General features: G+C 47.7%; 1 protein-coding gene across 2 annotated transcripts; it reads left to right on the forward strand.

Annotated features, from left to right (window-relative positions):
- Positions 1–31776: 31776 nt before the first annotated feature.
- PLAU (plasminogen activator, urokinase) lies at positions 31777–55179 on the forward strand. Of its 2 annotated transcripts, XM_069610957.1 has the most exons (11): positions 31777–32001; positions 36789–36875; positions 38565–38598; positions 39519–39623; positions 40810–40984; positions 42287–42447; positions 44065–44254; positions 47938–48083; positions 50033–50176; positions 50759–50907; positions 53409–55179. In XM_069610957.1, the coding sequence occupies exons 2-11, from the start codon at positions 36816–36818 to the stop codon at positions 53577–53579; spliced, it is 1335 nt and encodes a 444-aa protein (XP_069467058.1). In that variant the 5' UTR covers positions 31777–32001; positions 36789–36815; the 3' UTR covers positions 53580–55179. The 2 variants fall into 2 exon arrangements, with proteins under 2 accessions (XP_069467058.1, XP_069467059.1); XM_069610958.1 differs by lacking the exon at positions 36789–36875 and having other exon boundaries at positions 31873–32001; positions 53409–53712.
- Positions 55180–72089: the final 16910 nt, after the last annotated feature.

Consider the following 72089-nt stretch of genomic DNA (forward strand, 5'->3'; position numbering starts at 1 on the left):
ATAGGTCAGGCCAGTCCCTTCACAAAATCAGTGGTGGCACAATCATCCACATATTAGGCTTGTGCCTCTAGAAGGCCGGTAGGGAGGAGGCGCAACCAGTCACTTGTTGGGAATGTGATTGATGGAGCCTAGAGTGGGGTAGGTTTGTGATAATTACCTCATCAGGACTGTGCTTCATCACAATTATGAGGAAAGGGTGGGGTCTGACATGAGACAGTCGGTTGTCACAGTCATCTGGGAAGCTTGTAGGTCTGGTGCTTTTTGATGGCTGTTAGGGATCGACTGGAGTGGGTCTGGCTACAAACCATAGCTTAGGAGAGTCTGGTGGGGCTGATGCAGTGTCAGTCAAATGCCAGGAAAGTGCTATGGAAAAATGTATAGAAAGTGTCAGGTCTGAATGTTGTGATGCCCGCATCTCTAGGTGAAAAGAGTAAAACTGTTAGGTGGGATAGTGACATGTGAAACCGCAATATCTGTTCCTGCCCCTTTTACTGTATTGAAAATGTACATGCATTTGAATGTAAAGCCCTTCCTTGCTTTGTCAGTCTTGAAATTACTGTAGATTGCAGAAATTTTAAGATCAGGGGTATAATTTGCTTTTGTAAAATACTCACCAACTGAGCTGTCCATTGTACGTCACATAATGCTCTGACAGTGAAGGTTCATGCGCTTATGAATTTGAGACCAGTTTTCCCTACATAGTATCTCGCCTTGGGCATTTCAAGTACATAGTCAAGTATACAGTGCTGTTGAATGAACATGTAAAACACTCCATAATTCTGTAGTCCTGCCCAGTGTGGGGTGATATAATTGTATTCAAAATCTCAATATGTGGACATTTACGGCATATTTTGTTTTTGCATTAGGTGGTTCAGTTTTCAGTGCTTCAAAGGCCATGGCAGTGGCCCATGGTCTCTTAGCCTAATTAGGGTAATGGGTACAGTGGCATTGGCCAAAGGCAATTTCCGGTGGGATCTGGTTATTTACTAGGGAGGGTAATATGGACTTAAACCTAAAGTCAAAAACAAAGCAGACGATTATCAGAAAGTGAGAATGTTAAGGTAATATTCAGTGGACAGTTAGAACATGTATAGCATAATGTGCAGACAATAGACATTACCTATGTTGGACGAAGAGTTAACAGATTATATTGGGAACAAACCATTAATAGTGTATACTAGGGTACCAACTTTAAAGAACTATCTAAGCCCCTCATATCTACAACCATCAGTTAAGAATGTAACATGGCTACACCACAATTATGAGTGGCTTTCAGAAATGCAGACATTTTACGAGGTGTCAGTACACGCATGAATGTTGAGCCATGATAATTAATATCAAAGAAGAGGTTCAGATACAAGATTTTAATAACTGCAAGACTAATATGTGGTTTATTACATAATGTGTGTTTGTGGACTGATCTATATTGGGAGCACTATACGTGAATTGAGATTTACAATCAGGGAAAAGATTCACAATCCACAGAAAGAAGATATTAGGTTGCCCTTGGCCACGCATTGGAAAGAAAAACACCAAATGGATCGACAAGTAGGGATTAGATTCATTGAATTGAAAACATTATCAAATAATGCACGGTGAGAACGATAGGAAAATATAGAACTGTGTTGAGTGGTTTGAATTCTGATCACGAGAGGGGGGTATTCTTATAATTGTCAAAAATATTCCTCAGCCACATAAGGAAGTGCGCTCCCTCCACCATTCATTAGTATAGAGTCTGCATTAACTAAGTTGTCCTTACCTTTCTAAAATATACTTTGACAAATGTTGTGAATTAAAGCCGCACCTGGTTAACCTGTAACCGATAAATATATCAACACATACTGCCAATGCCTCATAAATATCTCAATAAAACTGTCTAGTGCACGCTCTTTAATTAAATGTACAGTTAGTGCATTGTTTGAAGCCACCATAATGCATAACACACTCCCCACGTGGGTTAAGTTCGAGATAGCTCCTGTTGATCCAACAGGTCACTATCCGATATTGCGTACATACAAAACCTGCTATTCCTTTTAGTTAATCATCTAAATTCCTTTGCCTATTCTTCTTACCTATATCATGCTCTTGTTCGCACTACATAGCTTGTTACACTTCCTCTGCAATTATCTGCTTTGCGCAATTATAGTTATAGTGTTGTCATGGCGACGGACGGAGAACGTCTGACGTCATGCGTTCTCCTAACTTCCAGTGATGGCTACTAGGTGGCGTTGTGGAATGTGTGACTATATATTCAGTGAAAAAACTTTAGTAAAGGAATGTTATAGTTAAGTTGCACTATTAAAAATCTTTTAAATTCAGTGAAAAAATTTTGTTAAAGGGAAGGTATGGCTGCAAATTATTTGTGATGTCATCTTTGATGTCCTAGGTATTAGTCTTAGCAGTGCATGGTAGTGGCGCAAGCTATGGTCGCATATCTTACCATAACTGGTGAATTTCTTGTTTTTTTTTATTTTAATTGTAACCATAACGTCCCTTTAACAAAAACATTTTGACTGAATTTCATAGATTATTATTAGTGCAACTTAACAATAACATCCCTTTAACAATATTTTTTCACTGAATTTCATATCTTTTTACCAGTACACCATTATTTCCTAGACATTCCTTATTTCTATTTTCAGTGGTTACACCTATATATCACTCTCCCCTCCAATGTAGCAGCTCTACTGTCTGTGGACGGTATAGATGTCCTCAGACCTGTCTGAGACCAGGTAGCATCAGCATTACCCAAAAGCGCAGGGGACAACACAAAATGTTGCAACTTTCTAATAACAAAAATATATACATAAACCAACATTACCAATATTTAGTACACCCCAAATATACATCTTTATACAATTAAACCTTTACAAATCTTAACATGTTTTTGTGATTCAGCATACAATATTATGGAGTATACAAGACACAAAGCATAACTGTGCATCTCATGTCATCAGTTCACTGCAGCTCTTCACACACATTTGGACACAGCAACCACACAGTGCAAAACAATCTGTCACAAAATAGTAAGTAAACTTTTTTTATTTTTTTGTACTGTAACCATTAATTATATGAACATTATTCATAACCAAATATGGCTAGTCTATATTTTTACAGAAATGACAAGCACAGTTGGCTGGCTGGAGGAGTATTTCGCGAAAGATGAAATGAGTAATGACCAGGTCACTAGCGGTGAACAATATATGTCATAAAGCAAGCAAATAATGTAACTTATACATAGGTTATTTGAATATTAATTTCCCATGTATTTATACTGCATAATGTAGAAGATGAAACCACACCCAAAACTAATAATGAAGAAGCCGAACTACTACAAAGAGAACCCCAATGACCATATCTGCAATTAGAAATGTTGATTTTTACTGTCCTACTTGTATCTTCCCCTTTTCCACCCAACAATCACCTGAATCAATTGAAGAAAATATAAATTAGAGACATTTTGTTGGAATTCTAGCCCAGCTTCACCTGATCATGACAATCTATAACCCCCAACTAACCCTATTTATGTTTTCCACTCTGATTTCCCATCCCTTTCTTAAATTAACCTACTGTTCATATTATATATACTACCCGTGGCTTTGCTTGCATGGCTTTTAGGATTTGGTACAATAGTGGTTCTACCTTCAGGTGCTAGGATTACTAGAGAGTTAGGTGAGCTCACTATGGAACAGGCCACCTAAAACTGCCCATGCGAAAGGCATTCTGCCACTGAGATTTGTTGATGGTAATGGTGAAACAAACCTTTAAAGGAAACTGGAGTTGTTTGAATTCAAACTGATATTCTGAAGGTATAAGAGGTATTCGTGGTATGAACACGGACTCCCCTGGCCAGAACTGGTTAGCACCATAGCCTCAATCACATTTCTGTGGAAAGCTTTCATTAGCAATCTAGTGTCATTACAGAACTTAAGTGGGTTGAGGTTCCACAATATAAGTTTGTGTTCGGGAAGACCAGGAGGATTTAAAGTGTTCAACAACTCAACGGGGTTCTAGACTGTGCCATCACTTTGAACCACTGAGTTTACACATTTGTACTCCATTTGGACTCCTACGAAAGAATGAATAAGTATCTTATTGATTATGGAAGCCATGCTGTACTTTCGAGTTAAAATTACACACTCACATAACCATTCTGTAGATTCTCCATTCAACTTTTAATGGCAGGGTATATTTTGGATGTGGGGTCTGCTAGGAAATTGACGACTGTTCCTAGGTCGGAAAGGATGACAATTTTGCTCTCAAATATGGGATACTCTCTGTTACCAATTTTAAGAAGCAGTTCGGAAACGTACTTTATAATGAAGATTTAAAATGTGAATTTTTACTTCAGTTACTTTCAGTTTGGGAGATATGGGTATCCTACAAAAAAAAATTCACCCCCGCCCGTTTTTACACCTCACATAACTGGATTTCTTTTAAAAAAAATGGTACAACACATGTTTCTCTATTTTTGTAGAAGCATCTAAAAACTAATGTTCGTGTCTGTAACATCTTCAGTTTTTGAGATATAGGTATCCTCATAAAAAAATTCACCCCCCTTTTAAGGCCCTTACAGATGGGATTTCCAAAAATCCTTCCTTTGTGGGTGGCTACTTCATGAAAACAATGTATCTTTCAAATTTCATGTTCCTAGGTTAAACGGTTTTAGCTGGTCGTTGATGAGTTAGTCAAAAATTCACCCCCCCTTTTTTCACCCCCTTAGGGACAGAATTTCCCCAAATCCTTCCTTAGTCGGTGCCTATATCATGAGAACAATGTACCTTCCACATATCATGTTCCTAGGTTAAACGGTTTGAGCTGGGCGTTGATGAGTCAGTCAGTCGGTACTTCTTCTTTTATATTTATAGATACATGTAAAAAAGATGTTTTTTTCTAAAAACACCAATTAATAGTCTGCAGACTTTGCACATGTTTGTGTCCGCATACATTCATCGCTGGATGTCACTTGAGTGTCCAATGTTTGCAGACGGCCCGCCCTTGTCCAGAAATGTCCTTTCCCGCATGACGCACTTTTAATTCATTTGCAAAAGCTGCATGCCATCTTGGACTCACATGTGCATGTTGGCTTTGTGTGTCATGGTCCACGGATGACACACAGTGACCGCAGATGGTCGCAAATCTCATCATGTAACCGTGCCCGTGTGGCGTAATGATGGGTCTGCAGCTGGTGTCCGTGCTCTGCCGAGATTTTGAAATCGCATTGTTGGCCAATCTAGGAAGTTCAACCTTTACCATTCCCCACCGGCTATGAACATTCCTAATACTTCTATAAACTTTCTACAACTTTTAACACAGTTTTTGGTCTCCGACGTCTGAAGTAGAAAGTTTACACTTCCACACTGCCTAGTGCCATTCTTAGTTGATCTCTTAACTTTTCACATCTTTCCAAGCTCTATTTTAGATTCTGAGGTCCGTGGACAGGAGAATAGTCCATGGACGGATCCTACAAAAGGACCCACCCATTTCTTTTACTCATTCTCAATCTGGCAGACCAGGAGAGAACATCTTTTGGAGCAACTAAAGGCAACCTGCAGGAGAATTATAATGGTATCTGTCATGGCCATCTCCCCAGCAGTCACCACCTTCGCCTTCACCGGGAAGACCTGGACAGTGGAACATGGGCACTAAAGCAGAGGAGGAGTAAGAGGAACATGAGGTAGAGAGGTACCTACTACAACAGGCACTCAAAAGTAATCATGGGTGTGGCCGTTTTTTACCAAAGTGGGAGGGGTGCCAAAGGCTTGGGCTACCCATGTTAAATGCACAGTGTGTCAAGCCATCCTCGGTCATGGACACCACAGGCTGTACTCCTTTGGTACTACCTCCATTCACCACCATACCCACACATTCCACTCTGGTGCTCTGAGACAGACGGTTCCTTTCTCAGGTAGACGACTCACCTCCTGTGCCCCATCATCCACAACTGCTCCTGCCACCACACAATCTACCGCTGTGCGGCAGAGGATTCCTCCTGCTGCCTCGCAGGCCATACAAGAGGCTATTGAACCTTTCCATTCATGGACAACAGTTCTCTGTATGTACTGCAACGTAGTACTCTGCAGGGGGAGCAGCTTCGCAGCGCCTTTGAGGCTACTGTGAGGTGCATGAGAAGTGCTGCCCCCTACCTTAGATTAAAAGATTAGGCCCAACATATTTCTCTGTCCACCTGTCCCTCCCTATCGTTGGTTAGTGCCCCCTCCCTCCTAGCCTCTTCCTACCTCCAGAAAAAAGCAAATAAATAAAGTTCCATTGGGAACCACCTTTCACATTAAATAAATATAACTAAAAAAAAGGTAATCTTATAGACTCCATCTACTTTACATTTTTGCGTAAATAGTTAGACTCCATAACATTCTCCAACAATTGCTTTAGCATTATGTTCTATGCTAACAGGAATCATGGAGCTTGTGTATAGTAGAGATAAAGGAAAAGTGACAGAAATAATTTTGTGCCCCAAATACTTTTCTCGATCATACAAAAAACAAACATAAAGTGTGATGTGCATGGTGTTTCAGCCATACGCAAGGCTTTTACACTTCCCATGGACATTACACAATGCAGCAACATAACTTCCCTTCCCTTGCTGTCCCTTTTTAGTTCACAGGCTGTAAAATAGTCAGTGGACTACACTGTGTTGGAAAAGGGAGTGTTTTAACTTCACTTTACTACCCTTTTCTTTAATATAGTGGTGGCTCTTAAAGTAGTCTTTTTTCTTTTAGAGCCTTTTTTATGTTTTTTTTTTTCTTTTTACTACTACATCTTGTTTTTCTACAAAGTCTTCTTTCTTTTTGATTTCTTTCACATAAACAGCTTGAAAGCATTTTTAATATTAGACAGAAAATCAAATTTCCTACATTAGATGTACTCCATCTCTTTTGAAAGATGTACACTCCATCATATTGTATATTCTCATTGTGAAAAGATGCCATTGCTATATCTTGTAAAAGTGCACATACAGCTTTATTAACATTCCGCCTGCCTTTTTCAATTTGTGGACAAAACAGGTTCGATCTTTTCCACATTTGCCTTTCAGCAATCCGTGAAAAAATAATCTTCATAGCTGGAAACAGTTCCATTAGCCTTCTAAACGTATCTTTCATAGAAAAGTGAAAGGATATTCCATTCCTAAACTGTTACCTCCACAATGTAATATAATCATTTTTGGATGTTCAAAACGCACCATATTTTTACACAAGGTGAATAATGCATTCCAGTTCATTCCACGAACTCCATACCATAACACCTCCACTCTTTCAAATTCAAGATTGTCAGAGATGCCAAGGTGCTCTGTATATACCTTCACCCAATGAATCCACAAATCTCCTAACATCCAACCAGTCTTCTTGTTCATAGCCATTTTTCAATCACTTCAAAAAACAACTTCCTGGGGCGTGGCCTGGAGAGCCGTCGATGCGGTCGCTCCTTTGATGGCCTCTGTGGAGTGCCCGCTGCCACGTCGAATTGGGGCCAGTATTAGGCTGGCACGATGGACCATAACATGACCGAGGCTTGCTGAAAGCCTGCTGCAGCGGGAGGCTTCCAAAGTACTGCCATGGAGATATGAAGCTTTAATCTCTCTGCCCAGACCTTCCTTCAAGATGGCGGACAGGGGCCCAGAGGATCGCAGAAGCCGGGGAGCGGCGTAGAGAGGGGAGGAGCTCCTGCTCCCGGGAGATCTCCACTGCGATCTCCCCCACTACTGCGGCCCGCACATACAACTTCCCTCGCCGGGGATTGCCTCCCTTTCCTCCCCCTTACCCGGCTTGTGGGCCACGATTCAGCATCTCAACGCGGCCTGTGCGGCCTGGACGAAGCACGCGGGCCCTCCCCCTGGCTCTGGCTGCAGAGTACCGACAGCGGTCCGCCCTTCCGGACGGACAGAAAGTGACCGGGAGAACCCCATTTCAGACGCGGCTTGCCGTGCCAAGAACAGACGAAGAAGCCCCGGCCTGGAGAGAAGGTGAGCCGGGGTAGGGGGGTAAAATCTGACTCCCCCGCTCTCCCCCTGCTGCAGATCCGATCAGCTTCTGAGAGACAAGCTACAGTTTGAAAACAAGCTAAGAGGTACACATCGAGTCCTGAACGGGCCTGATTAGCTCCCACCAGCAAACAGGAGGGGATAACCAGACACGACCCTTACCTACCGGTCACACGCAGTGATCCTCCATCTTCCTGGGGCACCCCAGCCCACCTTCTGCAACCCCCTATTTACCAACTGTGTCTCTCTGGCCCCCAGAATCGCAACAATCCTCCCCTCGACTCTGAGATATACTAGAGCCAGGAGCTCCACGTCACCTGGGGGAACGTGATGTCTAAACAAACCAAATCCGGCAAAACCACATACATTGCAACATTGCTGATGTCGACGGATAAAGCTAAAAAAACAGGAACCCCATGGTTCCACCTCTCTAGAAGCCCCAGAAGACAAACTTACCCTCCCCAAGAAAAACAACATCAAGGCCTTCATGGCGGACATTAAATCAGTATTCAGATCATGCATGTTGGAACTATCTACCAAATTGGAAAACACTGACCAGAGGGTAACAGACGCCGAACAGAGGCTGGGAGAAATAGAGGATCGGACACAGGACCAAGCGTCTACCCTGGCGGAGGTTCAGAGCTCAGTCAAACTCCTCCAAGATAAATGTGAAAATTTAGAATTCAAACAAGAAGATCTAGAAAACAGGGCCGATGCAACAACCTACACATCCGAGGGGTCCCAACCTCAGTTCTGGACAGAAACCTGTCGGAATATGTGGGGGACCTGTTCCAAGCTCTCCTACCGGATTTCGAAAAAAAGTCACAAGTCCTCCTGGACCGCACTCGCAGGATGCGCCCTCACCGGGGAGTGGAAGCGGACTCTCCACCAGATGTCATCACCAGAGTGCACTTCTTCACGACAAAGGAAGCCATTTCTGCAATCAGTCGCTCTCATGATATAATAACTTTCCAGAGCACCCCCATCCAAATCTACCAAGGTTTATCCATCCTCACCCTTCAGAAAAGACGAGCCCTTCGACCCCTGGCCCTCTTTTTACAAGACCAACAAATTTGTTATCACTGGCTCTTCCCCACGGCCTTCAATTCTCCTACAAAGGCACCCAACGAAGAATCAGCCACCTGGAAGACGCCGAAAAGATCATGAACCCGACACCCTCTGAAGCGCGCATGAACTCTGAGAGGGCCTCGGACTCCGACCTTGCAAAATCGCCCATCGCCAAGGCAAACGCCTGGTCCAGAGTCCCGAGGTTCAGAAGAAAGAAATAGCCATACCTAAAGGAACCCCATCGTCCTTAAGAAACGAAAGATGTCCCCAACGGTAGGGGCGGCGGGCCTCACCCACGGCTCATGCCCGCTTCCGAGGAACAACCCATCTAAGTCCTTCCAATGCGATACCTACAAGTTTGGCCATGTTGGCTAGGAACAGTTATGTGGCCATGTTGGCCAAGGGGAGGTGCTGGACACACAAACCTGCCCCCCTTCAGTTAAATCTGCACCTCCCTGTTGGAGGCCAGAGCAAAAATCTCAATGGCAGCGAAGCACGCATCCGCAATACCCACAAGATGCTGGCTGTCCCAACCCCATTCTCCGTGCCCTCTCCAGACATAGCGACTCCCTCGCCTAATACCCCAGATCACTCCATCCTGAATTTCATCTCACTGAATGTTCGAGGTCTAAACTCCCCAGCCAAACGCAAGTCAATATTGCAAAAATTTCAAAACGAAGGGGCCGCGATAGCCGTGCTGCAGGAAACACACTTACTACCAGCTGATTTTGGACATCTATGCTCCCGTCTCTTCCCGAAACAATTTATTGCATCTGGAACTCCAAAAAAGGGGGCACGGCCATTCTCTTCGGGAAGGGGGTGACCCCCAGATCCTCGACACAAAGCTTTGCCTGGAGGGCCGGTTTGTTGCGATGAAATGCCTACTACTTGGGGAATTATACTCCTTTGTGTCGATATATGCTCCCAATTCGGCTCAAGCCGCCTTCTACGACTCCCTATACGCCACTCTCCCCTCTTTTCTACAAGGCCAAGTTATCATCGGCGGCGACTTCAATGGAGTGCCGGACCCTACGATAGACAAATCCCACCCCCCCATCATCTGGGGACTTCACCCTAGCTTTAGCACTTCTACGACTATTCAGGACCCTGGAAGTGGTGAACGCGTGTAGAGTTCTTCACCCCGCCGAAAAAGATTTTTCTTTCTACTCCCACGTCCACAGAACATTCTCTAGGATTGATCTGCTTTTGGTCTCCCCTCGAATTCTCTTATTCACCAACGAGGTCTCCATAGGCCCACGGATTCGGACCATGGCCCAGTGTCCTTGGAAATCCGAACCCAGGACCCTGCTCACCCGGCCCGACGTAGATTGACACTCTATGATCCAATTCTCAAAGAAATGCTGCTTAGGGACTCGATTGCCACCACGATCAAGAATTTCTTCCTGGAAAACCCTATAACGGACACATCACCCGCCACCACTTGGGACGCCATGAAAGCGGTAGTGAGGGGGGAATTATTAGCACAGGGAGTTGCCTTCCACAAAGCCAGACGTCAAACCCGCTTGGCCCTCAAAGACGACCTCCGGAAAGCGGAGCAAATTCATAAAGAAAAAGGATGGTCCCCAAGAACTCAACGAGCCATTCGCACCGCACAGAAAAAGGTTGAGGCCCACTACGCCAAACATACAGCACACCAAATGGCAAAGGCCAAGCAATTTTATTATGCCAAAAACAATAAAGCAAATAAACTACTGGTGGCCAAACTAGCCAAAGCAAAACGAAACAACACAATTATTGGGCTCCGGGACACGCATGGTCGAATCCAATATGCAGAACAGGACAAACAACGCCTGGCAGCTGAACATCTGAAGCAGATAATGACTGCTCCACCACAGGATGTGGGCGAACAAAGGGAATACCTTTGCAAAGCTGCCCTCCCTCGAATCCCAGACTCTACAAGAGACCTCCTGGACGCACCAATCTCCACTGAGGAGGTAGATGAAGCCATAAAAGCACTTAAATCTCATGCGCCAGATCCGGATGGCTATACGACCAGGTTCTACAGGGTTTTCAAGTACCAACTACTCGCCCCACTGGCCCAGCTGTTCAACTCCTTTAGAGAGACTGCAGTGATAACCCCTTCCATGCAAGAGTCGATCACCATCTTGCTCCCCAAACCTGGAGGCAACCCGAGGTGTCCAGCCTCCTATAGACCTATCACCCTCCTCAACATTGACGCCAATATCTATTCTAAGGTTCTGGAGACTCGGCTAACCCACACCCTCCCAGACATCATCCAGCCCGACCAGTGCGGCTTTCTGAAGAACCGATCTACAGCGGACAATATTCGCAGAGCTTTGAACTTAGTGGATCTAGCCACACGTGGAGAAAGAGGGATGGTGCTTATGGCATTGGACGCAACCAAGGCGTTTGACAAGGTTGATTGGACATTTATGAGGCTTATCCTGGAGTCCTTTGGATTTGGGCCGGAATTCCGCAAGATGATCCTAGCCAACTATAAAGATCCCAGAACCCTACTGAGAATAAATGCCAATCGCTCAGCCCCTATCATGCTGTCCTGCGGAACAAGACAGGGATGTCCACTGTCCCCACTCCTATTTGCCTTGATCATGAAGCCCTTCGCCCTATGGATCAGACTTAACCATTCCATTAAGGGGCTCCAGGTAGGCCCCACACACGATAAACTGGCTCTCTATGCGGACAACGTCCTTCTGACCATCACTGACCCCCGCAGTTAATTGGCACATGCCTTGAACGAACTAAGCAACTATGGTAAGGTTACGGGCTTCACTATTAACTTCAGTAAATCAGCAGTGCTGGGAATAAAGATTTCACTGAGAGAGCGAGAAGATCTCATCTCAATGTGCCTGATCCAGTGGAAAACGAAGGCTATCAACTACCTGGGGATCCAGATTCCGGCCAAACCAACAGATGTCTACCGCAGGAACTTCCCTCCGCTCTTCCAGGACCACCAGGTATACTATCGCCATATGGGATAAAACACTGAAGCTGAAGAAGATCCCAAGAGGACTTAAACCCTCATCTCCGGTCTTTCTGAACCCGGCTTTTACCCCAGGGACAGCTCTCAAAAACTTCAAAAACTGGATTGCGGGCGGATTAGAGTCTATAGGGCAACTCTTCGAGGGAGGACAACCACTCTCTTACGAACAATGTAAAGAAAGGTTCCACCTGCAAGAGATGGACAGGTTCACTTACCTCCAATTACGGCACTGGTGCTCCCACCCCCAAAAAACCCGAGCGGCAACCCGCCTTCCCACACCCATAGAACTTACGCTCAAAGACCTTCCACTCCGAGGTAAGATCTCCACATTATATAAGCTCCTCCAAAAGGACTTTCTTACCTCCAAATCCCGGGCCATGGCACAATGGGAGGCAGACTTGGAACACCCTATAGAGGACCAAGCCTGGGTAGATATCTGGACTCGCACCCAATCAGCATCTACCTGTGTTACGAATAGAGAATGTGCCCACAAAATGTTACTACGTTGGTACTACCCCCCCTAAAACTGCACCACATGAATAATTCGGTGGACCCGGGCTGCTGGAGACGATGCGGCCAGGTGGGATCCTTCTTCCAAATGTGGTGGACCTGTCCCAAGGTCCGGAACTTTTGGAAAGAATGCCTGATGGTCATTGCAGAACTCACACACATCACGCTCCCATTAGAGCCCAAACCTATTCTCCTGGGTGCCCCGGTCCCGGGGATTTATCCGCACACAGGCCCCAAAGCTAAACTGTTGTCCCACTGCCTGTTGGCGGGTAGAATAGTGGTGGCCCGCACATGGAAATTGGCGGAGGGCCCAATCCTGCCCTTGTGGTGGGTGACACTATGGGATGTGCTCATCGCAGAGAAGGTGACTGCGACCAGAGCAGGTCTTCTCCACTGCTTCCAGAACATTTGGAACCCGGTCCTCGAATTTGATCAAGACTTCGCAGCACTAACATACAAACCCCCGCTGGCCAGAAGGGTTGTAGAGAGCTGGCCCGCCCCTCAGGGACAGGAACAAGAAATAGGAGACTTGACTCTGGGATGAACTCGGGGAGGGGGGAGGAAATAATATTCTCGTGTAATAATGCACACTAAATGTTGATTTCAAGTGATTGTAATGCTTTCCTGCCTTGTTCAAAAATAAACATATTTAAAAAAAATAAAAAAAAACTACTTCCTACTCTGTGCTCCGGTACACTTCAACTCCTCCTCCATAATCAGTAAACTGGATTGGCTGTTCCCTCCGCTATCCACGGATACCAGCGAACGTCCATGAGATCTTTCCATGCAGGGCATCATTAAAAGACCCAGATGGAACGTGTGTGTTTGCGGACTATCGTGGACATCCACAGACGTCATCGCACAGGGAATCCCTTCTACCCTGTCATATGCCATCACACTTATAATTACATAATACATCCATAATAGTACAATAGTACTTTGAAAATCCAATACAGTTAGAATATGCCAATGGGTATCTAACTACTTCAAACACACACATACATTGTATAACAAGGAAAGTTTAAAACCATGTAAATGCCAGAAACTGTAACTGTATACAATGGGTGTTTCTACAATGACTACAACATGTTAATACAACAACACTGTAATACGCAGACATAGTACCTACAATGTACTATTTATGAGGGTCAAACAAGTTAATATATATAAATAGTACAAACATAGTACCTACAATGTACTATTTATGAGGGTCAAACAAGTTAATATATATGTACAACTTAACTGATAACATTTTGCAAAGTATGTCCTATAACAAATTGTACTATATTTTCTTTACAGAGAAATAAGCACAGATTGCAGCCTTCTTACCATATTCACATAAGTGTCCACACCCAGTATCAATTACTGTGACCATCTTACTCTAGCCATTGTGACTGAAGAAAAATTAGTATAACAAAATGTTCATTTTTATGATTAGTTTTCATTTCCTTTTGTCCATCTGGACATAATGCACGTGAATGGCGGACTTAGTGGGTTTTGGGTGTGAAGAATCATGTTGTGAATTTTGCATAATATTTTTCATTAAGCGGTATGTTTTTCATTTAGTTTTTTCTCTCTGCCCAGACTGTGCACGGACGGAGGCCATGCTTTGAGTTCATTGCAGCAAATAAATGTGCGTTTGAGGGGTTTTTTGGGCATAACCTTTGGCCTTATGTGGAGCTGCTGCACACCACAAACATTTCAAAAATTGGAACAAGCAAATTTGAGTAGCACAAGTTTCTAAATGTTCAAAATGTGTCCATGTTTATGGCGCGCACATTAGAGCAAGAAAAAAAGAGACACAGGGCCTGACTCACAGAGTATTTTACAATGTGATTGCGCAATTATAAAACGCTTCTGTGCATTAGCCCCACACACTGATAAAGAAAATGGATACACAAACAATTACAGAGGCCAACAGTTGCCTCACACGTGTCTAGCACACGAAAAGGTACAGAAACCGGAGTGGAAGTAACATACATCACACAATTATGAGCATCTCTCTATTTGGGAATAGGCACCACATGCAGAAAAAAAGAACAAATTCAAATAAGACAAACGGACAATAAGCAAATCACCCAGATACAGGAAATACAACCGCCATATACTGACAGATGACTCATTAGTAGGCATGTGCACAAGACTAGGGAAATCAGCTGACTTGCGAAAAAAGCACAACAACTAACCCCACATTGCGCATACACAGCTACCAATTAGTGTAATCGGAATAATAAAATATGCACACACATAAACATGCAGAAACAACTCATGAACATAAGAAATGTGAGAACAGATATGGAAACTGACATTTGATGCCAAATTTTGGAAACACATGTACCATGAGGACACAAAATAATCAGGACATACAAATTAGACCGGGGGCATTTTTAAGGAAAATGATACTGTCACCCTATGCTGAAACATATACCGAAATGACACGAAAAATTGTAGGCAGAAAAGACCACAGACATTACACATTTCAAAAAAGCGGAAATTACAGTTGCTGAAATTCATTTTGAAAAAAAAGCTTGCATGGGAAGTTAAGGCCGCTCGCTACCTAGCATGAAAAGTACATTTTTCAAATATTAGAAAAGCCAACAATAAGGTTACCAACAAAAACTCTCTTTAGCTACTTGGCCATGCGCCTCTGGAACTCGATGCTGCTGGGGGAGACTCCTTATTTCCTCAACTTCAAGGAAAAACCTAAGAGCTTTATTTTCACCTACCTAGTGGACAACATATTTGCCTTTCTCACCATCAGCTTGAACTGGCTGTCCAATACTCAGTGCCAAGAGGCCATGTGTGCACTATGTGTGCTGTCTAGGTGTAAGCACACAACATAACATACTTCACTCAGTCTAAAGATTCCTGAAAATAAACAAAGTTCATCCCATTACAAAGCAAAGCGTATTGCACACTGGACCACACATTTATAACACTCACTTTAAAATATAGGATTTTAAAAAAGCATGAAAAAACTCTTCTACCTGAAATGTGAAAATAAAATAGAGGCCATTTCAGGTACCAAGACACACATGCCACAGTGCCACCTGGGAACTGTGTCTGTTTGTGCGTGTCAGCAATAGTGTAAGCGTGTGTCCTCGACTAAAAAACACTTAATATACAGCCAGTACTGAAATGTTTGGAAATGTTTGGGGTATTCGGCCCGATGGCGGGGGAGGTTTATAGCAAACAAGGCCAGCTGAAGATATGGTGGGGTTCGTGGGGGCCCATTTCAAGATGTTTGGGGCCCCCTTGCCTGCAGCTAGGTAAAACAGATTGAGGCACCCGTAGGGTGCATAGATATTAATGAGGAGATAAAGGAATGCATAGGGGGGTGTTAACAGCTGCAGATTCTCATGGGACAGGCTGCCAGCTGGGAACTGAAACACTACATTTCCACTGAAAAGCTATTAATAGCACTTTATCAGCAAGGTGCAAATGCAGTCGCTACTGGAGTAAAAAGGCATTCAGGTGATAAGAATGCTGCTGAATTCTATAAAGCCAGAGGGATTGGATGGGCTGAGGGTTCCAGCAAAGGTAGCCTGCAGTGTGTGAATTGCAAAGCAAAAATTGAATTTCCTTACTTAAATACAGATTTTGCTTTGTGATAAGACTCCCAATACACAGGGGGTGGGGAGCTGATGAAGGGGTGGGGCTGAGGCTCAATGCCCATTTCATCTGAAATAGTTGAAATGCCCCGGCGCTATCTCTGTTGGATGGGCCGACCCCTCGGAAAGGCACAGCACTACGTTGTCCCCGTACCCCACAGAAGACTCGAGAATTTGGTATCCATCTGGACTCCGCTCGTGCACTGCCTTGCACGTCGCAGGAACACCTTGTTTATTTACACGGCAGAGTGACGTAACTCTGTTGCATGCTTTTTTAAAGCACCACACCACACTCCTCCTTTTTCATAACAACATCAAATGCTAATATTGCAAAAACATAATAACATGTGTAACAGATAGAACCATTTTAACTTTAACGCTGAACACTGTCCTGTCCCTTTTCTTTATGTGTCCAGCACATAGTCATTCGGTCGAAAAAGGTTTCCCATGAACAGCACGTTGAGGGTAACGCCGGTCCCCTCCCTAACTTGGCCTCTCCTCACCTGCATCTCCTCAGTCCAAGGAGTCATGGGGGTGGTTGCTCCATCCACCTTTGTCAGACTTTTCCGCACACCCCCTTCCTGGTGAGACATTTGACAGAGTGTTCTCACCTATCTTCCTGAAAAAACTGGTGTACCTCGTGATGGTGGCGTTTCCATCAGATGCTGTCACCATAGAGCCATTGGCCCTCATTACAACACCGGCGCTAAACCATGGCGCTATTAGCACCATGGTTGGTGCCGGTGTTGTAACAAGTCCGCCATGGTGAAATGGGGAAATACCGCCCCATTCCAAGGTTGGCGGGGTGGTATTTCCCCATTTCACCATGGCCCTTACCCATTTCCATTTTTGCCCTACAGTATATAGGCTCAATGGGAATGGGGAAGGCGGCAACCGTAATTGCCTGCGAGGTCCCTTTGCGGGTCCCTACTTTAACGGCTGGTCCAGACCAGCCGTTCAGGTCGAGTCTAGAGTGGTCTCGAATTGTTATGATTCTAAATCTAGAGGGGTAAGTATCTTGTTTAGGAAAGGCTTGTTGTTGAAGATTGAAAAGACAGTTATGGATGGGGAAGGTAGAATCCTGTTACTGGATGTGCTCCTTGATGGGAAAAAAATGACATTTGGATCTGTGTATGCGCCATGCTCGCCAGCTGTTTCTTTTCTTGATCAATTGAGCCTTTTGTTGGATGGTATAGTAAGACGCTAAGTGATTAACGGCGCCGCAGCCTTTTACGGCGCCGTTAACCACTTAGCGCCTGGGTCGTAATGAGGCCCATTGACTTTCAATGCATCCATGTGTTTGGGTTCATAGGAGAGCGACATCTTCCCTTGTCAAGGCATGCATTTGTTTGAAAAAATTGATTAGCAGAGTTTGCTAATTAAAATGTTCTTGTTTAGCAATCATACCCATTTGATTAGCAATGTTGCACTAATATGTTTAATGTCATTAGAAGTTATTTGCATCCAAAACATAAAATGAGCATCAATACAGCATTTTTGTGTACCGCTGAAGTAAGATATAGGTGAGACGAATCAGGAGTTGCAAATTCTTTAAAATTCCCCTAGACCTGCAGGTTAAGTAATTTAGTTTGCCTTCTCGGCCTAAAAGAAATGCACACGACCTAAAGCAATGGTGACAAAAAATGTAAATGTGCTTTCTGTAAAGTGGTGCATATCACTGGAAACCCACATTATGTTTGGCACACTGCTGCCAGCTATGCGCATTGAAAGAAATCTAATCAGCTGTTTATAACATAAACATTTAACTTTGTGAGGATCTAAATGTACGTAAAATTGTAATTAAGCCTCTATTATTCCAGTGTTTGCTTTAGGTATTTGTTCCACGTAATCCAGTGGAAGTATATTCCTAAAAGATCTCTGATGAGTGAGACCTAGGAGTTTTTGTGAGTCTCCTACTTACATATATCTAAAACAAGATGAAACATAAATAGAGTGCGATTGCACTTCATTGTTGTTAACAATGCTGATAATTTGGAGAAATTAGGGGCCCGATTCATGAAATAATTGGCATGGAAAATGGGGGACTTGCGTGTGAAATGACGCCCAAGACCCTGTTCGTCAATTCATGGAGCACAATGCACGGGGCTTGCGATGAATTTGCACCGGTCCAACACGTCAGTGCGATACCACGAACGCCTTGCGCGATACTCCAAGCGAAGGGCCAGCCGGGGCCGTGCAGCCACCTAAAAAGAGGGTGGAACCCGTGGAATGAGGAAGAACAAGTGAAAATGCAGGCATTACGAGGGAGATTCCATATTCAAACAATTGCGACGCCCATACACGCACAAAACAGCAGTAGTTATGGAATTGAACTAGGAACACTGGTGTGCGAAAAAACACACACAAATCCCGAAACATCTCCACCACATAATGGCAGGCATAAACGTCAACGCGCACACAAACAATGCATAAAAATCACGCGCGTTCAACAAACGCACGTATAAAGCCATGATGAATGCACCATTTGTTGCAGTAATCATCCGGGGACCCTGCAGGAGGAGGATGCCCAGGGCCCGGATCTTCCACCCAAGGACCAGACTTTTTGGGATGCCTGATGACCAGGTCTATGCAAGGTATAGGTTCCCCCCTCGTATCATCCTAGACCTGGTCATGGAGTGGGAAGATGACCTCACATCACCCACCCTGGGCTCCCAAGCACTTGAGCCCCTTGCAAAACGTGTTCACTGTACTGCATTTTTTGGCCAGTGGCTAATTCCAGCAGACCACTGCCATAGTTGGTGGCCTTTCACAGCCCATGCAGTCATGCTGCCTACACCAGGTGTTGCCAATAATAACTGCCTGTACTTCTGTCCGCCGGCAAATCTATATGCCCAGAACACCTGCAGAAAGGGAGGCAGTGGTCCAGGATTTTTATGGGGTGGTGCATTGATTGCACCCATGTTGCTCTACGTCCACCTCGAGCAACAGAGCATATCTACAGCAACCAAAAAAACTGGCACTCCATCAATGTTCAGGTTGTGTGTGATGCGAAGGGCATCATTACTTCAGTCTATGCCAACTATCTTGACAACACCCATGAGAGTTACATCTTCAGGATGTCCCCCCTACACAAGGCCTTGGAAGCTGGGAAGCATGGCAACACGTGGCTCATTGGTGAGTAGGAATGGTCATGCACATGCATGCATGTTGCACACAAAGAGACAGTGTAAACAAATGACAACCATTCCCTCCTCTACAGGGGACAGTGCCTACTGTCAGAGCACATACATGATGACGCCAATACGCAACCCCAACACACCTGCCCAGGTAAGATACAACACTGCCCATATTGCAACTCGGGGCATAGTGGAGCACACATTCGGAGTGCTCAAGTCACGTTTCCCCTCCCTTGATGACTCTGGTGGTGTGTTGCTATATGCACCACCACTAGTCTGCAGGATCATTGTGGCAGCATGTGTTCTGCACAATGTTGCAACACAGCGTGGCGTCCCAGTGGACACGGTGGTGGCACCCCATCCACACCCACAGGCCCACCACTTGTGTATGGCTGGACAAAGGGCCCGTGGAGTGGCTGCACGTACCCAGCTTGTGCAAGCGTATTTCACCTACCCCCTCCCCGCGGAGTGCAAACGAGGCTGCTGCATTCCCAGGTGCCTTTCAATGATGACAATGGGCCAATCCACTATGCCCACAAAACCACCCTGAGAAAGTGTCATTGGAAGTGCTCAATTGTGTGCATCCCTTAGAACTAAAACACATTTCATCTTGTGTTTCCAAAAGAAACACATTGAAGATGGAGTACCCCACTACCACCATGCCAACCATTCAATTAAATCACCTCTGTTTCACCAAAACCATCCCATATGTAATGTAAAAGGATAATAATATTGTACCCACTGTAGTGGTCCCCTTCTGTTCTAGTGGATCTGAGTAACATACCGGTCAAATGTGTAAGCATTGATAAATCCAGAAACATGTCTGAGCTGCAAGCCATACATGGCCTCAGCCATTCCCATGTACACAAACTGGAACAAGCACAATTGGTAATATATGCACACATGTCCCAGATTGTGCATGAGGGTTGTCGAAAAGAAGTGTAGTATTGACCCACACGTTCTTGAACCTCCCATAACGATCAATATAAATCAGCATCTTACCTGTCCCGAAGACAGTCAAATTCATCCCATGAAATAGCCATCATTCCCTGATGGAAAGATCTGCAGACAAAGAACAAACTGAAACAGAGTGCAGCGAACACATACATGCCCCCAAAAAACAAAGACCCACGGGCACCCCTCAGTGACATACAACGCATGCAAACAAGAACTCACAAGACAACCATCTTTGCCTTCTTGGCACGTGGTATTGGCGTTGACCCTGTGTGGCTGTGATCACTCTGGGCCCCACATGCCGGACCACTAGTGTCCTAGCGCATGTCATCACCCACTGGGGCTGCGCCAGCTGCTTTAGCTGCACGTCCCTTACCCTTCGTGGCTGGGCCAGCTGCTTTAGCTGCACGACCCTTACCCTTTGGGTCTGGGACAGCAGCTTCCGCTGCACTTCCCTGAAACCTTGGGCCTGGGACAGCAGCATCCACTGCACGTCCCTGGACCCTTGGGCCTCGGACAGCAGCTTCTGCTGCACGTCCCTGGATCCTTGGGCCTGAGACAGCAGCTTCTGCTGCACATCCCTGGACGTTTGAGCTTGGGACAGCTGCTTCTGCTACAAGTCCCTGAACCCTTGGGGCTGGGACAGCAGCTTCCGCTGCACATCCCTGACCCTGGCCACCTCTGCCACCTTTCCCTCTTAGGGCCTTTCCACTCATGTTCCAGGTGTAAGTGAACAATGGAAGGCACACCAAGCGATTGTCCTGGGCAATTAGAGTTAGGGGGCAGTGTACGTGATGGAAACGTACTTCTGTGGTCCAGCAAGGTTAAAAAGTACGCCAGGTGACTAAAATACGGGATGTGTAATGCACAGGCACCCCAAAAAAAGGGAAAAAGCATTAAGCAATACGCTTATAAAGGAAAGAATGGAGGTACGCAATACACAGGGGCACCCAGAGTATGAAAAATGCGTACGGGACTCACCGTTGGCCTCGGAAAATACAAAAGTAGACACGTGTATGCGCAGAGAAAAATCCCCCACCAAAGGAAAATGGGTATGCAATACCTGAAGGGAATGATTCTGTATATAACAGCATACAATTGTGGTTCGTAAACTCCACCTTCACACCCATGACTTGTGATGCATGTTGCGTGACTTATATGGATTTGTCAATGATGTGAACACATAGGTGTTCCGCATAGGCACGCATAGTATACGCTTGCAGGACATAACTTACATTTAATCACACCATGGGACAAGGGCATTTACTCTGCTGCCGGCAACTGCGGCTGCATGACACACACTATGGTACCTCCTGGCCACACTGCTGCTTGTCTTACCTCATCTGGCTCTGCTTTACCCCATTCACCTTTATAGTGCTGCTGTATGCTCAGGGAAGAGTGGCTGTCTGAAAAATGCACTCTCTTCTTGTGCTAGCTGCCACACTTTTGCCTGTAATCCCGTGTTGGTCCTGCATCCACCTCCACTCTACTTCCAGGGGCTTCCACCTCTGCAAAGACCACAGTTGCTCCATGACACTCATCCAGAACCCAGGAAGCCCATACCTGCCTCAGGGGTGCCATGTCTTCCCCATCTGCATCATCTGGTGAGGGCAACAAACCAACATCGAAGCAGAGGGCACTCAACTTCACCAACATTGAAGTTGGGATCCTGGTGGATCTGGTTCTGGATGCCTATGATGCCCTCTACAAACCAGGGACGCAGCTGGGCTGCGACGCAAGGCTGAGTATCTGGGATGAGATCACGACTGCCATCAACACGAAGGGGGTGGCAGTCCGCACCAGGGACCGGTTGAGGAAACGTTGGGATAATCTGAAGACCTGCAGCCATATCAAGGTGTTGGCAGCCCTTGAGACGGAACCCACCATGGAGGTGCACCATGCAGGCTGCCACTGTTTCCACCAGACACAGCTGCAGGTACTTGAGAGGTTCTACCCGGGCCTCCACTCGCAGTACTTGGCCTGGAAGAGACAGCTTGATGACGCTGGTGAGTACCCATGTGGGATTATGCCCTACAGCGTATGTGTGGCATGCATGTTTTTGTAGGTGCAACATCCTGGCTGTGTCTTGTGTGTGTTGTGAGTTGCAGCTGATTGGCGTCTCATGCCAATGGTGGACATTTGTTGTGTGTGACATTTTATAGTAGCAATTGCATGTCGATTGGTATATGGTGCAGTGATGGCTTGTTGGTCACATGCAGGGTGTGTGCGTGGTGTAGTTGCTTGGATATGGCAGATGTGGACTGGGTGGGTTGTGGCCATGTGAGTTACATGCATGATGTCCATGTCTATGTGTGGTAGGACTGGCAGTGCATGCATGCAGGCACATGTGATGGATGTTACATAGGTGCTCAAATGCCTGTATGTGTGCATTGTGTGTGACTCAGTTCATGGATGTGGCATGATGACTGACTGCCCATGTTTATTTGGTGTATGCCAGACATCCATTGGCAACCATACAGATGTGAATATTTTGTCTCCTATGTTTGTACAGTTGCTGCAGCTCATGTAGAAGGTGGGGGGGGTCGTTGTGGAGCATCATGGCAGGGACAAGACCACCAGGCATAAGTGCACACCCCAGACAGGACGACTTGAGTCCACCTCATCTGAGGGTGAGTCAGCTGGGGGTGTGCATGGTCCATCGGGCTCAGCTGCTGCGGGTACATCCCAGGAGGTTGGCATGGAAGGGGACTCCTCAGTGGCTGTAAGCCAAGGTGCAGGGATGGAGAGGCCATCCAGGGAGGAAGGCTGTCTGGAGTCATCAAGGGAGATGGAGGTGGTGGTGGGCAAGGAGGAAGATGAAGGCCAGTGCACAGGGTTGGGTGGAGACATCCAGGAGGTAATTCAGGCTGCACCTTTGGAACAGGGATAGGAGGATGTGCAGTGCACAGTGGAGGGCACTGATCAACCTTCCGTCTGTGATCCATCTGATGCAGCACGGATCAACCTTGTGGATGCCTCCACCCAGGGCGGGCCCCCCTTTGGGGCCATGACGGTCAACCGAGAGCTTTAACATGCCCTGCTGGCTGGGATTGTGAGGTGGGCGGGCGTGATCCGTGATGATGTGGGGGTAATTTTTGAGGGACTCTCAGTTCATCACGGATCAATGAGCAACTCCCTATCCCAGCTGGCACATGCACTGCTTTTGGGCTGTCTGTGTGCGCTGGCATATTCAGCTGCCCACTCCTCCACTGCCTCCTCTGTGCCCCAGTTGTCCTCCGGAGGGCCTTCTTTGCAGGTTCCGATCATGGCCCCCTCTACTCCTGTCATACCCACTGCGCCCTGCCTGGTGGTTAGAACCTCCTTGCCTGAGGTGGATGTCCAAGGGAGTACAGTGGAGGTGGTTGCTGTTCCTGACCAGGCTCCTACACAGGCCTACGCATCAGTGGGGCAACTGGCACACCAGGACAATGCTGGCACCGTACCTCCCCCCATCAACCAAAATCAAGATGGCAGTGGTGCATGCGCAGGGCACGCTGGAACAGGCAGCTGCACTATGGATGTGGTCAGGGCCACTCTTCCCAGGGCCAATTTCGATCGAGGAGGCAAGCTTCACACAGGTCAACGGTGAACAGGCAGGAGGAGAACCGCAGCTCAAGGGACATGGTGTGTGTCCAGGTGGAAATGATGATGCTGCTGGTCGTGGAGAGGGAGCAGGCTTGGGAGGCACAAGTTGCCGAGGCAGAGGCAGTGGAGAGGAGGGCACAGAGGCTTGTCCAGATCCTTGGAGAGGCTTGCAGGGGTGCTGGAGAGCAGGATGAGGGACAGCCTGCAAGCCATCCAGGACCAGGCAATGGTCCATCTCCAAGAAGAAGAGGAGGAATGTGAGTCAGCCCTGGATAACCTAAGGGACGAACAATGAGCCTGCTTCCTGTGTAAATAGTTCATGTGTGTCTCTGTATTTTCTGTTTTGCCCTTGGTCATATCCCCCTTCCAACATCCATATTTATTTTTGTGTGCATGTTAGTAATACAGTTTTCTGTTCCCTTTTTGTTCATGGGCAGCATGTGGTTTGCATTCATTTTGCTATGCATTTGTTATGTGAATGTCAGGTGGGTCGTAGGCATGGCTGTGGAGATGTGGCATGCAATCATCAGTCATGCATGGAGTGTTGCCTCCTGATGCATGGATGACCACCAACACACAACTCTCTCCATACTGTGTGTGCTTTCGTGTCATGCTACTCATCAGCCACTGTGGTGACTAGTGGTGGTGTCAGAGGTGAGGGGCCTTGGGGTGTTGTCATAACTTGAGGGGGCTGGCCTGGAGGTGGTGACAGAGGTGAGGGTACTGGGGGGTAGTCTCCCTTGACCACTCTGGTGGTGTGCTGCTATTTGCACCACCACTGGTCTGCAGGATCATTGTTACTGCAAGTGCCACTCACAATGTTGCGACACGGTGTGGCGTGCCAGTGGACATGGTGGTTTTGCCCCATCCACAGGCCTGCTGCTTGTGTATGGTTGGGTAAAGGGCATGTGGAGAGGCTGCACGAACCCAGCTTGTGCAATCATATTTCACCTAAAATCCCTCCCCTCTGGAGTGCACATGACCCTGCTACATCCCAGATGCCATTCAATGATGACAATGGCCCAATCCACTGTGCCCACAAAACCACCCTGAGAAAGTGCCCTTGGAAGTGCTACATTATGTGCATCCCTTAGAACTAAAAGACTTTTCATTGTTTGTTGCCAAAGGAAACCCATTGCAGAGGGAGTATGCCACTACCACCATGCCAAACAATCCATTACATTACCTCTGTGTCACCCAAACCATCCTGTATGTCATGTACAATGATCATTAGACTGTGGTATGGTATGTTATGTTATGTAAAAGTGTATTCACAAAGGGCCGATACACAAGGCAAGTGTCTTAAAGCGCTCATGGATAGATGGAAAAAGGGGGAAAGAACACTCGTTCAGAGCCCTTGAATTTCTCAAACCATAATAGTCTGTACAGGCAGAATAAGTGCAAATTATACAATGAACAGTGTAGGTAACAGTGAATAGGTATGACGACCATTCTACAGTTTTACCAAGTGCATGAATGTGCCACCATGCAAGGGGTGAGGACAGGGTGGAACAGACAGACGATCTATAGGCATGGTGCAATCAGAACGAGCAAGTGCACAGACGTTTACAGAGGAGTGCTAAGTCGAGGGTGGGAACAAGTTAAGGGGGTGGTCCAAGTGCATCCAGTCAGTGGAGGCGAGGTAAGTGCAGAGAGTTGCAACTCTATAGGTTCATTCACAAAGTGCAGTGATGATGAGGCTAGTGCAGGTCCCGGAGGCAAGAGTGCAAAACACTGCCGTGGGTGCCATGCCCCTGTGAGACACTGAGGTACATCAGGCGGCCAGTCATCGAGCTGTAAGGAAAAAAGGAGGGAGAGAGGGATAGAGCAGATGGATAGGTAAACAAGGAAGAGGGAGAGAGAAGGAAGAGTAGAAGAGGAAACTCCTGAGGAGTTCCAGGAACTTAAGGAGATGAGGCTCCATACGGAGGGCGGCAGGGAGGCTGTTCCAGAGGGAGGCACCTGCTGAGGATGTCCAGAGGATGTCCAGCCTGGAGTTGGCTGCCTGCGGGGGGTGTCACAGGTGAGGGGTGCTGGGGGCTGGTGTCCAGTCTGGAAGGGGCTGCCTGCGGGGAGTGTCACAGGTGAGTGGTGCTGGGGGTGGTGTCCAGTCTGGCGGGGGCTGCCTGTGGTGGGTGTCACAGGGGAGGGGTGCTGGGGTTTTGTTCAGTCTGGGAGGTCACAGGTGAGGCGTGCTGGGGTGGTGTTCAGACTGGAGGGGGGTCACAGGTGAGGGGTGCTGCGGGGTGTCCAGTCTGGAGGGGGCTACCTGCTGAGGGGTGTCACAGGTTAGGTGGCCTGGGGGTGGTGTGTTGACTACAGTGGTTCATGTACAGTAGGGGGGTATGTGGACAGGGTGGGTGCCGAGGGTGTAGGGGGAACTAAAATGTCTGTAAGGGGTGTAGCCTACACTTACGAGGGGGTGTGTGATTTTGGGGGTATGCGCTGGGCTTCGGAGGGATGGCATGCGTTTTATCTGGGGTACGGCCTGGAATTATGAGGTGTTGTCGCACATTTTGCTGGGGTAAGGGCTGAGTTTGCGTGGGAGGGCACACGTTTATCTGGGTTGCGGCCTGTGATTGCAAGGTGTTGTGGTGCAATTTTGCTTGGGTTTGGACTGGGCTTCTGAGGGAGGACACACGTTTTCTCTGGGGTGCGGCCTGGGAATGTGAGGTATTGTTGCGTGATTTTGCTGGGGTACGGGCTGGGCTTGCTAGGGAGGGCACGCATTTTATCTGTGGCATGACCTGGGATTGCAAGGTGTTGTCACACGATTTTGCTGGGGTACAGGTTGGGCTTGCGAGGGAAGGCACTTGTTTTCTCTGGGGTGCAGCCTGGGAATGCGAGGTGTCGTTGCACAATTTCGCTGGGGTGCTGGGCCATGGATGGTGCAGAGACTTGCACTGTGTTAGTCCTTTAATTTGCTTTTTGGTGTGCATGGGGATGTGCTGGGGGCGTTCCTCACGCAGAATGTTGTTACTTGCGCAACGGCTAGTAATGCCTCTTGAAATCCATGAATACATGTGCCACGCAAGTTTTTTTCTGCACCACGGCTCGCACAGGGGCCTTCTCGGCATGCAGCCCTTGCACCATTTCTGTGCCCAGTTCCATGAATCCGGGCCTAAATGTCAAAAAGCATTTTTTTTTTTAAATGAATGCACACTACTATGCTCTTAAATGAACCAACTAGGACAACCCTACGTTATACAGATTCTGACCCCAGGTTCTAGGGCTGTTCCCTCTGGTTAGATATGTTATGCATTACGCAACAACTTAAATAGTTAGGAATGGAATTGCATGACTGTTTTTAATAAAGTTACACATACTGGTCTTTGCCAAAGAGGATATAGTTAGCTTAATAAAAGTATCATGCTGATTACTTCTGGTTTTCAATTGTTTGAAAGAGAAAAAAACTTGCTTAGCACTCCCACACAGGCTTTTGACTCTTAAGAGTAAAGGAGATGATTACTTTTGCACACTCTATCCATTAGGCCCTTTGAACTTGCAGTGAACAGAGAAGAGTGTGACAAGAGTCTTACTTAAATAGCTAACTTTGCTACACACGCGTCAATTTAATTAGCAAACCTACAGAATTGCATATGAAATTGCTATGCGACGCTGCTAATTTTATGCCTTGACTTGTGGGTGTCTGTTTCTCACTAGCACCTCATCTCCAGGCGCTAGTTGATGCGGACAAAGTCCTCTTTGAATGTTCTCCTTCTCATTCCTGGCTCTTCTCCCTTCGGTCACCCTGTCATCGGCGATCTCGGCCGGTTCCCTGTCCCCGGTGTCCGGCAGCAGCCCTCTGGGGCATCTTTTAAATAGTGTTTCCGCAGGTGCAACTCCGGTTGAGCAGTGGGGAGTCACTCGATACTCTCTCAAAAATTGGTAGAGGACTCTCTTGAGACACTGTCCCTGGCCATGGACAATGCGGAATGCCTTGTTAAGGGTCCTCATGAAGCGTTCCACCTCGCAGTTTGCCCTGGACCACACTGGCGATACCTTTCAGTGGTGAATCCCATATTCTCGCTGGAACTGTCCAAAGATCTTTCCTTGAAATGGCAGCCCATTGTCTGAGCACACCACTTGCGGCAGCCGGTGAGTGGCAAAGACCTTTGCCAGTGCTACTGCCACGTTGTCAAATGTGACTGATTCTAGGAATTCCACTTTGGGATATCTCGTCCATTGATCTATAGCCACCAAAACAATGTGTGTGTCTGAGGGACACCATTTCACCAAAATACCAGGGGTAGCAGAAGTGACATCAAACGATCCTTAGCGTCTGATGACATCACAGAAAGTGATGTCATTTGACCCCACACTGAAGTAACATCACGGGAAGCGATGCAACACGACCTTTCAACCCTTTAGAAAACAGAAGTGGCATCACATAGCATTGTTCCTAAGTACACTACGAAAAATCTGATTACGATATCGCTGTAATGTGATATACATTTCATACCAGAATGGATCACCATATGTATCATTAATATCAGTGTGTACAGGCCCATATTACCAAATTACTGTGAATGCAAGCAGATGTCCAAGGCCAAATGACGTGTTATTATATAGCACTTAGGCTTAAGCACTTTATATAGAACAAATATACATACAATGATGTGTTATTATATAGCACTTAGGCTTAAGCACTTTATATAGAACAAATATACATTCAATATCACCCAACCTGTGTTGGTACTCATTTATCAACCTCAGAAGGATGAGTTGGCCTTGCCAGGATACGAACCTGCAACCTGCAGATCCCACACACATCGCAGCAGTGAGCGATCAACACACTGAGCTATCTCACTAGCTATAGCTATTTACCGGCTATAGTAAAATGAGCAATTGCATGTCTGAATGTTCTCAGAAAGCAAATTACACTCTATAGTTGACACCATTAAACTGGTACCTGAGATTTTACAGTAGGCCACTTCATCTGCAGGTCTGGTGCAAAGTTGGCCACATTTCAAGCCTGTGTGGATCTACTTTTCAGGCTTCAGAGGTTAGCAAAATACATACAATTGGGAGGGTTCATAACTGTGAATTAAAGAAGTTAGAGTAGTGCAGGGAAAGCAGCACACTCACATGGCATCCCGTGTGCTGGGCAATCATTACCTCATACATGCAAACAAACATTCTGAACAGCATGCCATGGAGACAGGAAAGAGAGACACATTACAACAAAGCATTAATTGTGGCACAGTGAAATCAAGAGCCACTTTATGTGCTATGGTCAAACATTTCTACACTGTACACAAGCTTTTAGGCAATGGGATGTTGTCAAGTGAACGAGGGCACTGAGAAAGAATGTCTTGTGATGATCGTAACAAAGACAACGGCAGAAAGAAACATGCTATAACTGCAACTTGCGAAATGCAAACTACATAGTCTGAAATGGATGCTTGTTCTACTCTAAATGCTTACTGGAAGTTTGCGTCTGCCTTGTGAATTTGAGGTGATTAAGAACAGACTAAATCTGTGACTCACCCCCTGAAATGTGCCTGAAATAAACCTTTAATGAGTCTAGCAATTATTGTATAGAATTCCAGAAAGACTAATTATTTGGTATCCCTATTCTTTCTTATTTAGGTTCACTGATCAAAGTGTTACACATATGGAACCCCCTGTTTTTTTAAGAGGCCTGAACAATAAAGCCAGACACTCCAGAAACAAAGAGCCACATGGCACTGGCCACAGCCCAGGAGCTCCAATTATTTAAATTAAAAAAAACACAAAAAACATGTTTTGAATTTTTTTTTAGGGATAGCAAGGGGGACCACAGGGGTAGCAAGGGAGACTTCAGGGGTCACAGCTGTGACCCCTGGTGACCCCCAAATGATTCCCCTGGCATCTCTTGCAACCGAGCCAAAATCCATGTGTACCGTTTCCCACGGTTGTACACTTCAGGGCATGGACTCAATGGCTGGCTCGTGTTGGGCTTGGGCAGCCAGCTGACACCTTACGCAACTTGCCACGAAATCGGCCACCCTCTGCAAGTTTCAAAACCACACCTTCAATCTCAGGCGTGCCTTGGTCGTGGCAGTACGCTGATGTCCTTGGTGAGCGAGTGATATTGCTTGCTGGATTTTGCTCACCGGGACCACCTTCTTGGACCCTCTTAGCAGTAGGCCTGAGACGGAGAATGCCAATTCTTCTCTCACCTTCCACAACCGTTCAAAGTTGACACAGGCATCCTGAGTCCTTTTATTGAAGCCTTCCAAAATTATCTTCCATTCTCCCCTCTGCAGCACCCATCGTAGAAGGCAGTAACACTTGTCCTTGTCGACGCCTTTGCAAGTTCCTGAATGGGCATTGAGTTCGACGTAGTGCCTCATCAGGTGATCTGCTGCGTGGTCAGCGCCTGGTCTGTATACCAGGAACACTCCATATTCGAGGAGGGCTAACAACCACCTCTCGATTCTTGCTGGTGGTTTGGAAGAGGAGCCCACCATGATAGGAATGATGGGCTCCTTCACTACAGTTACGGGCCTTCCCAACACATACATGTGGAAGTGCCGACATCTCCATAGCACTGCCAATGCTTTCCGCTCAATCTGCGAGTATCTCTGTTCTGTTTATGAGAGGGCACAGCTGGCGAAAGCTACCGGCCTCACCTCGCCGTTGGTGTCCAGTTGTGGTTATACTGCCCCGAGACCAAACAGGCTTGCGTTAAACAAGATTTTGGAGGGGAGGGACGGGTCAAAAAATGTCATGGTGTCGTTAGCCGTAAGAGCCATCTTTACATCATTGAATGCGACTTGTTCAAAAGTGTAAATTAAAAGTAAAAGATCCATAGGGACGCAGAGACACATGCACTGAGACAACACATAGGCACCCACTCAGTGCTCATACGTACGGCCTCATTACAAGTTTGCCGGTCCGGTAACAATGGTGCCGGTAAGCTACTGGCACCATTGTTACCGGACCGGCAAACTACGAGGTCTGTGAGCGGGTGCCTATCAACCCGCCAGGTCTGACCTGCCGGGCGGAACGGCACCCACTCGCAGAACTTGACGGCTGCACCGGCACCATTCACGAATGGTGCCGGTGCATCCGGCCTCCCCATTCCCATTTGAGTCCAATGGGACTCAAATGGGAATGGGGACTAATATATACCGACGCCCGGGAATGGGAAATTACCGGGTCCGTCGGGGCTGTAATGCCCTGGTAATTGCCCATTCCCGGGCGCTGGTAAATGCATGACTCTGGAGGCAGCCATGCTGGTATTTACTGGCACGGCTACCGCCAGGGTCGTAATGACCCCCATAGACCCCTGTAGGAACACCGCCAGCCAGAGGCGTTGCTAGGGGTAGGCTTAGGGGGCCATAGCCCCTGGTCTTTTGGTTGTAGCCCCGGATAGAATCTCAGGAGCTACAACCAAAAGGCTACCTAGCCCCCAGTCCCGACAGTTCTGACATCAGCACCTGGTCTTTTCCAGACCTAGCACCACCCCTGCCACCAGCGCTTAGATACCAACAATTGCGTGCGTGCCCATTGGGCAAAGGAAAGAGCTGACAAGGCCTAACCAACGTGAACATGGTCAGGTTGGAGTGGCTTGGTGAAAGCGTGTTTTCTCTGCAGCAGGGCAGCAGGGGTGTGTGTGTGTGTGGTGTGCGGGCCCGCCGCCCAAAGCGCGAGGCACTCGAGTGATTTTCAGGAATCTCGGAAGAGAATGGCCCTTTCCGGCGATACTGCAGCTTCCCGCCTCCGCGAGGCTGCTGGTTTCGCAGAACGGAGTTAAGTGCCTCCCTCCTCCCGTTCCCCCGGAAGCCGGAGCTGCGGCGGAACTGGAGCCCAAGTGATGCTTGTCATGAGGCAGGAATGCTCCGATGCCAAGGCAGACAGCCGGCCAATCACAGCACAGGACGACCTTCCAATCACAGCCAAGAGCCGGCTTTAAAATGCGAGGCACTGTCAGTGCAGACCAGAAAAGTCACATCCACTGGCAAAATACCCACCTCCAGAGGTCCCGCGGCGGCATCTTTACTTGGAAGTGACACAGGGACCAGGGCACCTGTAGAGGAGACTTGGGAGTGACGGGGCACGCACGCAGCTCCGGGGGGACCACGGTTACCGCAGAGGAGACGCCTTCATAACCTAACAGGGCATCTCGCCATCCACACGGGACGCTCCGCAGCTGCCCAGGAACCGGTGAGTGGCTCCCATGCCTTCTTATTGTCGCTATCAATGGACGCGCCCTCTCCGGGTGGCACTCCCTGTCACCCGCTGGAAACAGCCAGTGGAATATAGCAGATGTGTGAGGAAAAACTTCGGGAACTTGTTCAGAGACGAGTCCTCTGTTATTTGAGCTGCTGCTCTGTCTGTCTAGACTAGATGCAGAACGCCTGGGCTGTAACCACAGACTGGCGGATGGGCTGCAGACGCAGTGTGTGATCCTGGGCAAGCGAATGCATCTATCTCCCCTTTGGCTCCCAGAACGGGGGGAGCTTAATCGAAACCAGGTACTTGCCAGTACCTAGGCATATACCATTCACGTGAGCGTGGAGGAGAAGGAACGCATGTTATCATAAGGGCTTGTGAGTAGTGTATCCATAGGACGCCATGGCTACTGTGGGTGGGGGGCAAGGGGGATACTGAACGGCTGTAGTGTTTGTTCGGGAGCCTGTCTGCACCCCCTCCAGTGGAACGAGTATTAAATGCAGATGATACGCTGTGGTTCACGCCGCGTGATTGCTTCTAAATCCTTAGCACCCAGCCGCAATGCTATTCATTTTATGACCTCAAACTGATGAAAGGTTGAGTCAGTCACCCCTGCTGGGGTCAGAACCTGGGACGTGACATGTTAGAAGCAGTCCACTGAGCTCTAAGTCACCCAGACCGAACCCCAAGGCACAAAAAGCCCCTCCCCGTGGCCTGCGCGCCTGTGTTGCTCAGTCCCCTGCCTGCCCATGGGACTTTGTGGTGGGGGTGAAGGGGGCGGGGGGGGGGTCGCCCCAGGATCTCTTCTTGCTGATTGCCAGCAGCTTAGAGAGATACTGCCGTTCACAACGTAAACACTCTCTGCTTTCTGCAAACAAACCTCAGAGCGCGTGAGTGCTGCACGCAGGCCTGTTTACGGTGGGAGCCCCCGGGGGAAGGGGATACTTAAGCGGGGACGTTCAGCCGGCCTTCAGATAGGGAAAGGTGCTAGTTGGCGTCAAAGCTGCCGACTACCAGGAGTCACGCCGACTAGCCCTTCTCTCTCCGGGAGTAAGACTGTGCCACACTCCTGATAACTTCTTCCTGAAGCGAGCGAGAAGTCCCCAGACTCAAGCCAGTGACTGGGTGTATGCTGGCAGGCAGCGAATCCAGGCTTCCCCCATCCCTGGTCATTGATGTTTGCCTTTTTGCTCCCCCTTATACTATTATTGTGTTCTTATGTAGTGCTTCATGCCAGACTCCTCCAGGTGCTGTAGTAACATTTGTTAATATTGCCCCATTTAATTGATGTGTGGACTCCCGACCGGATGAAAGGCGTGATCTGGGATTTGAACTAGCCAGTAAAGGCTGTGCTTATGTCAGAGACCAGCGCTTAACTATGTAGCTATCCATAAGGTCAGGTAATTGAGATTCCTACCGTTCACCGCTGCCATGGTCATGGTCTCCGGGCACTCAGGCGGATCTGAAAGGGGCTAGGGAGGGGGAAAGGGGGAGGGACAGCACATAGATGCATGCATGCATGCAGCAAGCACTGCTCGTATTCACCTCCAATCCGCTGTTCGTGTTTGCGATCATACACATGCACACCTCTCATCACGAAATGTCACTCTTTCTGGCTTACTAGCCACAGGGTTTTCATAGAGGACATGGTGACTCCTTTCTGGCACTTAGTCTACGCCTGGGCACCCGTCAGGCGGCCGCAATGAGGACATTGCCCTTGCAAAATATATATGCATTCTGGGATTGTATAAAGCGCTGCGTGTCACTTCAGAGCACTGGGAGGTGCACGTTAAGTTCCAGACTCCAGTCAAATACCAGGTGCGACCCTCCTCCGTGCGGGAGTCGCACTGGCAGCCCGGTGCGTGGGGCGTTGCCAGGGAAGGGCTAGGCATAAAAGCCCGCTCTTCCGAGTTTCGGGAAGCAGAATTAGACTCAGTAGCGACTGCGCCACTTCCATTGCACACATGCGTGCGCACTAACTTCCTCTCCTCCAAATCTGCCTTGGGAACGCAGTCCAGTTCTCAGAACGCTTCAGGGTGGCCTCCGCCCTTGTGCAGAGCCGCGGCACACGTAACGGGACTGCCGTGCAGCCAGCCTGTCGCCAAGCATCCTTCCCCCCGCCCGGCTACATCCTTGCCAATGTTCGGAGCCACTGCTTCCCACTTTCCCACCCTCGTCACTTTCCCGTGATTATTCCCTTTCCTCCAGCAGAGTAAAGTCTGGCTGTTTCCCCCTGCAGAGTAAAGTCTGGCTGTTTCCCCCTGCAGAGTAAAGTCTGGCTGTTTCCTCAAGCAAAGTAAAGTCTGGCTGCTTCTGGCTGTTTCCCCCTGCAGAGTAAAGTCTGGCTGTTTCCTCAAGCAGAGTAAAGTCTGGCTGTTTCCCCCTGAAGAGTAAAGTCTGGCTGTTTCCCCCAGCAGAGTAAAGTCTGACTGTCTGACTGGTGGCGGCACAGGAAAACCCTGTGGGGCTACTAGAGTGGTGATTTGATGCAGTATAAAAGCACATTAACCCAATATAACATGCATTGATAAATGCTGCTGTAGTGATGGGGAGCGGTGGGGTCGGCAGTAAATGGCACAGGCCGGCCCCCCCACATGCAGTAACCAAAATGTGCTACTCATCCTCTGCCGATGTATTGGTAAACAGGGGATCGGTCAGGCCACTGCCGGATTAAAGGGGAAAAGCCATTTTCGCCCCCACATCCTATACAGCTGCCGGTTATGACTCCCTTATGGATATACATGTATGTGTATGGCATTTATAGAGCGCACAGAGACCGTGAGGTACTGAGGCGCTAGAAGTGAGAGAGGGCTGGAAAGAAAACACTAAAACAAATGCATTTTAAAGCCTTGCGGAAAAGGAAGAGGCTCGTGCAGTTTGCGAAGATCTAGAGGCAAAGCGTTCCAGAGAGTAGGTGCAAGAACCGAGAAAGATCTGCCTCCAGCTCTGGCGCGCGATAGGCAGACCGAGGTAGAGATAACGGACTTTGACAAGCTGAGCAAGAGACACTAAGGGTGGGCGGGTGGATGAGCGAGCCACCTGTCTGCCAGCCACAAGAGAACAAGGGAATGGGGGGCACATACCGAGATCGGCCACCAAGTGACTGGAGCGGGCTCGGGCTGGGTGCATAGCATCCACCAATGAGAAAGTGGCGCACGATCACACATCACAATTCATCACTATCCAGAACAGACTGCTTGAGTACTAGCCAAGGGGGTATTGTTGCAAATAATGCATTGGAGCGTGGCTGCTTAGTAGCATTGCTTAAAGCTCGTGTATGAAGCTGGCCCAAAAAGTGGTCCATTCTGTAAAAAAAAAAAAAAGGTACCACATAGAACCACGGACTGGACCCTTCGGCATTGCCCTATTCGGCCATACAGGCCAGTCCAAGCCTGGTCTGAAGGTGTTGACTTCTGTGAGTTTCACGGGAGCCCCTGGACAGCATTCTTCTTTTTATGCTGGACACTGTAGGAATGTTGCCTCGGGGTCCTGCTTCCTGGAAACGGTCTAGTTTAGATAGCCATTCTTTGCTGTCGTTATTAATGGCGCTGTAATTATATGGACTGGTGTCAGGTAAGGAAGCTGTTCAGTACTTCATAGAGTCCTGTTTCTGGGGGCAGCGGCTGCCTCTGGGAACAGGCGAGACCTTCGCTGTCCTTGGGGCGGCCGCGCAGGGCCTCCCCCGCCCCCTGGTGCCGCAGGCCGGGGTCCGCTTCCGCTGGGTGGGCGAGGCCGGTTTCCGCTGGCTCAGCTCTTTTCCTGCTGCAGACGCTGCCCGAGGAAGACACATGTGCTCTGAGCACTGCGCACCGGCACCCCTGGCACTGCTCCAACTCCTGCCATCTCTGCTCCGCCAGTGCACATTTTACGGGTCGATCAATGCCGGCGAGAAAGCTCAGTGGGTTAAAGCTGCCGCCGCGTTGCTGTGGGTGTTTTATGTGATGCTTTCGGATATTAGCAGGTTTTGTTGATATTAACACAATAAGTGGCACTGTGTTGTTTAATAGCAGCACTTGTCATTTACAGCGTTGACAGTAATGTGACAATGAGGGTCGGGATGATGTTAATTTAAAATACTACACTTCCAGTACACGTGATAGTCCCTATAGCCTGTCCAGGTGATGCACGTCTCAGCATTCAAGTATCATCCGACTATATGTAGCCACCCACACTAATGCCCTCAGCTTTAGCGCCTAGAAGTTGACTGTTTCCTCTTCCTTGGCGCCCAGAAATCGACCGCGCCGCTTGATATGAGCCGCCCCATATCTGGAAGGGGGACGGAGGGTCTTATCGTTCTTAGCACCCAGATGCCATTCACTGGATAAGACCTAGAAAGGGCCTCATATGTCTTAGTGCCTAATATGTCTAAGTGCCTAGAAACCGCCCCGTTCTCAGCTGGTCATGTTTCTTGGCGAACAGAAGCGGCCCCCTGGATATAGACTAGAAGGTGGCCCCTCGTCCTTAGCACCCACGAGCCTCCCGCTGATACTGGGGTGGAAATGTACCACCCGCCCTGGCAGCTTTCCCACGGGTTTGTCCCTCGCGCCAGGGGCGTTGCTAGGGGGGGCTAAGGGGGCTATAGCCCCTGGACTTTTGGTTGTAGCCCCGGATAGAATCTCAGGAGCTACAGCCAAAAGAGTAGCTAGCCCCCAGTCCCAACAGTTCTGACATCAGCTTAGCCCCGGGTCTTTTCCAGACCTAGCAACTCCCCTGCGCTATGTTCCGCTTTCTCTCTGCTGCCGCCTCCCCTTTCTAAGGCTCTTCCTTTGCTCTTACAGACACTCCGCGGGTGGAGACGTGACACCATGAACTTCTTCGTGGTCTTCTCGGCAGTGACGTACATTCTTAGCACGGGCATGGAATCGGTAAGTTTGGCTAACCACGCACGGTCTCATTTCTGTGCCCACGTGTCCGCGTATACTATGATGTGTCGATAGGCACTGGGGGTGTGTGGGCACAGCCTGGCATCAGGTTCAGGGCAAGGGCGCAAAAAGTAGCTCGCCATCTCCCTATGAGATGTTAAGGCTCGGAATCTCCCCGCCTCCTTCATGGGCACTGAATTGGGCTTCTAAATCACTGCTTGCCACGAGAATTACGGTCCTACGGGTTAAAGTAAGAAGAGCGTGGACTGACGGGCTGTCGTCACAAGGCCTGTAACTGAGGAACTCCCTCAAGCCTGTCAATGCGCCCCCATAGGCACAGCACACTTCCGTCCCAGTCACTGCCCACCCGAGAAGGCATCCTCCATTATGGAATGATGGGGGAGGGGCATGCTTTGGCCTTAGAACCCCCACGTTATGACAGCAGGCTCTAAAGCTAGTCCCACTATTGCCCCATAGTAATCCTCATAGAACGAGGACAGGAAGTAAGAGTCTACTTTAGCCACAACATCCCAGACTTAGGCCCTGTGCCCTGCATGTTGTATTTATTATTTGTTTTTTGCACGCATCGATGGCTGTCACAGGAATATTGTGTATTTACAATGCACTTAATACCTAGTTGTTTTTAAGCGGGGGCCTAGGGATCGAACCTGTGTTGCTTTGTGTCTTCTTGTTTCCAAGGCGAGCACGTTGCCACTGAGCTATCTTCCGAGAACATAAGTGCTTAGTTTCCACTTCCACTTGATTTCTCCCCTGCATTTGCCTCCAGCAACATTACATTCAGGATGAGCTTTGCTGCCAAAGCCCATGCCCACTAGTGACCCCATACCCAGCATCAGGAAGATTATACTAAGCCGCCGCCCCCTACAGCCTTCATCAGCAGGTCGCCCCGTGAACTGCCGCATCAGCAACTGGCTGACCACCACTACCTCCTTTGACAATCTTCGGCAGTGAGTAGTTTCCCCTTCACTTCCCAAAACGTTGTAAGCCCTTCTCACACACACACGCACGCACGCAAACCACCAGAGCTGATCATTGTCACGCGATGGTGACGAGACTCGCTGCCACGATGACCGGCCCCGAAGTGGCCCGGTGGCAGCTCGTGTTTTGCGCACACTACCGGCCCTTATAAGGAGCTGCCACAGTGGGGTAGAGGAAATGGGCAGGGAAAAGGGATGGGGGATTGCGCAACAGAGCAGACACATCCGAGGGGAAGCAGGGGGGGGAGGGGTGCTGCCAGACATTGGCAGGTGAGATTGTATCAAGTGATGGCTTCTTCCAAAGGAACTTTCTAGAAGAGCAGAAGTGAACTGCTGGTGGTGATGGGATGGCGGGATACCCCGAGGGGCAATGGCGATCTGAAAAAAGAAAGGGGGCCGGTGAGGGGATGGCACACACTGGGCAAATCACGTGATGTGCTGGCGCATGGTCTGAGTGGACAATGGGGTTTAAGAATTTGGAGGAGTAGTCATCCTTAGGCATCATAAGATGCCTATGGTGCATAAGAATGGCCCTCGCCCTTAACCTACGCCCTCACCCCTAACCTACAGGTTAAGGGCGATGGCGTTGAGTGCCCGTTCATCTTTGGGTCACATTCTATTTGCTTAAATTCACTTATATTTTCATTGTTTTATTTCCATTAAAATCACATTTGTTTCATTTCCCTCTTTCCAGAAACGAGGCTGGCCGTCAGAGGAGACCAAAGCAGGTAATAAACTCGACGGTAAAACTGGAAATATTTGCCGCGCCCTGTTTTTATTTTAACGACGATAGAGTCTCGCATGACATTCAGGGGGCATTTTGGTGGCGCGCACATAAGGAATGCAGACATGAATATTGCCATAGCCTTTCGGTGGAGGTCGCAGATGCAACCGAGAGAATTTGCAAAACCTCTCCTGGCTGCAGAAGAAAATGACAGTGAAAAGAAATGCTGCCCCTAGTGGTCATAGCATAGAACTGTAGCGGAGGGAGCACTTCCCCATATGATTAAACACATGAGCTGTATTTTGCGAGTTGGAACCGGCCTGTGAAGGTAGGGACTGCACCTGAGATGGGGACTACCCGTGCCCCCAGAGGTTCCGAAGATAAGTGCAGCAGCTGAGAGGCATTGCTCTGCTGCTCAAGGATAGGAACTCCCGCTACGGAGGCATTGCCCCCCCAGTGGCCTAAGTCAGGAACTGCAGCTGAGAAGGGAAACGCTTCCCGATGAGGCCGGTAGAGGGAACTATGGTGGCCTTGGAGAGTGTAAGTGTGCCTCTAGTGTTTAGAAAACTGAACTCAATCTAAGAAGGCAAACGATTCCCCTTGGAGCAAGAACACAGACATGCAGTTGAGATTCGTGCTTTAGAAGGAAACTCTGCCACTATTGGGCGGTAACATTGGAGGGAAGCTCTGCCCCCTAAGGGCCGGAAATATTTAAGGGGCTTGCTATGCCTTCCCATCAAAGGTGAGGATTTCATCCAGGAAGGACGTGCCCTCCCCACTTGCCCTTGCTGGCAACCCAGAAAGATGGCCAACTTAGTGCCACGCGCCTGCTGTCGCCCATTCTCATGCAAGTGCAGTGGTATCTTTTTTTGCAAGTGAAGTTATGACAAAGAATTAGAGCTGTGTTTCCCCCCCCCCCCACAGGGTGCACCTGCTTAAACGGAGGAATGTGCCAGCGCAGCCCTTTCCATGCTGGCGCCCTTCGCTGCAGCTGCCCACAAGGCTACTCAGGAGAGCAGTGTGAAATAGGTAAGCAAAAGCCTATTCTGATCTTATGCTGTGCTGTTATCTTATGCTGTGCTATTATGTTATGCTGTGCTATAAGTTTGTCAGGATTGTACCCAGATCACTCTGTGAGGGGGTGTGGTGGCCCGCATCCTATTTTAATGTTATACTATGCTATGCTAAGCTATGCTTTTCTAAGGTATGTGATATGATATGGCATTTATAGCGCGCCTATACACACGTGTTTCAAGGCGCGAGAGGAGAGGTACACAGCGATATGCCAGGCTTCCACCTGGATCTCTCTGCCAACATTCCCTGGTTAGAAGCCATGGTGTACTCCTTAAGGCAAGGCATAGCCTCCCGTTCAACTCAAGGGCAAAGATCAGGGTATTGAAAGGCACCCTGAGATCTGACCAGTGGCCAGTCTCAAGCCGGCTCCTGATGAGCAGCCGATCGATTTCACACAACAGAAACCCAGTGCCTCCTTTTAGTAGTGCCAGCAAAGAGTCCAATGATTGCTTATGCATTTAATGGTCCAGTGAGAGAGGCCAGTGACGGTTCACAGACAGTAGCGATTCAGCACAGAGCGCACAGACGTGGCCCTACAATGCATCAGTGTTTACCCCCTGCACATTGCTATGTATCACCTGTGGGAAATAATTAAAACACGGCTGCAGAGTGGCATTGAGGGAAGTGGCTAGATAGATATGGTTTGCTCCTGGTTGCTTTATTAGCAAACTTGGATGGTGATGTGTTTTTAGGTTGGCATTAATTACATTTCTCACTATGGTATTAATTGTATTTGTAATTATTTTAACTAGGTTGATAAATGGTTATTGATGTGATTTTAGATTTTAGATGGTATATTGTTTTTAAAGCATAAAATGATTTTGATATGCTGTTGTGTATATATATGTATTTTCTTTGTAAAGTTTCTTTGAAACTAAACAAATAAAGGATAATAACAATAATTACCCTCTGCATCTGTTGAGGAGGGAACTAAGCCACCATCTTATCTAGGGACCCGACTGTGTACTGGCCAGTGCACCTGCCTGCCTGTGGGGTAATTACCCAAATCCAGACACTGGCCCATGCACCTGGCTACCTGTTCATCAGTGCAGCTGACCGCTTCCTGATTAGCAACTGTGACCGCCTGCTAACCAGTCTACCTGACCACTCACTGTCGCTTGACTGCCCTTCCTTCTTGCAGATACGGGGGCCCAATGCTACAGTGACCGGGGCCTGGACTACAGGGGGACGGCGGCCCTACCCTGGCACGGCAGAGATTGTCTGCCCTGGAACTCATACAGGCTGTCCAGGCTTCCATTCAACACCCTGCGAGAAGACGCCCTAGAGCTGGGACTTGGGGCACACAACTATTGCAGGTGAGAGGGGGCTCACCAACACAGGGTGGCCGGCGGGGCATGCATCGGATCTATCACACTGCACCCCACTCAGTCTGCTGTATTCAATTAACACCGCTACGGCACCCTCACACTGCTACAGGACCCGGACTCCGCTACAGTTCACTCACACGGTCATATTCCAGCAACACCTCTGAGGCCAACTCACATTGCGCGCGTGCGCGCACACACACACAGTTCCTGTACAATAACACAGCCACAGTTCCCTCCCACTGCCCATCCCTGCTGCTGTATCACACTGGAGCAGCCCACACACTGGCATATATCGTTCATACACTGCCACAGGTCACACAAAGACACACATTTTGCTTGACTTGCATTCACTCGGCGCAAACAGGTAACTCTCACCCACTGTCACTAAATCGCAAACTGTCACTACAACCTAAGGCAGGCTTCTGGCCTTCACACCTTTCATGTGTCAGATCTGAGCTCATCCCACCTCCTCCCACGCCTCTCTCTCTCTCTCTCTCTCTCTCTCTCTCTCTCTCTTTCCCTCTCTCCCTCTCTCTCTCTCTCTCTCTCCCTCTCACTCAGGGACAGTGAGGGATGGAATGCGTGGCACACTTTGACACAGCAGGACTGTAACAAACTGTTCAGTACAACCATGTTGGTTCTTTTAAATAACATGTTTTATATGTGGACCTTACAAGACCGAGAGCTCTCGCAATTTTGTGTTCACCCATGTATTTATGTTATATAACTTAACTTTGTAGCAATAATCTTAGGTGAACACTTGTGTCTAAAAATATATATATATATACACTAGCTGTTGCCCACAGCTTCGCTCGTGTGAACTTTGGGATTTGGTACAATTGTTTTAAAAAAACACATGAGTTTTTTTGTTCAAACTGTACGAAAAATAATGTACAGGTTGATGTCTTAATGTAATAAGCAATGTTTATTCACATTCCTAGATTAAACAATTTGAGCTGGGTGTTGATGAGTCAGTCAAAAATTCACCCCCCCTTTTTACCCTCTTAGGGGCGGAATTTCCAAAAATCCTTCCATTGTGGGTGCCTACGTCATGAAAACAATGTACCTTCCAAATTTCACGTTCCTAGGTTAAACAGTTTGAGCTGGGCGTTGATAAGTCAGCCAATCAGTCAGAACTTCTTCTTTTATATCTATATGTTTCCACAAAGCGCCTTACGTCTATTTCAGAAGCGTGCAGAGAAAGACTGGCGCGCCCATCAACTCTCTCTTTGAATATGCGATTTGCATGCACGATTACACAGTAAAGTGATATGCACTTCTATTTTCCAGGAACCCCGATGGCCAAAGCAAGCCCTGGTGTTACTCTAGGAGCGGCAGGAGCATCCTATCTGCACCATGCAACATCCCTCTCTGTGCCAGAGACAACACCGGCGACGCAGACACTGGCAACGCAGGCACAGGCAAAATCGATTCCAATAATGACAACGCCGGTAAGCTACCCATTCTAGCGGCACCATCTCTGCCAGTACACTGCAGTACAATCCAGGTGTGCACATGCCCCCGAAAGAAAGCACTGGCACAGTGGATTGTCCACAGGAGTGTTTCCCAGGAAACCAAAGAGGCCCTGGAAATCATTTTTAAAGTGGCACCATATTATGCATTTTCTGCAAGCCCAACCCTTTTCCTATGGAAATAAGATAGGTTACCTCACAAAAGAATACCAGAGTTCCCTATAGGTCAGTGCACCCCTGGTTGTCCCTGCATTGATCCTTGTAGCAAAAACAACGCGCTTCCTGCTGTGTACATGTTCCCCGTGTCCCTTGTGTACTTGACATAGCACTGACACTATTTGATAAAAGATGTAGGGCCTGATTCATGGAATTTTCAGTCCGGTGCAAAGTGACTGCACTGTCAGCAAACACCCTGGTTCACAGAGTGGTGCAAAGTATATTTGTGCAGTGCAAAGTCACTTTGCAATGCAAAAGTACTCTTTGCATGGCAATAAATGGGGCTAATTCATAGCGCAATGAGGACTTTTGCAGTGCAAAGTGACTTTGCACTGCAAAAATACACTTTGCACCACTGTGTGAAACAGGGTGTTTGTTGGCAGTGCAAATACACTTTGCAACACTCTGTGAACCAGGGTGTTTGTTGCCAGCGCAAATACACTTTGCACCACTCTGTGAACCAGGGTGTTTGTTGGCAGTGCAAAAACACTTTTCACCACTGTGTGAATCAGGGGGTTTGTTGGAAGTGCAAAGTCACTTTGCACCACTCTGTGAATCAGGGGGTTTGTTAGCAGTACAAATACACTTTGCACCACTCTGTGCATCAGGGTGTGTGTTGGCAGTGCAAATACACTTTGCACCACTCTGTGAACCAGGGTGTTTGTTGGCAGTGCAAATACACTTTGCACCACTCTGTGAATCACGGTTTTTTGGCAGTGCAAATACACTTTGCACCACTCTGTGAACCAGGGTGTTTGTTGGCAGTGCAAATACACTTTTCACCACTCTGTGAATCAGGGGGTTTGTTGGCAGTGCAAAGTCACTTTGCACCACTCTGTGAATCAGGGAGTTTGAGGCAGTGCAAATACACTTTGCACCACTCTGGGAATCAGGGTGTGTGTTGGCAGTACAAAGTCACTTTGCACCACTCTGGGAATCAGGGTGTGTGTTGGCAGTACAAAGTCACTTTGCACCACTCTGTGAATCAGGGGATTTGTTGGCAGTGCAAATACACTTTGCACCATTCTGTGAATCAGGGAGTTTGAGGTAGTGCAAATACACTTTGCACCACTCTGGGAATCAGGGTGTGTGTTGGCAGTACAAAGTCACTTTGCACCACTCTGGGAATCAGGGTGTGTGTTGGCAGTACAAAGTCACTTTGCACCACTCTGGGAATCAGGGTGTGTGTTAGCAGTGCAAAGTCACTTTGCACCACTCTGGGAATCAGGGTGTGTGTTGGCAGTGCAAAGTCACTTTGTACCGCGCTAAAAATTCCATAAATCAGGCCCTTACTGGTATAATGAAATGTTCAGGGTTGTGTGAAGGGTGATTACAATGTGTCCTTGGTGCTCACCCTCTGCCCCCTTCTCTTGCCATCAGCAACCTGTGGCCAGCCCACCCGCAAACTCTTTAAGATCGTGGGTGGGACCAGTGCCCCCATCGAGTCCCAGCCCTGGATCAGTGGCATCTTCAAGAAGTCCAGGAGTGCTGGGCAGAGCTACTTCCAGTGCGGGGGCAGTCTGATCCACCCTTGCTGGGTGCTGACCGCAGCACACTGCTTCCCTGACAGGTGAGTGAACCCCCCCATAACCCCTCCTTTCATTCTGCCCAATTTTGCCTTTATCCCGGCCACTTCTTTGCCTCATCCCTCTCCCTGTCTTAAAATCTTTCTACATCATTCTCTCCCCCCTGACACCTTTTGCTCCAACTTGCCTTCTGTTCTCACATTCTTTCTCCCCATTTCTCCCTCCACCCCATCCATTATAATGTTCTTCTTCTGTGTCAACCTTCGCTCTTTTTGAAGTTTTCTTGTGTCCGCTCTCCTGTTACTTCACTCCCTCTCCTCCGCCCTCCCCTTTTCACTGCCTGTATCTTTCTTTGCTCGTTCCCCTCCTTTCATGTTCTCGCTCTATCATTTTCTCCTCCTTTCCATGCTGCCCTCACTGCTTCCATGCGGTCCTCACTGCTTCGCCTGTTTGCTCTCTTAACATGCTGCCCTCGCTGCTTCGCCTGTTCGCTCTCTTTACATGCTGCCCTCGCTGCTTCGCCTGTTCGCTCTCTTTACATGCTGCCCTCGCTGCTTCGCCTGTTCGCTCTCTTTACATGCTGCCCTCGCTGCTTCGCCTGTTCGCTCTCTCTTTTCATGCTGCCCTCGCTGCTTCGCCTGTCCGCTCTATCTTTTCATGCTGCCCTCACTGCTTCGCCTGTTCGCTCTCTCTTTTCATGCTGCCCTCACTGCTTCGCCTGTTCGCTCTCTCTTTTCATGCGGCCCTCACTGCTTCGCCTGTTCGCTCTCTCTTTTCATGCTGCCCTCAGTGCTTCGCCTGTTCGCTCTCTCTTTTCATGCGGCCCTCACTGCTTCGCCTGTTTGCTCTCTTTTCATGCTGCCCTCATTGCTTCGCCTGTTTGCTCTCTCTTTTCATGCAGCCCTCACTGCTTCGCCTGTTTGCTCTCTCTTTTCATGCAGCCCTCACTGCTTCGCCTGTTCGCTCTCTCTTTTCATGCTGCCCTCACTGCTTCGCCTGTTCGCTCTCTCTTTTCATGCTGCCCTCGCTGCTTCGCCTGTCCGCTCTATCTTTTCATGCGGCCCTCACTGCTTCACCTGTTCGCTCTCTCTTTTCATGCTGCCCTCACTGCTTCGCCTGTTCGCTCTCTCTTTTCATGCGGCCCTCACTGCTTCGCCTGTTTGCTCTCTTTTCATGCTGCCCTCATTGCTTCGCCTGTTTGCTCTCTCTTTTCATGCAGCCCTCACTGCTTCGCCTGTTTGCTCTCTCTTTTCATGTGGCCCTCGCTGCTTCGCCTGTTTGCTCTCTCTTTTCATGCTGCCCTCGCTGCTTCGCCTGTTTGCTCTTTCTTTTCATGCTGCCCTCGCTGCTTTGCCTGTTTGCTCTCTCTTTTCTCCTCGCTGCTTCGCCTGTTTGCTCTCTCTTTTCATGTGGCCATCGCTGCTTCGCCTGTTTGCTCTCTATTTTCATGCTACCCTCACTGCTTCGCCTGTTTGCTCTCTCTTTTCATGCAGCCCTCACTGCTTCGCCTGTTTGCTCTCGCTTTTCATGTGGCCCTCGCTGCTTCACCTGTTTGCTCTCTCTTTTCATGCTGTCCTCGCTGCTTCGCCTGTTTGCTCTCTCTTTTCAGGCGGCCATCACTGCTTTGCCTGTTTGCTCTTTCTTTTCATGCTGCCCTCACTGCTTCGCCTGTTTGCTCTCTCTTTTCATGCTGCCCTCACTGCTTCGCCTGTTTGCTCTCTCTTTACATGCTGCCCTCACTGCTTCGCTTGTTTGCTCTCTCTTTTCATGCTGCCCTCGCTGCTTCGCCTGATTGCTCTCTCTTTTCAGGCAGCCCTCACTGCTTCACCTGTTTGCTCTCTTTTCATGTGGCCCTCGCTGCTTCGCCTGTTTGCTCCCTCTTTTCATGCGGCCCTCGCTGCTTCGCCGGTTTGCTGTCTCTTTTCATGCGGCCCTCGCTGCTTCGCCGGTTTGCTGTCTCTTTTCATGTGGCCCTCGCTGCTTCGCCTGTTTGCTCTCTCTTTTCATGCTGCCCTCTCTGCTTCGCCTGTTTGCTCCTTCTTTACATGCTTCCCTCACTGCTTCGCCTGTTTGCTCTCTCTTTTCATGCTGCCCTCGCTGCTTCGCCTCTTTGCTCTCTCTTTACATGCTGCCGTCGCTGCTTCGCCTCTTTGCTCCCTCTTTTCATGCTGCCCTCGCTGCTTCGCCTGTTTGCTCTCTCTTTTCATGTGGCCCTCGCTGCTTCGCCTGTTTGCTCCCTCTTTTCATGTGGCCCTCGCTGCTTCGCCTGTTTGCTCCCTCTTTTCATGCTGCCCTCACTGCTTCGCCTGTTTGCTCCCTCTTTTCATGTGGCCCCTATCGGCCTTTATCCACTCTTTTTCTAATGGCCCGTGGACAATTTGTGCGGATTGTTGGTTGCAGGGGCATCTACCGGCACCTCTTTCTTGTTTTTACCCTCTCCCTCTGAACCGTTGCCTCTGTGTCATCCTCCCTTTTTGTTCTCTCGTTTCCTCTTTCTCTCCCTTTCCCTCCCTTTGTATCGTTATCTCTTTCTCCCTTTCTCATCTCCCACTCCTCCTCCCTTTTTTCATTTATTTTTCCTCCTCCATTTCTTCCTTTCATTACTGTCTCCTCCCATTCTTTCTCTCTTTATCGCTTCCGCCTCCTTTTTTCTCTTGTTATGACATCTCCCTATCTTTTTCTCGATATCTCCGCTCCTCCCTTTCCCTCGTTAGCTCCTCGTCCCTTTCTGTCTCCCACTCCCCCCCCCTTCCTCCCTTTCTTTCTCATTACTCCTATCGTCTCCCTTTGTTTCTCTCATCCCCTCCTGCTCGCGTTCTTTTGTTTTCCCTTCTTCCCCCTCTTCCTCCTCTGTCTGTCATTATCTCCTCCGCCCTTTAATTCGTTTTCCCTTCTTCCTCACTCTCGTTCTCTCATTATCCCCCCTTCTCTTTCATCAGTTTCCCCTCGTCCTCACTTTCTTGCTCTCCTCATTCCCCCTCCTCTTTCTTTCGTTTTCTCTTCTTCTTCCCTCTCATTATCCCCTTCTCTCTTTCTCTTTTTCCTTTCTTCCTCTCTCTCTCTCACTATCCTCTCCTCTCTTCCTTTCGTGTTCCTTTCTTCCTCTCTCTATTTGTCTCACTATCCTCTCCTCTCTTCCTTTCGTGTCCCTTTCTTCCTCTCTCGTCCTTCATTATCCCCTCCTCCCCTCTCTTTCGTTACCCGTCTTCCTCCCTTTCTTGCTCTCCTCATTCCTTCCCTCCTCCACTTTCTTTCCTTTTCCCTTCCCCCTCCCTCTCTTTCTCTCATTTTCTGCTCCTCCACTCGTTCTTTCGTTCCCCCTTATTCCTACTTCCTTTCTCTCACGTTCCCCGCCTCCCCTTTTTCTTTCGTTTTACCTTATTTCTCTCTTTCTTTCTACCATTATCCCCGCGGGCCCCCTTTGTTTGTCACTTCTTCCTCTCTCTCTCTTTTTCTCACTATCCCCGCCTCCTTTCTTTCTTTTGTTTTCCCTTCTTCCACCCTCCTCTTTCTTGTTCTCGTTATCTCCCCTGCTCCCTTTCTCTCGTGAACTCTTCCTACCTTTATTTCTCCCATTATTCCCTCCTCCACCCTTTCTTTCGTTTTCCCTCCTTCCTCTCTTCCTTTCTCTCATTATCTCCTCCTCCTCCCTTTCTTTCGTTTTCCCTCTCCCCCTCCTTACCTGGCAGGCATTTGGGTAAATGGTACTGTTTGTTTTGTCTCCCAGCACTGAGCCCAGAGACTATAGTGTGATCCTGGGAAGGTCAAACTTTGATGAAGCAGATCCCAAGAAGGAGCAAAAGTTCGAGGTGGAGCGGATCCTCCTTCACGAGGCCTACAATGCCGACACTCAGGCCCTGAACAATGACATAGGTGAGCCTTAAGCCTTGGCACGTGCAGAGATCTCTTAAATACCCCACAAACAGCTGCAGCGTGGCGTAACTACCAATCTTAATTGCGATTTAAAATAATGTAAAACAGTATTGGCTGAAATAGAGACAATGGCCACCACACAAGGGCTACTCCCAATTTAAATACAAACATTGGCAGAGGCAACTGTAGGGGCTTTTTTTTCTAGACATGAATTACGTATTTGCTAGATCTGGGGTCACCAACCTGGGGCTCTCCAGATGTTTTGGGCTACGATTCCCATGATCCCTCACCATTGACTATACAGTCTTGGTCTGATGGAAGATGCAGTTCAAAACATCTGGCCAGACAAAAGCTGACTCCTGTGCTAAATACTGCCATAATAGTTCTCCCTTGCCAAAAGATGGCAACAGCTGACAAATGGTGTGAGTACCTATGCATATAATGGCATTGCCTGGCAATTGTCTATATAGTGCCAACACTGGGTTTTTTCCAATGCTTGTTTTACCATAAAATCAGTGTAAGGAACAGATACAAGGACACACATGTTGCTCATAAATTAAGTGGCTGATGGCACACTTGGTAAAAAGCATTTTTATTGCATTAGAAGCTGCTTTACAGCTGCAATCAAGCCATCACCTTTCAGAAGAAATAACAGTATCAGGCCCATAAAATCCTATAGCGTTATGTTGCTGGGTGACAGAGTTCCAAGAGATCCCAGGAGTGTGTGTTTTAGGCAGTGAGGGGAGAGAGTGGGTGGAAGGTTCTTAGGGATCAGCAGGGACATTTGTAGACCATGGCTGGGTCATAACTCAAACAGCCACAGATCGTGGTGCCCTTCTTCACAAGCTATCACCTTTAAGTTGCCAATTGTTTTGACTTTATAGGTGGCGCTGAAGTGCCACCTAAAAGCTCAAACTGGATCTGGCACTGGCTTCGTGTGTCGGCGCACATCACGTTCAAAGTGACCACCTTGCTGCGCAGAGATTGACACAGAAAATGGCCTCAATCCTTGAAATCATTGCTCAAATATCATGGCCCTAGCCCGACCCTTCGTCGCTCCAGCGCTGTGACGCAGATATTTCCTAGGTTAAGTCTAAGATTGGTAGATGGTAAACCTTTCTTGGACTAATGTGTACAAATATGGAAGTGTCTTCTGTTGGAATTGAGACACAAACCTGACCGAACCAAGTTTAGAAACCGTTGAGTGATTCACCTCTCCGCGCCATATGAAAAACGGAACATTGCATTTTCTGTACTGTGTATCTACTCATCCTGGTACAAAAACTCCTCCTCCGGTCTCTCTGCAATGCTCTAATACCTTCCGACCCAAAGCGCTCTATGGCCCTCATTAGGAGTAAGCCGGTCCGGAGAGAATGCTGGGAATGATGCCGGTGCTACCGGCTCCGGCCTTTTTTCCAGACTGGCCCACTCCGAGGCCTGACCTGCTGGGAGTTCTGGCCCCTACCGGCAGAGAATTGCCCTTATCACCGGCGCCGGTACTAGCGGTACCGGTGATAGGGATAAACCCCCTCCATGGAATTTTATGGGACTCCATGGAATGGAAACTTACAGCTTTTGCCGGCACCTGTAATATACTGGTAATACCGGGATATCTGGCGCTGGTAATGGGAGTTTGTCAGTAACCCGTCGGTAGCGCCGGCGGGTTACCAGCAAACTTTGAGGGCCAATGAGTATGTATATCATAGCATAATCGAAACCGAAGTTTTTAGCTCCTTTTCTTAGGAATTGGCAGATAAGGGAAGTTAGGCACAGAAAAGTAAAGGTATTTGCCAAGGATTACACAGTGAGGTCATGTGTCATTATGAGGTCTCTGATTTCCTTGTGCTGAGGTCGAATATTTAGCCAGCAGACCACCACTGTACACAGCGATGGTTGCTTGTCGTCTGGAGAGGACATTTGTTAATCTGCTTTCCTTACATTTATTACAGCCCTGATAAAGCTCCGCCCGTCAGTGTCTGGCCGCTGTGCTGCCCCAACAGACTATGTCCAGACCATCTGTTTACCTCCAGCGGCACCTGCACCACAGGACGGCACCGAGTGCGAGGTGGCAGGCTACGGCAAAGAGGGCCACGGTGAGTACATGCATGACACACCTGCTCTTGGAGAGGTTGACCATTGAGCCAGAAACCGGTCCAGATGTGGACGCGGAGGAACTGGTAGGTTAACACTCTGTTGACTGCTGGGCCCCTTCTGGGCCTCTGTTAGTGGTACACCCGGTCTGGTCACCGGTAACGCTGTTCCACCAATGTCCTGTCGCCGATACCTCAGCCAGTGCTACATTCTCACTGCACTTGGAGGTCACTGCCTCACCAGGATGTCGCGCCTATGGTTCAATGACTCAACTCTGGGGGACACCCCTCAAACTCCCCAACCTCTTATCAGTGTAAGGGGAGCAGGGGACACCCCCAAGGCCCCCGATCCGCTAGTGCGGTATAACAGAGATTCGAAATGCTCGTTCACTGTGAAATGCGCAGTAAACGTATATCCGTATTTTTGTCGGTATTTTGCTGTGACACCTTCTACTTTAGCTGGGAGTAGTCGTCCTCATGCTGGGGGCGGTTCTCTGTGTGTGTGGGTGGAAGGGACACTAAGGGGCAGTGTCGTGCTGTTGTGCCCCATGTACTCATTTGGACACCGGCTTTCTCACCTTGCAGAGGAGTACGTCTATTCCAAGACCCTGATGTCTGTAAAAGTCCAGCTCATCCCACAGAGGAAGTGCCAGTCTCCGCTCTACTACGGGAGCCTTATCAACAGCAACATGTTCTGCGCCGGAGACCCGAACTGGAAGGTGGACGCCTGCAAGGTGAGAGATGGCTCCTGAGAACTTGAGCGGCTGGGGGAGGGAGGGTGTGTGCCAGAGGGGTACTGTGCGCCACTCTAACAGCCCCCCGAGGGCCATGACAAGCTATGTTCTGCTCACCTGATGTACATTTTGGCGCCACTCGGACCGTGGGTGGCATGGATGAGTACTGTGTGCTAGTTGAGGTCACGCCAGGCTGCTCCTCTCTGCCTGGCGGGCAAAGGAGCTGCCGTGTGTTACCAAAGGGCCCGCCTTCTGCCCCTTCAGCCTGAAGCCAGGGGAGGAGGGCTATGCTGCATGGGGAGGTGAAAGGGGTCTTGTGCTACAAAAAGTGCAAATCGTTCCATGTTTCCGGACCCTGTAGGGTCGGGAGGGTTGCAGTGGGCTACCACAGGGCGTACCATGCCACTCTTCAGAACCTGAAAGGTCAGGGGTAGCAGGATGATGCCCAGAACCTTATGAACTACAGGGCCCCAGCACGTCATAGGGGGCGTGCAGGCATAGACAGGGTGGGGCCTGAGCGGGCAAGGCCCACCCGAAATCTGTAAATGCCCACTCAGCAGCGATGTGTAGGCATGTACAGCTGTTAATGTCACTGTGGTGGGCCCAACTACATTAGCTTCAGGCCCCACTTGTTAGACACCTCTGGCGTGCACATACATAATATGGACTAGAGAGGTGGACCCAGGCCCCTGGGAGAGAGGCATTCAATGACTTGGTGGTTGGCAAGAGCAGGAAAACACCTAGGACCCCTCCCCTGTGGCTACACAAATCCCACCACGTACCCCTAACCCAACGCATCTAGAATGTCAATAGCACACAGCAGGCACTTCCAATCTGCACCCATCAACCCATCATGCTTTGCATCTTGCCTTTGTCTCTGTACCCACTCATTCCTGCTTCCTCCACCCATAACTGAGTGACAGGAGGCCGCCAGAGAGGCAGGTCGTGCTGGACATGGTCCAAGAAGATTACACCATATGGTATAAGGGTGTGGAAAGGTGATGTTGTTACGACATCAACCCTTTCAATTTTAGTGGGGAAGGTTAGAGGAAGGTTTCAAAAGCCCGTGCTACATCATTGGGTTCCCAGTGGTGTTGTCTTGGTGTAGAGAGTAATCATGGGCCCGAGGGGTCCAGAAAGGGCTCAGAGCATTAATCATTAACACTGTCAATTAATTGAAAATGTATACTTCCTGTTTTGGGAACATAAAACTCATATCTACAGCCCAATGTGTTGCACCCTGTAGAAGTGGTATTACCCAATTTGATCGAATATTATTAATCGAATGGTACATTTGACTGAATTCGGCCAGTACCATTCGATCGATTTGATTCGATCAAGTTGGGTGAAAAATACCAAACATGGGGAGTGGGTGTGTCCCCCGCTTCCCATGTTCAGTATTTTTGGCCTTGGGGGTGGGGGAGGGTGTTGCAGCAGTGTCCCCGCTTCCTGAAGATTGGAGGCAGATGAGAAAAAAAAGAAAAGGGGACCCTGCAGCGTCGGATCCGACCCGCGTTAGAGGGATCAAACTGATGCCACAGGGTCAGAAGGGGCAGCGGACAGAGACAAGGTACCTTCATGGCCATAGAGCATTCTTGATTCTAGCAAGTCCTTGTTTCTGAATGAATCCTGGAAAGGTTAAACCTGACAGGATCACTTTTAAAGCAAGCATAAGCGGTGTTGTTAGTGGGACACACTCTCATTGATTCATCCTCACCCCTATCTGGCGCATCTTTAAAGGCATCACACATGGTGATGCTGCTAATGTGAGGATTCCTTCCCGCTGCCCAAGGCGTGGCGAGGGTAGCCACGTGATCTTTCCCATACCACCTTCAGAGCCAGGATCACACTTTAGGTGACGGCTTCCGGGCCCTTTGGCTACTCCTCCGCCCACTTTGAGGGTCATTTTGGGGACTTCATCACACTATTCCCTAGACACATTGCCTCTACCTTCCCAAAAGAAACAAAGCCCCGAAAATACTCACAAATTAGCTCCACTCTGTGAAGGTTGTCCATGCGGGTAGGCAAGGCCCCCAACTCTCCTCTTCAACAGGGCCCACTCCTGCATTCAGAGCAATTCTGGGTACACCTTAGACTACCTACGGGTGGGGGCTGCAGAAGCTAAACACTACCCCTGTCACCCAGGACATGCAGGGTCTAGATTCTAGACCCTGCATGTCCTGACAGACAGGGGAAGGGTCTCTTTGCAACACTCAAGCTCAAATGGGGATTTTCACCCTGGCTTTCATGTTTGATGCATTCACTTTGCAGTTCAGTGCCCAACGCTAACAGTATTTCTAGATGCCAGTGAGTAACTTGCGGGGGGTTGGGGGCTGAGGCACAAGTGTTCCTTACCTCAAGAGCCTGCACTCTGCCCCACCTCTTGTTAACTCAATGTTGCAGGATTCTGTAACATGGACCACGTGTCCATGACTTGTAGTTTTTTTGCATTTGTGGGATGAGGCACAGTGGCCCACCATTGAAATGTTCTTCTTTTCCAGGGTGATTCCGGGGGACCATTGACATGTGCGCGCAACGGCAGGATGGAGCTCCAGGGAATCGTCAGCTGGGGAGAAGACTGCGCTAAGGAGTACAGACCCGGTGTGTACACGCGGGTCACCCGCTACCTCCCCTGGATCCAGGCTAAAATGAGTGCGGCCGCCACCCCCTGAATCAGCCGTCTGCCCAAGTGATGGATGCGGCCAACACCTTCCAAAGCAGTCATGCGTCCAAGTGATGGATACAGGCAGTAGCTTCTCGAAGAGTCACCTGCTCAAGTGATGGACAAAGGCAGCACCATATCAAACAGCCACACCCCAGAGTGATGGGCACAGTCAGCTCACTCAGAAGATAGTGGTGCCAACATAGACTTCAATGATACAGGTGTTACCCATCACAAGGCTGGTTATTTTTCAGATGTATGTGGCTCGCATCGAACGCAAAGCATTCCTTTCCCCAGTGTAAAGGAGTGACGACCACAGACGCCATTTTCTGAACCAGAATTCCCCATTTTGTTATTTTCTTGTCCTTGCATTTCCTCTTAAAAAACAATTGTAGCCAATGCTCCACTGCCCATTTTCACGGGTGGTGGAGCATGCCCCCTCCATCAGACGAAGCATCCGTCTCTGGAACTTTCTGGTAGGTAACACAGGGCTGGAGACTGGACGGAGGCTCTGGCACTGCAGCAGGCATCAGAATGGGCGAGAGGCTGGTATTCGCCTGCTGCGTCTTATCGGCCCACCAATGTCTATGTACTGTAATATCGAGAACAGGTGCTTCTCAAAGCAATGCAGTCGTTCTGCAGACTGAAGAAGGCATACCTCAATGGAAGGCAGCCATGTTCACATCTGAAGCAGGCATATGCACCATGCATTCCATCGTCTGAACTATGCTTCGGCTACACAGAAAGCATGGCCAATGTGCATCATACATTGGCATTCCACACCCCACGCCTTTCCCAAGGTGAGGGGGGTATGCATTCTCCACAGGAAAGCTGCTTTTGTGTATCAGAGAGCCTGCAGCAGGCATATACCAAAGTGAAACAGGATTTCCGCCCCCATCCCCTCCGCTCATACTCCAGGGCCCGCAGGATGTGCTTGGCCACAGAAGTCATCCTGTAAAGGAAAGCCGCAATGTACCAAAGTGAGAGGCCTTCTAAACCACGTTGCAGGCACGCCTGCAGGGAAAGCAGGCATGCACAAGAATGAAGCTTTTCTGCCCTGTTTAAAGACCCACTCTTGCGACTGGAACATGCTTTAACCAAAGTTGCACTTGTGTGCCTCCAAACATGGCGGCCATTTCTGTCTGCCTGTGGCGTCTGCTTAAGCAGGCATCTTTCAGCGACGCCGGTCTTCCCATCTGTAAAGCAGCCATCTCTCAACACCAGAATACACTGTGGACCATCTGTTTTTTAAAACTTTTTAAAAGCAAAGAAAATGTGACCAGTTACGGGTTAAACATGAAAATGTGTCTTTTTTAAACCAAAATCAGTATTATGGAAAAGTACTGTGCCACTTGTTTGTATCATATTGTAAATGTTATCAACCAATATATTTAATAAGTCTATTATCAATAATTTATTTTTATAACTATGTATTGTAGGAGCTCAGGAATGCCACGCCTAGCTCTTACACTGAAATGAAGGTTCGTTCAGGCAATCTCGTCAGGGCTGGACCCTCTCTGCGCATCATAATGACCTGACTTCTGTGGGTTTATTTATTTATTACATTTGTATTTGTTTTTGGAACTCCAAAATAAAATAATTTTGTCCTATCTGTGCCTCCATTCTAGCAATACCTCAATTATACATCATGCCTCAAGTCCTCGCTGCCTATTCTGTGCTTTACAAATGACTTCAAAATAGGGTTAAATGTACAATGTCTCACACTACAGACTTTAAAGAGTTTACTTCTCTCAGGCGCATTTGGAGAACGTGTGATGATTTCTGTCCAAAATGAGGGTGATCAGATTTAAAAAGTAAAAAAAAACAGAACAGGGCAACTAACATAAAAGTAGGACTGTAATGGTTTTATGACACGGCACACTCCAGCCAGGGATTTCTTCCACTGACAATGAAGGTTGCACACAATAAAAACGCTTTTTTATTTTTAATTGAACCCTATGTTCTACGTCTCACCCCAAACTTGACAAATATTCTGTGTCGCAATGGATTATGAACCAGGCTGGTGTGTAACAATGAAATATTTATTAACTTTATGGTTCAATGAAAAATCAGAGCAAAATCAAATAGGGCTGCAGCCACCACTGTTGTGGCAATACAAAGCAACAATCCTACAAGGCAGTTAATTCAAATTCCAAACATAATCTACATTAACCTTTAATGGAAAACAGAAGCAAAATCATTTTTCAGAATGACAGATGGCACACAGGTAAGCACTCCCCCTGCAACACTTCCCCCAACCACCTGCTAACGAAATTCTTTGTGGATGGAAACCAGTGGCAAGGAGTCAGAAAGAAGAGAGAAAAATCAGATTTAAAATTCAGCCGACCACCCCAAGATAGGAAGCAAGAGATAAAATTGAAAACCTTCAAAAGGAGCAAAATGGCATACTCAGATTTTATTTGTTACTTGTATATCAGTTTACAATTGCAGTGGAAAGGGTAGGACAGAAATTCGTGTGGCTGCACTTAATTGATAAGAAAGCTCACAGACTACTGAACAGGGCACCAAAGCTATGTGTACACCGGTAAGAAAATCGATTTTGGGAAGAAAACAATGCAGAAGAAAACACACACACTGCAGAATTGCAATTCGTTTTTCACACAGGCTTTAAAATGACAAGCAGCTAAGAAAAGGGACTTAGCTGTCAAAATCGGAAATGTGTTTTTAAAATCAGAAACAGAGGCACATGACAGATAGGATTCTGAGGGGAAGGGATTAATCTTAATGGGAATTTGTATGGGTTTTATATGGGATGAATGCAAGTCGGAATTGGTAGAAAAGCACAATACACAGGTAATTTCGGTTTTGTTAGCACAATGACTAGTTCTACTGAGGCCATATATTAATGGCTATATTATTAAAGAAAGAGACTGCACGCAAGGGGGTTAATTTCGAATTTTAACCAGCTCGCACCGTGAACCTCCTTATAGGAGAATTAATTAATTTACTTCAAAATGGTACTAGGGACTTCCACAGATAACTGTAGAAATTATAAAAGGAATACGCTAACAGACATAGGCTAACACAGATTCTTCTATGGTAAAGGTGAACACATGCTACTGACAATTTGGGATTTGACTGGGATTATAATGGGATATGAATAGGATGCAAGGGTGAAAAGAGTGGGATATGCAGTTTTTGGGAACTGGGTGATCTGATACTTACAAAGTAAGATTGAGTTTGGTAATTTGGACAGACAGCAAGGTCTCTGGGCAGCGGTGCCAAGGAATCTGGTCACTGGGACAGCGGGCCAAGGGATCTGGTCACTGAGTCCGCTGGGCTCTCCTAGATGGGATCAGCTGGGCAAGGTCTAGTCACTATGGACAGCTGGGCTCTCCTGAGTGGGATCAGCTGGGCAAGGTCTGGACACTGGGCTCTCCTAGATGGGATCAGCTGCCTTTCCTCCTTTCTCCCTGGATTATTGGGCATGCCTCGATCTGGATGGGTGGTTCTACCTGGATAGAGGGATGGTTCTGCTTTCCTGGATCTTGAATGGATTTCAGTGGCTTGTCCCCTGTGTTTCTCTGTCTCTTGCTTATGTAGTCAAAGTGACATCATAGAATTTTACAATTTGAGGGAAGTACTCTGGGTTTACCCCTCTGCTGGAATAGGGCAGTCTCCCAATGTCCCCTCCTCCCCCAGGCTGATTGGTAATGGGGAAATGACATAATTTTATGTGTGTGCATTTATGACTTCCTTTGTCTCACAAAGCCTATTTCTTGACAAATTAGTTATGGGTCAAAACATCAGATTTACACTAGCCACCATCATAATAAGCATATATGTAGATTCCATATGTCACAGGGAGGGAATTGGACAGTCCGGCCGCCAACTCTGTGTGATGTTGCATCACCCTTTGGCACAATTTCGTCATTTTCAAGAAAAGCATAATATTTAAAATTCTGCAAATAGCTACACACATGTCCACTAGTATTTGGCATCTATTCAACAAGTTTAATGTCTGTGCCATTTATAATTACCCCCCGAAATGCATTTTTCCTGCCATTCCAGTTCACCAAGTGCCAGAAACATGCACTGGGTCTCTTTATGCTTGTCCAAAAATCCCATGAAATACTGGCATAATATTGAATTATTGCTCATTTAGGGTGCTTGGGCAAAATGTCATAATGTACAACAGTTATTAAAGTCAATTGGCTGGATTAGTCACTCTGTGGATGGGCCGGCAAACCCCCACAGCCAAATTGTCTCTGCCAGGCTTGGGTTGCAACAAAGAGCTTCCTGAGAAATCGGTGTTGAAGGAAATCACACCTCTGGGTCAACACTGGGCTTCACTCCCTTCCTTTGTCTTTTTGGGTAGTCCTGCCTGCTACTCTAGCAGAACCAGCAATTATCACATTGTCAGTCCCAGCACATGTCCTCGCAGCATCAGTTCACTTGCAGGTTCAAAAGTGGGAGGCAAGCCTTCCTGCCAAACTGGTTTCACTGGAATTCCTGGGCCTCAGCCAGGCTGATTGAAGTCTTTTGGGGGGAAAGAGCATAATATACATGGCTTTGCATCCCCTCCACCCACATATACAAGTGTGTTTCTGTGCAAGCACAGGGTGTCATTTAACATTTAGTTTTCAAACAGTATTTTCCTGATCTGCACAAAAGCAGATCTACACGGGTATTTATTGCCTTTCATGTCAAGTTCACAAATGCGGTTTCCGCCGCACACAGTTTCTTTTTAAATAACCTTCTGGAGGGCTTTTACAGATACGGTCAGTTTCTGGACACAGAGAGATACTGCCAAGAATTTCTTTGATCTTGACAGGGAAAACAAAACTCCATGTCATTTCTTTTGCTTCACACAATTCGAGCATGACGGTTCACCACAAAAGAAAACAAAAGCCATGTTGAATGAGAACACAGAATTCTTGGCTCTCCAAGTGTTTTATCAGTAACACAACGTCAGTCTGGGGATGTATTGCCTTACTTGTAGAAAATCAGATGAAATACACGAGGAGGGCTGTGTTTCAATGGTGCATAATTTTGGAGTGTTTAACATGAAAGAAAGAGCAAATTGTAATGCCGCCTTGACTGCTGGGCGCAGCTTTTCGTCTTCACATGGCAGAACAGCAAATGTAGCCGTTCTGAATGCAGGTCACTTTTCTTATGGTTTAAATGAAATACATCAAATGTACCCATTCTTTGGGTGGCAGCGTTTGAATCTCGCCATGCATGTGCTAAGCAGACAAAAAGCACAGCCGTCGTTGTGGTTTTGTTTGATGCGTTTTTTGGTGAAGGAATTTCTGTTTGGGCCTGAAAATGTACCCCACAGGACTAACTCTTGAAAGTGGCTGTCAAAGCATTACACTTCAGTCGCGGTTGCAGGGGCAGGAGGTGTAAGTGTTACTGGTGGAATAAACACATTGGGCCTCATTACGAGTCATCCGGTATGGAAATAATGGTGGCGGTAAACCCGCTGCCGCCGTTGTTTCCATACCTGGTGATCTCGAGTCCTGCAGGCGGAGGTGTCATTCCCGCCAGGTGTGACCTGGCGGGTTTAACACCACCCACCTGCAGGCAGACGTGGAAACACCGGCACCATCACGAGATGGTGCCGGTGTTTCCACTTCCCCATTCCCATTGAGTCCTTTGGGAATGGGGATTTACCAAATTCTGCCTCCAGAATTCCCGGGTCACCAATGTCGTAATGCCCCGGTAATTCCGGGAATCACGGAGACGGAATGGTAATACGAGTCCGGCGGTAACCTGCCGGAATTTCAGGCACAGTTACCGCCGGACTCGTAATGAGGCCCATTATGACTAATTTATGACAAACACAACCGCTATGTTAATTCGTAAAATGCAGTATTTCTTCTGCGTAAGATTGTGCATTCCTGCCTGGCAGCTATGAAGACCTACTACCATAAACTGGGACCAGTGCATTTGCCAATGGAAAAATTATTTTGAGAAAGGGACAGAGCACCCGATTCCGGGACAGTCCCGGCAAAACTGGGACGTCTGGTCACTCTACCCAAAATGAGCCTGATTTCTCTATGGGCCGCTCCTTTTGTTTGGACCCTCAAGATTAATTTACATGAAGTCAGAAAGGAATTCTACACTGTGCATTTCTTAGGGCATAATAAGAGTATGGTGATGCTGCCAAACCCCCCCTGCCCCACAAAAATAAAGCAGTAATTGATCTACAGCCATTTGTACCTCGTGACATACTCCAACTTTAGACGTGAGTTGGAGGAAAACCTCCCGGAAAATGAGGATCTACTGCTGGCCGAATAACCACTTGTGGTGAATCCTAACTCCAATGGATTTGTATGGGACTCTACAATGGGGAATAACCCTGCCACGTATAGTACGGCATGTTTACGGCCAAAACAAGTGGCAGTAACGGTAAACGAGTTTGATGGATTTACTGCCGTCAAATCTTCCAAATTCATAATGAGGGCATGGCTGTTTAAGAAGTGTTTGACTCCTGCATCTACACTCAAAGGGGCTGACTATGTGAGGGCTGGAGGTTTGCACCTGCCCTCCTGTAAAATATATAAACGGTCGAGCTTCCACTATGTTTCCTTTAATTGTTGGCACTTTTCCTTTAACTGTGGGAAAGATGCTAAACCCACAGTACTATGTTTGCATTGTTTTGTTCATAAACAGAATGAGAACTGCCGTATTTAATAAAGAAAGCTGGATTTCAGGAAATATTGCTTGTCACACATTTAATGGGAGTGGTGGTAGAAACTTGAAAAACAAGGAATCCCGGTGGTTTGGCAGCTAGTGTGAACGTTTGTTCTTTCGCACACCAGCCGAGTGACAACAATAATTCACACCTATTTGGTGATGAATGGAATTTCTAACTAAGGAAGACATTTTTTTCACATAATAATAATAATTTGGCATTTATATAGCGCTACGAACCGAACCCTCAGGTATCTGGGCGCTGCTTATTATTACCCATGGTGTGTGGTGCTCAGGATGAAAGGCTGAGTTTGGCCCTGCCGGGATTTGAACCTGCGTTAGCTGGCACAGATGTCAAAGTAAGCGCTCTACTCGCTGTGCCACTTGACCAGAACCGGGGCCAGGATGTACTCACCCCTGCACGTGGTCGAGAGGTGTTATCAAGTGGTAGTAAAAATCACAAGATTGGCACATTCTAGTGTTAATGCTGTCAGCCATGCTCCCTTGCTCAAGTAGTAAGATGACACATGCCATTTGGTAAATTTCTAAACTATAGAAATGAAAGTTATATTTTATTCTTATGGAAATATCCTACTTGGGAAGTCCCTTTGCATGATGTAATGTTTCCTGTCAAGTAGAGTTTGTGAAAGGTTGACTTGTTTGAGCTTCTAACCTTCCTACCATACAGAAAGCACTCCAAAATGTTGGAACTGGACCATGTTTCTTGGTCTCTTGACCTCTACCGTCTTGTCTACAAGACCCATTTCTCAATGTGAAGCAGTCTGTCCACTACCTTGAACAGGAAATGCAATCTCCTGGAGCTTACCCCTCCCCAAGCCAGGTACTGCCCATCAGGATTCTCCTTCAAGATTGGAAAGCCTGCTTTATCAACTCCATGCACCAGCCCACCCTTCTTAACAGACCCTGTGCTCATTGTTTGCCAGCATCCCTTGGTATGGCCTAAGGAAACCTTCTCACCATGGCTGTTGCCTAAAGCATGATGCATCTATATTGGATGCTATCTCTGTGGCGAAGAAAGCCCTGTTTCTTGACTCATTCCAGCAAGGGATAATCTTACACAATGTAACACACAGAAGCCAAACATGTGCATTGCTGCCCTCCGCGTGATCTAGGAGGTGCAACACATGTAATTTGGGCAGAGAACTGTGTATGCCCTGAGAAGACACTTACAGCCCTGTGACATGCAGTGTGCTGCCTTTCTTTTTGTGAACATTGCTTTGGATCATTGACTAAGGTGTTGCACACTCATCACAAAGTCCCTCAAAAGCACGGAACCATTGTGTGAATGCTGGCACTTCAACTGACGGTTGTGAAACTATCGGGCTCTGGACTGTGAGTCCTCCATCTTGGTGAGGAACCAGCCTGACTCACTGTGGCAATAGGCACAACTGAACCTGGACTGATGTAAAGATCCTTAGCCTTCAGCTTAACTAGAGACTTGTCACCGACTACTCCCTTTCTTCTTCCTCTTTAGACTGCGATCTAGTTCCCCGGGGCACGGGCACAATACAGCATTCTCACAGATGACCTATTGGCGCCGTAAAACCGCTGCAGTGGTGATTGGCACAGCATTACCACTTTATAACGGTATCCCTGCATATTATCCCCACCAAAAATATCGCCGTATATATGGTCGTCTGGAACGTCATAGACAATATTTTTGGGGGGGGATAATTTGTGGGAGGGGGTGTCCCCCGCACATTTAATAATAATGCGGGGGTTACAGGGGTTTCCCCCGCAGGGTCCATGCCTCAATATCGCTGTAAAAATATGGCAATATTTTTTCTATCGCAATATTTTTGCGGGGATATTAACACACATGGAGCCTTTATAACCACTATTGATTGAGAGCAGTGCTTTAAGTGGGCTGAGAAATTGAGGGGTGGTGGTGCAACGAGCGTTGTGCCTAAGTAATGAGCGTGGCCTGAAGTGTCCCCAGCACGGGACAATAAAAATAAAAAGTTGTGGGGTTGCTTTTTTGTTTATTTGTGCCACGCTGGGGATTCCTGGTGGTGATAAGCCAGTGCCACACTGCACTGTGCTATTCCATTTGTGCTCAATTTCTTTTGTTTCATTTTATAGACTGCGTGACACGACTTTATGGGTCAAGCAGTCTATTGAAAACAAAAGAAATTGAGCTCAAATGAAATAGCACAGTGCAACGCGACACTGGCTTGTCACTGAGCGAATCCCCAGCACACCACAAGACAAAAAAAATATTCTTTTTAAATTGGCTCGTGCTGGGAATTCGAACCCGAGCCGCAAACAAACCAGTGTCGCATCGCACTGTGCTATTTCATAGGTGCACAATATCTTTTATTTTCTTCAGTGGACTGCTTGACACACTATGGATTGCTATTTTTGTATCTTGATTATTCATCATTTTGCCATAGTACATTGAATAAGATACCATATTTATATATGAAATGTGCTCAGCCACACTACCAAATGGTGAGACGTGTTTTTTGAAGCTCGTTCTTTGCCGCTAGTTTAAGAGATGTATATGCTGAGGGATCACGGGTGGTGAAGCGGGATGACATGTGAAGTTCCATAAATCTCCCTGTGGCTGACAATCTTCTGGTCCCACGGCCCTAAAAGTTTCTCCACTCTGCGCTGTTAATTACTTTTTTGGCACATTTTTTTCATGAACTGTTTGTTTTGGGCAGCCATTTATTGTGACCAGCAAAAAGACAAAGCATGCACTGTGGGTTATTAGGTGTGGGATTTGGAGATTACATGGCAAAGCAACATTCCCAGCCACACTGGCACACTGGTTGGCTTAATCTGACATCTTGCCATTTTATTAAAAAATAGACTGAATTACTACTAAAGACCTTCAATTTCTATGCTTCCCTTTTGGAGAATGCAACTCACACTCACATCATGTAAAACAAGCTGCACAGATGTGTCAGTCAAGGAGTAAAGAGCTGACGGTTGTCCCACACATGGCCCTCATTACGACCCGGGCGGTAAGTGAATAACGATGCCAGTAAAGGATAACCGGCATTGTTTACCGCTCCGCACGATTAGGAGAGGACAACCCGCTATTAGCGGCACCGTACTTTACGGTGCTGCAAATAGCGACATGAGCGCGGGCACGCGACCCCTCATGCCGGAAATAGCGCCATGGCGCAAACAGGGGAACATCACGACTCATGCGGACATGCAATTAACACCCTAGTGAAGGCCGTAAAGTACCTTACTGCCATGGTGCAAATACCGGCATCGCAGACCACCCGTAAACGGCCATGTGCAGTGTTCCCAACTGCCACAGGTGCGCACAATCAGTACAGGTGGAGGCAATACAGACTGGGCAAGCACAAAAGGAGCACACCCCACCCCTTCCCACACCCAGTCACAATCCACAATGATTTCAATACTACTAGCAATGCTGGGGCTGGAGGGCCTGATTGCAGTGGAAGTGCTACAACAACAACAACAGGCAGCACAGAGGAGACGCAGGAGGAGAAGGAGGGCAAGGCAGGGCCAGCATGCCCCACCAGTGCAGCCAGTGGCACCACGCAGGCAGCCCCCAATCCCACGCATCAGAGCCAGTCCATTCAACCTAACCGCTGAGCAGATCCACACCCTGTACCGTCTGGACCGGGACACCATCACCACCATTGTGGACATGATACACGACGACATTGTCAGCCTGATTGAAACACGCACCGCCATCCCACCCCTACTGAAAGTAGTGCTGTGCTCCACTTCCTGGCCACCAGCACACAGTGGGGCACATGCATGGCATTTCACAACCAATATTCTCACGTACGCTGAACCAAGTGCTTGATGCCCTCCTCAAGCACACAGACGACCACATTTCCTTACCACGGTCTGCCCAGGAGATCTCAAACACCAAAGTAGGTTTCCATTCACTGGCCGTCATCCCAGGTTGCATTGGTGCCATCGACTGCACCCATGTGGAATTGGTGGTCCCACATGCCATGGAGCAAGCGTACTGCAATCGTAACTATACCACTCAATCAACGTGCAAATGGTATGTCACTCGAACAAGATCATCACACATTGTTGTGCCCGATTCCCCGGATCAACCCATGATTCAATGGGCCTGCGGAACTCCACGATACCACGCTACATGGAGCGACATGCAGGGCAGAGATCCTGGCTTCTCGGTGAGTCGCATGTTATGCCCATGGAAATGTGATGTGGGTAGGTGATTGAGGTATAGATGCATACTTCACCTGGCTGAGATGGTGGGGGGGGGGGGAGATGCACACTGTAAGAGGATTCAATTCAGCACTACAGCCAAGTCAACGCCTAGTCTAGAATACTGAATGAAAACCCTTATTGATATATCTTTATGTCCAGTTCATGCGTTCTGGATGACTACCCCTATATAACACCCCTCTCTCAGAATCCCCCTGACCCCACTGAGCCAAGAAGTAGTTCTGTTTTGCAAGTTAAAAGGTTTATTTGAGAAGTAAAGCGATATATATCTATCACACTTTATAATAAATTAATCATTGAATATCACACTTAATCTGAGATGATAAAGATTAACAACGGAGAATCTGTCACTAGCACACTTCTTGATAATCACTAAGGAGTTGACATGAAATGGATAAGATAGCAACAATACTTTTATGGTTTCAAATGGATGCAATGTGGAATGAAATGCAGTAAAGAAAATAACTTGATAGGATTTCAGCAAAGACAATGTAATCACTTTCTTGGACAATTCACCCCCCCCTTTTATGCAATGCAAGGAAATGGAAGGAAGGCACACAATTCTCAGAAATGCAATTCAAATGTAATTCAGTTCACCCAGCAACTTAGACTACAGAAGTTGAAAACACAGGCCCAAATGCTTTTAAATGTGCTGGCAATGAAGAAAAAAAAAATATGCTAAAATGCTTTTAATTCCCTCTAGAGGTTCAGGTGAGTGGTATCTAGTTAATATTAGCTCAGGCTCACTCTAGCAGTGATGCAGGGATAGTTTTTATGAGGCAAACGATTTTTTTCAGAGGAAAGCAAAAGCAGCTATCTTTTTGCAAGTGGAGAAATTTTCAAATCGCGGCAAAATTCGCGAATGCGTTTTTCACGATTACGGCAAAACTATAGGGGGTAGGTTCATAGGAAAGCCACAATTCTCAGCTTTCAGAGGAAAGTTACTGCAAGTCTCTAGCACAAACGGTCACGGAGATATGAGCGATTAAATAAAGGTCGTTTTTCAGATTTGAAATTTTAAAGTTCAAAAAGACAAGTGCAGCTTGCAACTAGCAAATCACAGGTGACAGCTTTACAAATGACAGGTGACAGTTAGGATACAGTTCTACTTAGATTAAAATAGATTGAATTATATTATTTTAACTAAGAGATTGGTTCTGCACAGTTTTGCTATGTACTCACACTATATTCTTGAGTGAAATGGGCCTCGCCATGGATCTGGTCAGGTTTTAGACGTGACTCTGGTCTCTGCACTTCACAGTGATCTGGGTCTGCTCTCTCTCTGGATTCTGAAGATTGAGGGATTTAAAGTCTGGATCTTTCTGCACAGCTTTCTCTGGAGATTGATGGAGGTAAAGTATGGATTTTCCCGGCAGAGCTTCCAGCTGCAAATGGATTTGAAAGTCCCTATCTGTCCTGTCTCTCTGCTTTTATGTGTTTTTCAAATGGGTGTATGTGAGCAGCATCACTAGCCAGCCCCTCTCCACTTATCATTGGCCAAGCTTTCATTTCTCCCCTGATTGGGGAAGGAACTGTGAGTCAGAGCGATGTCATTTTATGGCTTGCAGAGAGGACACTCCCCTGTCAAATTGCACATAATCTATATTTGATAAAAAAAAACATATTTGCAGAGGTACATATTGTTTTAAAATCATATGCACCCATCATGCATTACAGGAGGTATACCCTGTCCAAATCTGCTCTTCCTGAGGGCTTGCATTCAGAAATGGCACATATTTCACTTTTTAACTGATTTTGCAATTCCGGACATTGACCCAAATTTACACACATGTGCGCAAGGAGTATGGACATTAGTTGATGAAGTGTCAGATTTTTCACATGCACATATTTTGAGTAATATCCTCTTAACTGCTAGCTTGCCCCCAGAACATCACACAAATTGGAGTTTGGGCTTGAATTGAAGGTACATTTTTTAAATTAAGGCTCTCAAAGTTATACATTTCTGTCATTTGATTACAAAGAGTTATCAGTGTTTCTGTAAAATATATATTTTTCTTTCAAATCAGTTCTCAGAGTGTTGGAGTCCGCCTCCAAGACTTGGGTGGGTCAGTCCTCTGGGCAGGCAGGGCTTTGTTGACATTAAACAGTCAAAATCAACATATTCCTTTCAGAGGAAAGGGGCCATTGTGTGGTCTCTGGGAAGCTCCCAGCCAGTCTGCCTTCTATCAATCAAGAGGTCATGTGAGATTCTAACTCCTGGTGTGAAGCTCTGGAGGTGAGAGGGTTTCCCAGGCTTCAGGCCTCTGGGAACAGCATGTGGCTAATTGAGTCAAATCCCTTTGTCAGCAACTGCACTCAGTTCTCCTGTCAGAGTTTAGACCGCTAGCGCCGCCTTGAGGATTTTGTTGGTACTGCATGCAATTTTGGGATTTTCTTGGATTAATGCATTCTAAACAGGAATGGTTCTTACATGGTAGTAAATCCTTGCTTAACATTGTTTTGATGGGGCTCCTTACAGTAAAATGGTTATGTGGAACCCCACAAAAGGGTTGAATCTTTAAAGTGGTCCAATGAGTCACGATTTCAGCAACTTTTTGACATCAGTAACAGTGGATTTTGTTAACAAAGACCTTTCTTTACACTGGTGGGTGGCAAGTTAGGTAACCATTTTGGTGTGCGCACAACTGCGCAGCTCTCCTGGATTCTGGGATGAAATGATGGGCGGCGACAGCGCATCCCCATCTTTACCCACTCCAATGATTTATTTTTGTTCTGGGGTAAAATGATGGGCAGCGACAGCTTAATCCCCATATTTACCCCGTCTAATGATTCCACATGGGTCAAAACCCTCCACAAACCCCCCCGCCCGACTGCGCTTTGACTTGAGTCGAGGGGGAGTCGGTTGCAAGGGAGGTTTTGAACCCTGGCGCTGGTATGTCCACATTATCTTCTTCCAATTCTGTAGATGGCACAGTTCAGCATCTTCCTCTCCATCCGGTCAGATCGATCAGTTCTCCTCGCCGGTCCTGATGGGAAGATTGGGCGGTACCCCGGGCCCGTTGCGTCTCGGCTCCCGGTCTCCGGATCGTCCTCCTTGTCCCGTCTCCAGGTTTTCTTTCTCCTAGGACGACAAAGGAAGAGCGGCAATACCTATTCATGGACATTTCTTCCCCACCATTGATATAGTGGGGTGGCATATAAATTTCATCATAACGAAACATTACATTCTTATTTTGAAAAAAAAACAGTATAACTAAGATACAGTTTCATGCAAATCACAATATTTTAGAGACTAGATGTTATATGTTTTATGGTTGGAACTGAATTAGTCTGAGGCAGTACCCGCTAGGATTCCAGAGGATTCCTCCAGTTGTTGCAGAGCGTGCCTGGGATGGCAACATTTCAACTGGTTTATGTGGACCCACTTGTCTTCCCCCGCTGCCAAAGGACCTTTGGGGATGTGGATTTTGTAGGCCACAGGGGAGATTTTGTCGATGATCTCAAAGGGTCCCTTCCATGTAGGCAAAAGTTTCCGCTGTTTTGCCTGGTTTCTTTGGAAGTTGTATAGATAGACCCGGTCTCCCACCTGATATTCCTTCCTGGAAGTCTTCAGGTCATAATGGGTCTTCATGCTATCAGCCGATCTTTCTAGATTCCGCTGAGCATAAGCAAAAGCATGTTGAAGGTGTTTCCTTAAATTCTCCACATACTCATGAGTAGTGGAGGCATTTATCAGTGTCTGCTCTTGGGTCCTGTAGAGCAAATGCTGCGGAAGCACCATCTTGCGCCCAGTCATCAACTCAAATGGTGACATTTTGGTTGCAGATGAAGGGGTAGATCTGATGGCCATTAGGACCAGAGGTAATCGGATATCCCAACTTGGCCCAGAATCTGCCACAAACTTCTTTAACATGCTCACAATGGTTCGGTTATATCTCTCTACTGCCCCAGAAGAAGCTGGCCGGTAAGCAATGTGTAGCTTTCTCTTGACCCCCAGTATCTCCCACATCTTTGTCATTACTTCACTGGTGAAGTGGCTACCTCTGTCTGACTCAATCCTTTGAGGTAGACCAAAACGGGAAAAGATGTGGTTAATCATCAGGGCAGCTGCAGTTTCTGCCTTGCAATTTGGGGCTGGGAGACATTCCACCCACTTGGTAAACAAGCATGTCACAGTCAACATGTACTTATTCCCCCTAGCCGAGCGAATCACGGGGCCTACGAAGTCGATTTGTAAATCTGACCATGGCAGGGTCATCCCCCTCTTTTGGAGAGGCGCACGGTGCGTGAGGGATGATGGCTGAAATTGTGCACACACAAGACACCCCTTCAAGTATTGGTCGAGGTCCTGCCCCATGTGTGGCCAGTATGCAACCTCTCTTAAGATTTCCAATGTTGTGTGAAACCCCCTATGACCGGCGGTGGCCGCATCATGGGCGTGACTTAACATCAGGCTTCGGAATGAGGTAGGAACCACCCACTGATCGTGGCCAGCTTTGGATTTCCTTACCAACAAACTGTCTTGGATCCGGAACATTTTTGGACATTTCATCAACACTCTTAGGTCCTCTTTCCCAATGTAATCGGTATCCGTCAGGGGAAAGTTCTCAGGGTCCTCAAGGTGCTGGTAAAATTTACCAATAATTGGATCCCCCTTCTGAGCGGTAATCAAATCAGCATCAGGGGTCTCCTTACTCCATTGTGCAATTGAAAGGTCGTTGTGAGCATTTGTCTGGGACCTAGTGATAGCAGTGACCTGGATTTCCCCCAACAGGGACTCAATCTCAATTAGATCCCCTTGGATGGCCCCGGTTTTGGCCAGCTGATCAGCTAAGTCGTTTCCAGTTTTGTCTGGTCCCTCTACTTTGGAATGACCCTTGATCTTTTTCCAATAGATGGTCATCTCATTCGAGGTGACCAGATCATCAATGTTTTGGATCAACTTCCCATGTTTCAAGGGTTTGTTGTTAGCACATAACATGCCCCTGGCTTTCCAATTAACCAGGTGCTCCACGAACCCGTTCCGTACATAATCCGAATCTGTGATTATGACCAGTTCGTGGAGTTGATGCAGGACAGCAGTGAGGATGGCCTGATGCACAGCCATCAATTCTGCCACCTGACTACTTCGGGGACCAATTTTGTATCCAGCAGAGGGTTCTGAGGACTCATTCACCCATGCATTCCCTACGCCGGCCACCAGTTCTTTCTCCCCGTTGTTGTCAACATGGTACGAGCATCCATCCACATAGACAGTGGGCATTCCCTCACACTTGTCCTCTTCAAAGACTTTGTGTGGGGAATTAAGGTATGCCTCCATGTTGTCCTTGATTTTTAGACTTTCGTCCTCGAGACAGTTTTCTCTGGCACAATCATGCAAGTCAGCCAGACCTTGCGCGAGGGGACTCTTCTTGTTTCGGCCATATCTGACCTCCACAGGAAAGCCTTGCATTGACAGAATCCAGGAAGTAATTCGGGAATTACTCACATTTCCGGCCCGGATTCTATCACTTTGGAGATATTGCAGAGGCTGGTGTGGAGTCTCCACTATGATGTGTTCCCCCTGGATAAACGGGCGGTAATTCTTCAATGCCCACACCGTTGCCAGGAGTGCCTTCTCACAATCGTTGAATTTTTCCTCCACAGAGGATAAAGTTTTGCTCGCATAGGAGATTACTTTATTGACCTTGTCATGCTTTTGGTATAATACTGCCGTCAAGCACGTATTAGAGAACCCCGTCTCCAGGAAAAACTCCTTGTTTCTGACCGGGTAAGCTAGGCAAGGCGCTTGTGAGAGGCTTCTTTTGAGTTGTCTTACTGCCTCGGCTTGTTCTGGACCCCATTCCCACTTGACCCCCCCCTTCAGGAGATGAATCAGGGGTCTGGTGATCTCTGCGTAGCCCTCAATGAACTTTCTGCTGTAATTAGTCAGTCCAAGGAGGCTCCTTAGTTCCCGCAGAGTTGTGGGGTCTTTCAGTTTCTGAAGTGCTTCCACTTTCTTTTCCTGGGGACAGAGACCCTGAGGAGTAATCTCATGCCCCAAGAAATTAACACAGGTTCTACACCACTGTGCTTTCTGAAAGGAAAGTTTTGCTCCGGCGGCCCTCAACTGGGTCAGAACATAACGGATCTCCGCTATGTGTTCCTCCACAGATGAACTTTTGATGAGGACATCATCTACATAAGCCAGGTTACCCCTCGCACCCAGGTCGGGCATGGCCTTATGTAGAAAAATGTTGAATTCATTGCCGGAGTTGAGGTATCCGAAGGGAGTCCGGGTCCATGTGTATTGCTGGCCCCCAAAGGTAAAAGCCAGCTTGTATTGGTCCTCCCTACTGACCGGCACAGTCCAGTATCCATTGGTCAGGTCTATTGCAGTAAATACCTGTGACCCCTGGATCTGGGCCAGCCCTTGGTCAATGTAGGGCAGAGGCCATCGGGAAGTATGGACCCGTTTGTTGAGCTCCCTGAGGTCGGCGCAGAGTCTCCACTGGCCGTTTGGCTTCAATATTCCCAGCACCGGATTATTGAAGGTGCTGTGGACTGGACGGATTATTCCCCTGGACTCAAGGTTCTTAATTATTTCAGTAAGGGACTCCATTGATGCGAGAGGCAAGCGATATTGCTTCACAAACACAGGAGTCATGCCAGGGTCCGTGGGGATTGTTGTTGTGTGGATGTCAGTGCGACCACAGTCGTATGAGTCTACTGCAAAGAGATCTTGGAAATCCAAGAAAACTTGTTTCAACTTTTGCTTTTGTTCCAGAGTCACACAGGCATCAGCTAGGTTGACTCTCTCTTCCACCATCTGCCTGAAGCCTGGAAAGACTTCTGGTTTGGCTATCTCCGCGGCCTCCTCCAGCTGGGTGGAGAAGTCCCTGGTCAGAGTGCTGATTTGGACTGGAGGCTTCAGGTGGGAAAGGCAGCCCTCATGGACCTGGAAAATCACCTCATCCCTCCTGAAGTCACAAGTCACATCTTCCTTACCATAAGGGCAAGAAGTGTACACCAGGAAGTTCCCCCCATGCCGGGTAAAAATCCTGTCTGGTGTTGTATTGTCATCCCTGTCACTGTCAAAACAGTCCTTGGGGATTGGTCCTAACAGTTCATTTCCAAGATCAATGGAGAAATGTCGGTCATCAACCGCCATTCCAATAATGGTGCCTGCGGCTAGAGTAATACTCTTTAAGTCGCTGTTATCCACCTCTATTGGAATGGTGTCATGTTCTATGTTGACTAATGGAGTTGGGTTTACCCCCAACCCTTGCTGTTGGAGAAAAGCATTTAGATGTATGTAAGCATCAGGGTTTTTCAACTCTTGTCCCCTTTTAACTTTCACTTCCAGGGAGAATTGTCGGGTCCTTTCTGGGATGGTGACTTCCTCTTTAATCTGAATTTCAACTGCATAAGGTAGCAATTGAGCTGACCTAAATGCTTTTTCTGGATCATCAAAGCCCATGGGATTATCCGCTAATCGGGACCAAGCTTTGAAGTTTATTAGGTCCAAACTAATGGCAAAGCGATTGAGAATGTCACTGCCTAAGTAAAAGGCGGCAGTGACGTCTCGCACGACCCAACAATTATGGACTATGCTCTTGTTGCCAATGGAGATTTTGAGCATACACCTGCTTGGCAGGAGATGTTTGGAATTAGGTGCTTCCAGGTCCATTTCCCATTTGTCTATCAG

This window comes from Ambystoma mexicanum, chromosome 8 (assembly GCF_040938575.1).
Source record: "Ambystoma mexicanum isolate Mex_15411 chromosome 8, UKY_AmexF1_1, whole genome shotgun sequence".
Taxonomy (NCBI): domain Eukaryota; kingdom Metazoa; phylum Chordata; class Amphibia; order Caudata; family Ambystomatidae; genus Ambystoma; species Ambystoma mexicanum.

Coding starts and splice junctions, on each gene's coding strand:
- PLAU (XM_069610957.1), top strand. CDS start 36,816: ATGAACTTCTTCGTGGTCTTCTCGGCAGTGACGTACATTCTTAGCACG. Junction 40,985..42,286: donor GGGGCACACAACTATTGCAG/GTGAGAGGGGGC, acceptor TCTATTTTCCAG/GAACCCCGATGGCCAAAGCA. Junction 50,177..50,758: donor CTACGGCAAAGAGGGCCACG/GTGAGTACATGC, acceptor CTCACCTTGCAG/AGGAGTACGTCTATTCCAAG.